This window comes from Colias eurytheme, chromosome 1 (genome assembly GCF_061535395.1).
Source record: "Colias eurytheme isolate Ceu_HAF_F1 chromosome 1, ilColEury1 Martin Lab GWU primary, whole genome shotgun sequence".
NCBI classification, from domain to species: domain Eukaryota; kingdom Metazoa; phylum Arthropoda; class Insecta; order Lepidoptera; family Pieridae; genus Colias; species Colias eurytheme.
This window is the reverse complement of record NC_142980.1, coordinates 14,077,801-14,149,889: the sequence shown is the minus strand read 5'-3', so window position 1 is coordinate 14,149,889 and position 72,089 is coordinate 14,077,801. Positions and strand designations below refer to the sequence as shown.

At 32.1% G+C, this 72,089-nt stretch overlaps 6 protein-coding genes across 8 annotated transcripts; 3 read left to right on the top strand and 3 right to left on the bottom strand.

Annotated features, from left to right (window-relative positions):
• Window positions 1-1,113: 1,113 nt before the first annotated feature.
• LOC149911360 (uncharacterized) lies at window positions 1,114-3,356 on the bottom strand. Its single transcript, XM_090105530.1, has 2 exons — window positions 3,129-3,356; window positions 1,114-2,791 (listed from the first exon to the last, which is right to left on the bottom strand). The coding sequence occupies exons 1-2, from the start codon at window positions 3,259-3,261 to the stop codon at window positions 2,379-2,381; spliced, it is 546 nt and encodes a 181-aa protein (XP_089961656.1). The 5' UTR covers window positions 3,262-3,356; the 3' UTR covers window positions 1,114-2,378.
• Window positions 3,357-3,579: 223 nt separating this feature from the next.
• Window positions 3,580-6,201, top strand: LOC149911359 (potassium/sodium hyperpolarization-activated cyclic nucleotide-gated channel 2-like). Its single transcript, XM_090105613.1, has 4 exons — window positions 3,580-3,617; window positions 3,979-4,084; window positions 4,660-5,764; window positions 6,014-6,201. Exons 2-4 carry the CDS (start codon window positions 4,023-4,025, stop codon window positions 6,197-6,199), a joined length of 1,353 nt encoding a protein of 450 aa, XP_089961739.1. The 5' UTR covers window positions 3,580-3,617; window positions 3,979-4,022; the 3' UTR covers window positions 6,200-6,201.
• Window positions 6,202-19,386: 13,185 nt separating this feature from the next.
• On the top strand, window positions 19,387-23,845 carry LOC149911358 (uncharacterized). Its single transcript, XM_090105668.1, has 4 exons — window positions 19,387-19,538; window positions 19,629-19,690; window positions 22,242-22,549; window positions 23,379-23,845. Exons 1-3 carry the CDS (start codon window positions 19,401-19,403, stop codon window positions 22,522-22,524), a joined length of 483 nt encoding a protein of 160 aa, XP_089961794.1. The 5' UTR covers window positions 19,387-19,400; the 3' UTR covers window positions 22,525-22,549; window positions 23,379-23,845.
• A 1,039-nt stretch (window positions 23,846-24,884) lies between these two features.
• On the bottom strand, window positions 24,885-27,939 carry LOC149911357 (mitochondrial thiamine pyrophosphate carrier-like). The gene is made up of 5 exons (XM_090116238.1): window positions 27,706-27,939; window positions 27,313-27,404; window positions 26,736-26,931; window positions 26,118-26,342; window positions 24,885-25,114 (listed from the first exon to the last, which is right to left on the bottom strand). The coding sequence occupies exons 1-5, from the start codon at window positions 27,937-27,939 to the stop codon at window positions 24,902-24,904; spliced, it is 960 nt and encodes a 319-aa protein (XP_089972364.1). The 3' UTR covers window positions 24,885-24,901.
• Window positions 27,940-31,454: 3,515 nt separating this feature from the next.
• On the top strand, window positions 31,455-50,006 carry LOC149911356 (putative 3',5'-cyclic phosphodiesterase pde-5). Of its 3 annotated transcripts, XM_090105505.1 has the most exons (15): window positions 31,455-31,573; window positions 32,276-32,356; window positions 36,590-36,644; window positions 37,514-37,642; window positions 40,206-40,342; window positions 43,232-43,288; window positions 43,582-43,755; window positions 44,342-44,497; window positions 44,992-45,212; window positions 45,408-45,692; window positions 45,892-46,456; window positions 47,388-47,546; window positions 48,129-48,313; window positions 48,930-49,125; window positions 49,540-50,006. In XM_090105505.1, exons 2-15 carry the CDS (start codon window positions 32,282-32,284, stop codon window positions 50,002-50,004), a joined length of 2,859 nt encoding a protein of 952 aa, XP_089961631.1. In that variant the 5' UTR covers window positions 31,455-31,573; window positions 32,276-32,281; the 3' UTR covers window positions 50,005-50,006. The 3 variants fall into 3 exon arrangements, with proteins under 3 accessions (XP_089961631.1, XP_089961638.1, XP_089961645.1); XM_090105512.1 differs by lacking the exon at window positions 37,514-37,642; XM_090105519.1 differs by lacking the exons at window positions 31,455-31,573; window positions 32,276-32,356; window positions 36,590-36,644; window positions 37,514-37,642 and adding an exon at window positions 39,607-39,695.
• Window positions 50,007-50,900: 894 nt separating this feature from the next.
• Window positions 50,901-54,499, bottom strand: LOC149911355 (macrophage migration inhibitory factor-like). Its single transcript, XM_090116138.1, has 3 exons — window positions 54,348-54,499; window positions 51,313-51,488; window positions 50,901-51,003 (listed from the first exon to the last, which is right to left on the bottom strand). The coding sequence occupies exons 1-3, from the start codon at window positions 54,453-54,455 to the stop codon at window positions 50,937-50,939; spliced, it is 351 nt and encodes a 116-aa protein (XP_089972264.1). The 5' UTR covers window positions 54,456-54,499; the 3' UTR covers window positions 50,901-50,936.
• Window positions 54,500-72,089: the final 17,590 nt, after the last annotated feature.

Below are 72,089 nucleotides of genomic sequence, written 5' to 3'. Positions count from 1 at the left end.
TCAAACTGTAGGCTGTAGAAAACTGTCTGTTGTCCAGGTTTCACGCAAAAGCTACTGGAAGGATTTTGATGAAACTTTTCGTTAGATAGCTTGGATTTTTAACAATATAATAATCGATCGAATATAATAAGCGCGAACTATATCGCGGTCATAGCTAGTCATATTATAAAATCGCTCTATTGCGACGTAAATGCAGGAATAACGTTTAGAAAATAGTTTTTGATCTATTCTCAGATCTACCGAATATACACAATCTCATACAAATCGGTCTTGCTGTTTCGAAGCAGTTTAGTTTAACATAAGAAATATAATTTTCATTCCTGAATTGGAATGTTCTATCTAACTTCAGAATTAGCCTAATAGTTAATAAAAACCGGCCAAGTGCGAGTCGGGCTCGCGCACAAAGGGTTCCGTAGCAGCAAATATAATAAATTACAGTTAAATCAACCTATCTCAAAAACTATAAGAGATACTTTGATCAAACCAAAAATCGTTGAAAGAGTTAATTAGCATGCATCACCTCTATTTTTTTTAGAATTTTATACCCCGTAGTTATAAAAATAGAGGGGGGGGGACATACTTTTTACGACTTTGAGAGCTGATATCTCAAAAACCGTTCACTTTAAGAAAAATGTTTTTTAGAAAACTTTATATCATTTTAAAAGACCTTTCCATTGATACCCCACACGGGTATGTACATCGAAAAAAAAAATTTCATCCCTCAGTTACATGTATGGGGGGCCCCACCCCCAATTCTTTTTTTTACTATTTAGTGTCATATTTTTGTAGCGGTTCATACAACACATATTCCCATCAAATTTCATCACTGTAGTACTTATAGTTTCCGAGTAAATCGGCTGTGACAGACGGACAGACGGACAGACGGACAGACGGACATGACGAAACTATAAGGGTTCCGTTTTTGCCATTTTGGCTACGGAACCCTAAAAAGTAGCTATTCTTGTATAATACTCAGCACATTTGATTTGAAACCCGTTGTATGGGTAAAGTATTTGATTAAATATTTGGATAAAAATATTTAAATACAATAGCACTACATTCGCAATACATGCAGGAATCCAAGTAGGTTATGGAAATTACAAAACACAAACATTAGCATTTACTTTTATTTTCTTCATCTCAAACTTAAAGTCATATTGCTTATGAACACTTATTCTACATGAAACTTTAGTAGGAAAATGTTTTTCACTTAAAAAAAATAAACTTCTTTTGCAATGTACATACATTACATATTGATGCATTTTGAAATAATAATAATATGATATACATCATTTCAAATTAATATATGTGAAATCTATTTAATGAAACAAAATTTCATTAAATAGATGAAAAATTATTATATCAATTGATATACATTTGTAAATAACAGCCAATTTAATCATCATTAAAGTAATTTTAACGATCTACTTGAAATTGTAAGTATATTTATCTTATGGCAATACAGGCACAGCCTTATAATATTATTGTACTACCGAAAAATAGAAATCCCTACAACTTATGATTACGTAAGGCTTTTTAATGCTCAGTAACTTGATATTCTTTTCAAGGCCCAGCTACAAAATCACTGCTCAATTTCAACACATTACTTTCTTGATATGAATTACATTGCTTGTAAATCATCACATCATATATACATACTAGCGGTCCGTCCCGGCATCGCCCGTGGTACCTACTTGTTTAAACTATCTCTCAAGTTGGATCAAACTGCACATGATGTGCGAATCTTATTATAATCGGTTAAGTGGTTTAGGAGTCCATTGAGGACAAACATTGGGACACGAGATTTATATCATATATACATATTTATGTTCTATTTTTCTTACCATTTCATAATACAATTAATCATACAGTGGCACATTTCTGTTTTAAATGTAAAAACACATTTCTATGCAAACATTTATCTTCGCAGTTACAGTCTAACAGAACAACACTGTTTCAATCATTATTTTAAAGTATCTAACTGGCCATAAATTGCTACAAGTCATTTCAAAACACTATTAAACCCACTTAAATGTATACAACCCTAAAAATATTATCAAAGGATAAAATGTACCATCAATACTGAACCACTATTGAATAAACCATAATATATCTTAGACTTAACCTAGTGATAACTAAGAGATCTGTACAATATTACTGATGTATAATCTGCACCATTTTCAAATTTTCAATGAGATATTTCTTTAAATAATAGCCAACAACTGTAAAAAGTTCCAGTATACTAAGTATGAGAGATTCATTTCAGATATGCTTTTATAAGAAACCAAAACATGTGTAAAAATTCACCAGAAATCTTATAAAATATAGTTATTTGTTACTAGATACCCTTTATAGAGTAAATATCAGTGTTTACAATCTTATGATTGTATGTTCTTGTGACTGAACATGGAGTGAATATAAGGAGGGACCATGGGTGGAACTGATGTTGTTGCTTCAGGAATAGGTTCTTTTTCTTTATTATTCTTTGTTTTTCTGAACTGGAAGCCATTTTTTCTAAGAATCTTCCTCAATGTTTCCCTGGACCCTTTAAAATTTATTTCTTCTTTCAATATTTGCAGTAGCTTGTTTATTGTAGGCACTTCCTTTTTGAATGCGTAAAATTCGTGAATCTTTCTACGTATCACTTGTAGGTCATATTCATCAACCTCTATTTTGCCTTTTGTCCGCACACGTTTCTTTGGAGTCTTTTTTAAAGTTTCTGGATCTAATAGACCTTGTTCTACCAGCCTAGCTTCTTTGACTATGTTTAATACTGTGCGTTCTGACACACCTACAAAAAAATGCTGTTTTAATTTTTTTGTAGAATTCACATTACGAAAAAATAGCAGCAACAAAGTAACAAAGCTAATAATGAAGATAAAATAATTAATATTATTAATATTTATTTATTTTATTATCATACTATGTATTTTTTAAGACTAGCAGCTAAAATAATATGCATTTAAATTGCAATATTTATGTAAGATACATTTATACGGGTTAATAAAAATATTCTGAGAGTCGAATATAAGACTGTGAAAGTATAGAAAAATAATATATATGAAAAAGGCATAGAATTTTCAAGGTATTCAAGACAAAAAACTTTATAATTATTTAAATATACGTACCAGTCGCGGCAGATACTCTTACATACACTTTACTGAGAGGAATAATAGGAACTTGCATTCGTTTTTCTTCGTCCATAAATTCTTTTACTTTTAATATTATTTCACGTACTTCACTAGTTATATTTTTCGGCATTTTGCCTGTAATGTTTTTACTTCACAAACAAAACAAATTGAAAATACATATGGCGGACATCGCTAAATGCCATTCGGACTTCGGTTCCGGAGTGGACAGATAACAGTGAGGATAACAGAATGTCAAAGTCGCAGAATATTGTGTCTATGGTAAATAAGTATTTAGGCAAGTAAGTGTGAGTATTGGTGTGTATCATAATTGTGTATTGTGTTGAATTTGTAAGGGAAAATGAAAATATTAATTAAATTTTATGATAATTATAATTTGATTTCGTTTAATGAAACTAACTTCATCATGAAGGCTTAAAGTGCGCACAAGGTGCGCACCCTGCGCACCTAAACACACACAAACCACAGGTAGGTAGCCAATGTAGCCAATACATTTTTGACACTCTGTAAAAAAAATACACATGATTACGTCGTGATGATTACATTTATGAGTTTTACTAAGGGCTACGAACAAAATATTTAAATAATTTTTAATATTATTAGCACCAAATAAATTTTGTTAAACCATATATTTCTATTACATAATTATAATAATTAAATAATTATTACCTTGGCAGAATGATAATATCAGATTTTGGAGAATCATATTACGATCATGCATGTCTGATTATGCATGAAAAAGATGTTGTAGATCTTGAACTGAGCGGTAAAAGTTCTATGACCAATTTACGAAAGTGGTGGTATGATTGGTTTTTACTTTCGTACACAGATGAAAGAGCTCAAACGTTTTATACAAGCACTCATGCTCTAAGGATGGCGAGAGCGAAACAGTTTTACATATACAAAAGTTCTATACACCCTCTAAGTAAATTCAGGTTCATATTTTTTTGACATTAATTACACAGTATCATGCGCTTGTACATTGAATGTGCCCTTGAGCTGAATCATTACTTGCTCTGTGACTGAATCACATCGAATATAGGGACCTAACAGCATACTATTATCGTCTTCTAGCTAAGAAGCTATTGGCACTTCAGAATTTTTTCATTCTTTCATTCGAAAATTCGGGCTTTGAATCAAGTGCAAGAAGTAAATTCATTTTTCAATTTATTTGGATATTCACAATATGACCACAGCTGCTCAGAGAGTAACTACATCGTGTGTGGTGTGGCCTTGCAGTGGGAACAAACATGGGTTGATGATGTTCATGATGTAATTCGAAAACCTATATCTAATCGATTGTGTTATGAAAATACTGAAGGTTCACAAGATCATTGTGTTCAAGATTATTTATCATAATTAAACAACATGATTGTACTTACCTAAAGCTGTGACAAATAGAAGTTTAGAATTCGTGTACCTATCGTAATAAATATAGTCATTTCTCAATCTAAATTTATATCGCTTTATTATGTTAAATTGCCGAATATAATGAAAATAATTTTTTCAGGAAGTTTTGGGATTACTTCATTGTTCTGGTCGTGGTGGTCAATATGTTGATGTTTTACCACAGTACTTCAATAACCTATGGCAACTGGGAATGGCAGACGTATATCTTGAATGTCGGTTTGGACTTTGTTCTGTTTCTGGACATATACATTAATATGAGAACCGGTTACATTCACGACAACTCCAAGAGAATTATATTAAACAGCAGAAAAGTGATGATTTATTATGCTTCAACCAAGCTGTTCGCGCACGCTCTTGGTTCCATTCCACTGGAAGGAATTCTCTTCCTGCGATACGGAGCAAACATCAACTGCGCAATTTGTAAAGCCAATAAATTTGTGGCCGTCTTAGAACTGCTCTGTATATTTCGCTTTTATAGACTGTTTGATGCGACTAGCCGTTGGGGCATGGATAAAAGATGTATCAAAACATGCTGCTTCTTGAAATTTTTACGCATATCCATCTTAGGTTTTATCAGCATGGTTATTTTTATGCACGTATCTGATATAATTTCTGTCTTGACTGTGATTCAAACGGGTAAATTGGACAGTCGTTCATATTACGCTTCCGTTTTAGATATTAATTATGGTTCAGATACTCCACCGCCAAATAGTGTATTTTACTGTTTAGAGTTTGCGAGGATTTGTAAGTCCTTTCTATTATTTAGCTTCAGTCTCATCCCGCGTACTTATTTTCCGGATAAAATGACGGCACTAGTTGCGTATTTGATCGCGATGATATTTTACATGTGGAGCATTGTAGAATGTTACATATTTCTCAGTATTAACAAGTTTCCACAGGAGCAAATGCTCACTTGTGTAGATAGAACTATGACTTTGGTGCGCTGGCGGAAATTGTCGGATAGCTTTAGTAGGAAACTCATGAGATACTTTCGGTTCAATATGACGAAACTAACGATCACGGAGAAACAGAACGGTATTTACAAGAGCCTTCCGAAGAGTTTGATGAGGGATATCGCTATTAGTTGTTATAGTCGAATGATAATAAGGATCCCGTATTTTGCTGAATGGCCTACTGAAGTGATAGAGGAAATGGTGATGTTGCTTCAGGAAGAAATTTACTTGGAGGGTGATATGGTCGCAGAAGTAAGAATAATATTGTATTATTTGTAGGTAATCATTTCTGTGTAAATGTATAAAACTGCTCAATCTAATTAAACATAATGAAATATTCTATTAAAATAGCTAATTGATTTTTTTAATGCTAAATGAGGCAGGTGTGAAATGAAAGTGGAGCTTTTTTATGTAAAACGTCTTTATTGGAACGTTGTAACTAAGTTCCCTCATTTCGTAAGAAAAAAAAATCGTAAAAATATATCTTCAATTGTTTTTCAGGCTTCAGTGCCAAGCGATGGTCTCATTATAGTAGTTGTTGGTGTTCTAGCGATATACTCTATCCGTAATGAAGAGGTGGGTCACTTGATAGACGGAGATTACTTCTGCGAGCTATGCCTGGTTACAGACAGGGAAATTCGTATGTCATCCGTCGTGGCTATCACTCCTTGTAAGGTAAAACTGTAGTGCTGAAATAGATAAGTCATTAGCCAAAGCTCGTTGGCAATTTTGTTAATTATTTTTTTTACAACAACTTATTTTTCTCTGATTTAAGCAAAAAGGAAGATTTAATAATAAATTGCCATTCTTTTCTTCCCCATGTTTTTAGATAAATACGTCATTTGAATGTGACTTATATTTTAGAACAAATGTTGTTACTTATGATGTTAGCTATCTTGTCCTGCGAGGTTTCTGGTGTTTTACAACTAACCCTGTATATTATTCTTACAGTTATTGTTCTTAGAGAAAATTACCTTCCGAAAGATGATGAGAGAATATCCAGATCTATTTTATGACCTCAAGAAAGCCTTGAATGCAAAGTATAGGTCACAACGTCGGGCTACTGTGGATCCTATGCCTATTTAATATATTTAACTTTTAAGTTTTAAGTAAAGCTTTAATTAAATAATAATTGATTTTTATTATGTTCAAATACATGCCTTTTTACTCCTGTTATAATATAGTATATAGGGTAAACAAAATGATACGTTTACGTGAGTTTCTTTACGTGTTATAAACAGCACCATATAAATTTCAGAACTGAGGTTGTATCCATAATGCTTACGTAGTACTTAGTTAACTATTTAGAATTTACTAATCTGTGCTAATACTTCTTTTCATGTAGGATTTGCGTGTTTCTTCATTTTGGTTCAGAAATGAAAGCGCGCTAAATTTTTGTTATTTCGCAGTAGATAACGTTATCAGCTTATTACTTAATATTTAATTTATAATACCTATGAATGTTTTGAATAAATGAGAGACGGGAAGTCTGCGAAGCGGTGATTTAACGCCATTACTTTCACTGGCCTTATAACTTACCCGTGAAATCTTATTTTATTTTCAGCAAGGGGCAGACTTAATAATCTATACTAATATTATAAAGCTGAAGACTTTGTTTGTTTGTTTTTTTGAACGCGCTAAACTCAGGAACTACTGGTCCGATTTGAAAAATCTCTCGGTGTTAGATAGCCCATTTAACGAGGAAGGCTATAGGCTATATATCATCACGCTAAAACCAACAGGAGTAGAGCACTGAGGGTAAAACCGCGGGGCACAGCTAGTAAGCCTAGTATACACTATATAGGTACGGCTGCAACAGGTCCAGTCCCTCTTTAGATTTTACAAAATTTCTATCATTATCATGAAAGCCGTGCATTAGTAAAGATTTGTAAGAAGGTGTAAGGTTTTGTGCTTATCTTATTAATGTACTAATAGTACCAAGAAACCTCATTATATCATGTGCTTTTTATTACCAAACTTATTAAACCGTAAGAAAGTAAATACTTACATATTTCAGGACGTATTTTATTATTTATTTAAGCATCAATTACCTAACCATTAAATTAAGGGACATGAACCTATGACTTTCGGTGAAAAATGATTATGTACTAGTCGATAATATTTAAGTGCAATCAATACTAATATTATAAATGCGAAAGTAACTCTGTCTGTCTGTCTGTTACTCAATCACGCCTAAACTACTGAACCAATTTGCATGTAATTTGGTATGGAGATATTTTGATACCCGAGAAAGGACATAGGCTACCTTATATTGCGAAATATATGTACCACGGGCGAAGCCGGGGCGGACCTCTAGTAGAATATATTTCATAGGCAAACTGCCTAATAAGTAATTGTATGGTAATAATTATAAAGCTGTGCATTGTGCAACTATGTTCCATGTCGAAAGTAGAATCATAAATGTTAATCGATATCAAAAGGCTATAATTTTCATAAAAGTCAACTACCAATTACCATACATCTAAATTCCTATACAAAAAATCCAAGTTAGGTCGTCAATAATATGTGTATTAAATTAATTATCACTACAGTAATAGCGGTTACATTAGTGTCTAATGTATTGCAACAGGTTGAAACAAAGATCTGCGATAACGTGACCAGAATGTGTGGTCAGTTTTGCCCAATCCTGGTCAAAGCAGGCCAATATAGAAATAAGGTTTTATGAGCGAGGTGTAGATTCCGCGATCGTGCTCGTCCGCCGGCCACGTGGAGAATGCGAAATAGTTTTTTCCTTTAAATCGTTTAATATTCTCGCGAGATACTCGTTGCGACAGCGGAGAAATGAAATGTTCGTTGTAGTACACGGTGAATGCTATTTGGATTACATTAATCTGTTTGATTAATGCTTATTTACAAGACACAGCGCAGGATACGGCTACGTTCCAAAAGTTTGCTGCGGCAACAAGCATACAGTACCTAGTACCTACCCAGTAGGAATAGGAAAGTTTTCAAAAGAATCCTGTCTTTTGGGGATTTAAAATTTAGTCCATCCGCAGTGTCTATCATCCTTTGCACTGAAACAGAAAAAATAAATATTCATATACAAACACATTCACAAAAACTTTCGACTTTATTATACCTACAAATGTTTGTTGTTTCAACATAAATATTGTCAGTTGATTTTTTATAGTAATAGGCGCAGTGTCTATGATTATACTCCACTATAATAATTCTATTTCGTTGATCTTTATGGAGATTACGCATTATTTCCAAATGTAGGCCACGAGGACTATTAGTTTCAGCCTGCAGCTATCTATCACTTATAAAAGGTTCCACAGTTTTTGCATGACAAGCATATTTGATATTTGTAAATAATTGTAATATGTATTAATTAACCTTTAAAATAGGAAAGATTTTTTGTTTGTATATGTGACTTATTTCGATGTAAATAAAGACGATAATTGATAAACGATCGATAGAAGATCGATTTTAAAAATTATTTTACCATTCGAAAGATTCATCACTACTATGAATAGAACTGAATATAACCATAGGATATATTTTTTTCATTAACCCGGGTTAACTCGGATTTAGTTGTATCACAGTCCACAGATAATATAATACTATAGATACCTACTTGTATAATAAACCCATAAACATTAAACAGTGAACTTGCGAGTCACATTCACTCAAGGAAACGTAATCTACATAACCCAAATTACTATATAAAAAGTAAGACCATAGTATGATCGTCAGAGAGCAAGTAAATCAGGTTCTAAATGGGGTTTTGCGTTCAAACTCGGCTTGGATGCACTTCCCGACTTGACGGCGCACTTTCATTATGCGATCGTTACGTTTGTTATTTAACGTAAGTGAAATAATATGGCAGGCATGGCTATGTCTGCCCATTGGTCGCAAACACTACTATACAGGGTGTAATCGTTAAGTGTGCACCTGTGTGTGTGTTTAATGTAACTTTTTTGGATATTTCCCGTTTTATTTTTTAAAAGTTATTATTGTCATTTTACTCATTAGGTAAAGGGATTTCGATATCAGTATAAAGCTTTTAGATATCTGCAATAGTTACGGAATAATCGCCTGTACACACTTAACGATTACACCCTGTATGGTGGTGGCTTTACAAAATACATTTTTACTGTAGGTATAGTATTTTTTGGGTTGCGCTTCATTTTCCCTTCCTTCGATTAGAAGGGACTTTATTTGGTTCGTGATAAAGAATACTTTCTCTTTCTTCTGTCCTTTATCGCCTTTTTTTTTCTTCGCTGTGTTTGAGGAAAAAGGACAACAGTTCGAACAAAAAGCTGACAACATAAATTGTAACTAGGGATCATTCATTTATTAAACTGATCAAAATTGAAAATATGATCATCATAAGTCTTCATTTCTCTCATCTGAAATGGGTCTTATCTCTTATGAGATATCTACGAATAGAAGCATTAAAATTAGTAATTAATTATGGGCGCCTCAAGCGATGTTATTTACTATCAAGTAATACATCCTGTATTAAAAAAGCCAAGTGAGAATGCAGCATTAAACTATTACGTACCTATCATGGATGTTATCTAATGAAAGTAATAAAAATTCTTTTTACATAATTTCTAGCACTCATAAGGACAAGCGATTTTAAGCTGCTGAGATTAATGATTTAATTACAGTAATCTTGCACAAGTCTGTATTCTTATTAGTTATAGGTAACACACATTCGTATGTATCTGCGATAAACCACTTTTGGCGCTCTTTTTTTCTCGAGATAAACGTTTGATTTTGTCACGATAAAAGTGGTTTATCGCAGATAAAACCAAAACTAAAAGTAATTACACAAAATGCTCTGACAAATATCTTGCAAATGTTTTAACCCTTATTAAAACGCTGGGAGCTATACTTCCCACGTCTCAGATTGAAGAAAATCGTGTTTTATTTTTATATGCTTAAACCTAATGCAGTGTAATATTTATCTACGCAATCTTAACATTTTAGAGAACTTTTTTTCATGGAAACGCTTTTCAGAGAATTATTACATGTCATGGTAAACACACGTCAAAGTCAGGTGACGTGATTTTGCAGCCGAAAACGACCGTTATTTTTTAGTTTTTGGTGTAGTGCTCAAAAAAAATTAGATAAGTAGATTTGAGTTCTAGCTATGTAAACTAGACTATATTACGGTTGCGTGAAACGTAAAAATATGCCCAGAATCTTTCGTTTATACCTTGGTAGAGTCGATTGAAATTAAGTCTATAAGTGGGAAGATATCATCCCAGTGTTCGTCACTGCACACGACATTCGGAAATTCTATATATAAAATCTGTGTGTCTAAAAAATCTTTTTTAGTTGGTATAAGCAACTTATTTATTGTTATTCGTTATTTCCTGATCAGATAATTGGAAATCTTAACTCAATACATTAGTATTTACCTATTGTTTTTATTTTGTTTTAGAAAAATGCCATTTTTATGTTGAAGTCATTCATTTTTCAATTCCCGAATTCTTCCCTCAGTAAAAGAAACTTGCATTGATGAGTACTTTCACCTCCTTTATTAAAAAACTTGATCTCTATAATTTTTTACGATAACATTAAATTCACAAGTGGAGTCAGGGCAACTAACTAGTGTTTTAAAATATTGATGTCTGGAGTGGACACTGGGAGCTATAGTTCCCACCTTTCCAAACTTTTTACAAGAGAGAACAGATGACGGGATATATACTTCCCACCGAAAAAAGGGTACTTCCCCCCCACTTACCCCTTTTTTGTGTGTATTTTTGAAATCTACGACCCAAAATTACCCAGGAACGTATCTTACTTTTTTGTTAGCTCCTCCACAGGCTCGCGTTTGAATAAGGGTTAATATAATTGTTTATGAAAAAAAATCATAATAAGTATTACCATGTCAAGTAGAAAACGTAAAAGTGTGAAAATTAGAGCTAACTTGGTGATTTTTTTTTATCGAGTAAATTTTAATATTTTATGTTTTTGATTAAACAGAATCGTTGAACATATCATCTAGTTTGATATATATTTTATTTTTTAGATTTGGTCTTGCATATTACACGTATCATCTAATAGAAGATTGGTTATTTTGCTTTATGCGCCCCCTTAATAGATAGAGTGATTCAAGAGGAAGGTCTGAGTATATAATTAAGGGTATCATTTAAGCTATCACCAATTTAATTAGTTTTGTGTTTCTTAAATAATAGGGTTTGTCCTCAAAATAGTAGATCTGTCACCAAAATGTAGTCACCAAACAATGCAAAATCAGTTCCACAATCAATCACCTAAAATCCTGAGATATAAGGTCTAGTACCAAATAAATGTTTTTGTATGTATTATAATAGGTGTGTCCTAATAAGTATTTAAGCAAACTAATTTAAAGAGATCACCAATAAATCATATTATGTTACTAGAAAATTGCATTAACACGTTCGCGGACAGTAATGGTTTACAGGTTGGAGCTACTGAGACACTACTTTTTTTCATACATTGCCCAGGGGCGTAGTGTTACAACACATGGTTAAAAAACCATATGATATGACAGAACGGATATAGGCGTAAACGTCGTAAGTACTCAGCGTCAGATTCATAGTCACCATCATCAGCAAATGGGTATGAACTCGATTCAGGGGTAGACGCTGCATCAAACAGGTCTTGAAGACGTTTTTGTTCTTTTTCGAACGAGTCTCGAGACGCCATTTGCAAAAATATTCGTTACAAATTTAGTTCAACAAAATCGTGTTCACAACAAACAATAGCAACATAAATATGTTGTTTACATAAGCAACTAGACTTGAATTAGTAAATCCAGTATGAGTAAAACAATTAAATTACGTTGGAAACAAAATACTCAATTTCTAAACAACAATTCACACGCGGCATGCGGGATCACCGCAGCGGCGCAGTAGTCGACTAACCGTATGCAAATATGACGCCCACGGGCGTAGTGTGCGCGGGGAGAGGGGTAAAAAAATATGAATGTATGCGTGGAAGTACCTTCCTTTGACGAATTTTTGTAAATAATGCAGTGACAGTACAAAAGTCGTAATTATACCTGTGATGACAGTACAACATGCCGTTCTTTATGGTAGTATGAAAAATCGCTCGTCGTTTGGCGTACTGATTTTATGCAAGTAAAAACTGATACGTCGACAGACGTACTGTCGTATCACTTTTAGCTGTCTAGACGCCAGTGGTCGTTACTGTCCGCGAACGTGTTAAGTTCAAATAAAAAATTAGGGTTGTCATCATCGTTTCAACCAAAACATTCTGCTACTTAACTAGACTCCCAAGGTTCTAAATTACAATTGGTACCTAGTATAAATTATGTTTAAATAAATTTTTTTGCAGAGCAGTAAATAAAACAATTAAAGTCAAAATAATCAATATTTATTGTTTAAAATAATTACCACTGAACAATCAGCGCTGGTTTAAAATAGCTGGATTATGGCTAGCAGAATAGTAGATAAAACACTTAATTAAAGTTAAAATAATCAATATTTATTCTTAAAAATAATAACCACTGAATAATCAGCTTGTCGCGCCAATTTGTCTCCGCCCCTTTGATCATTTTTCATTAATATTATAAATTGATGTATTAAATTGGTAACGAATACTATTAATTTATTATCTGAACGAAATAGAATGTTACTACTGTATTGGTGACAAATATCAAATAAAAAGGGGTCGCAGTCAGGGATCGATAATCGATTTATTTGGAGACAGATCTATCATTCTGAGCACATAGCTATTATTTAAGTAACAAAACTGTTATTATAAGAACGAAGTTTATATTCATGTAATGCAATATAATATTATTGGTTATCGATCTCTTATTTTACCCATATATTAACATTAATTTGATAATTCATACCTGGGAACAATTTTTGTTTATCTGAGAACGAAAATATTTCGTGGTGATAGATCTATTTATTAGGTGATACAACTTAATGACAAATATAAATTTTGGTGAAAATATAGTTCCCTATAATTAATTAGGTTTTAGACAAATCACAAAGCGAGCGAAGCCGCGGGCGGTAATCTAGTTAAAATTAATTCTAGAATCTAGATGTATGGTGTGGTTATATTTACGAGAAAAGGACACACTGTTTAATGACTCCTGACATAATATTTTTCGCTCTTAAAATCTTCCGTGGTACTCTTGAAGCTAAACCCGTGACTTCACGTCGGTCGATTACTTGTATTAGAAATTAAGCTAATTTCTAATACAATAAGTAAAACACATGTTCCTAGATCATGTAATGTGTCTGCGGTCACGTCGCAATGTCACCGGGATGCAGTGCGAATGTTAATCGATTCTTCAATACTTTTAAATTCTTGTGTAGGTGTCAAATACTCCTTTTGCACTGTTAAATACGCTACTCTATAGTTTTCGCGACAGCGAAGCAATTAAGTTTTTTTATAGTTTTTTTTAAATAAAACATACAAAAAGTATGAATAGGCCCTTTTTATATTTATTTTCTATGTTAGGTTATGATTATGATGATGCAGAAAATAAAAATATGAACTTAATAAATCTGCACTAGCTCTTGACCTATGCATATACTTCCGTTTAACAATGAATGGTGAGTCCATTCAGAAAAAGCAAGACACATAACGGCCTCATAAATAAGTCTTCAGAAAAGTATTTACAAAGTGTTACTATATTATTATATAGTTAGTGTTATTGACGAATTATTTATTGATCAATTATGTTTTGTTAAATGCACTACTGAATTGTAAGTTTATAATGTAAAACATGGTAGAACAATCTTATTACATATTGTCCAGAATAAAATAGAACAGTACAAAAATAAAGAAATTGTTTCTTAGAAAAACCCTTACATTTTAATTTTTAAGCAATTCGATTTAACACATAAAAATGAACACATGTTAACGATTCAAAAGTAATACCAGCAATATCGAGTAACACGAACTGCAATTAAATTTTGCTAATTGCCATAATAATATTATTACATAAAGAGTGAAACTGATCCGTCTTATTTACCCAATTGTATGCAATCGGTATAAAGTTTCAAATTAGTGTACACAGAATAAATTACATAAGATATTTCTACATTATTACAGTCTAATAACTACACATACTGCCACGAACATTCTATGAGCCTATCATTAGTCTGTGACATCTGTGGTTTCCGTGATTTTTTCTTCACTTTCTTTAGTGGAATTCCTTTATACATTCACACTGTACTTAGTAACGTTAAACATTGGTGGAAAAATTCATTGAGGTTTGTTTTAGACAACAAAAATGAAAGGAATTAAACCGAAGCCTTGTTATTTTTTTGAGGTAACATAATATTATATGTATTACGAAAACACACAAACTATACGTTAACCGTATTACAGTATTATTACAATATATTCTTGCAATATTTTTTTGACTTTTGTAAGATTATATTGAGGTATGTACCTATTAAAAAAATGCAACTACCTAAAACTGTAACGTAATGCTTGCTTCCTTGTTTAACCAAAATTTGTACCCGATTACAGTTTGATTACCAATAAAAAATATAAATAATTAAAGCGTTTGTAAAACAATAAAAACAAAGTTCGATCCATTCCTCTTGAACTAAAAATTTAATGTACGAATTAATAATCGTGATACAACTGTGACGTAACGTAAATAACGGAATATTTTGGCAAATTAACTTTAAACGGTAACGTGTGAAGTAAGAAGTTACATATTATAAAACATTTAATTAGAGCTTTATTGAAACATTATTATTAACAACCAAATAGTATTTGAAGTGAAAACTTCTTTAGCGGCGTTGGGTATAAAATCTTAAACTCGCTTCAGGACACGTGCTGATCGAATAAGCGTAAGACGGATGGATATCAAACATAATCAAGTTTTCACTTCTGCCGGCTCCCGGAGTGCAACCCGTCTTTTTTTTTGTTAGACTAGCTGAATTATTATTTCGTTAATTATTCATAGTTCTTAATTATCACACCTAAGAAGAAAGCAAACTGGGCGTCTCCAATATGATCCAAAATGAATACATACACATACATTTTTTTCGTAAATATACATACCAATACAAACATTACCGGTTGTTAATGAAACCATTCATCATATTTAGCGTGTAACATAATATGATACGACAGTTTGTTATTAATTTCTTAACTGAATGCACATCATAATTATTAGGTTAAAATTTAACCAACGTCTCTACTTATCACTACGATAAATCAAAACAGATAAATAATAAATATATTTGGTTTGGATAAAGCAATAAGGAAGCATTTGATTATTTATAGGGCGAGTCACAGATATTTTATTTTTAACTAGCTGTTTATTTTTAACTAGGCACAGATTTGTTTTTACCCACATTGCTCTGCTCCTGTAAATCTTAGCGTGATGAAATATAGCCGCCTTCCTCGATAAATGGTCTATCTAACACCGAAAAAAATTTTCAAATCGGACCAGTAGATCCTGAGATTAGCGCGTTCAAACAAACAAACTCTTGAGCTTTAGAATATGTATATATATTAATTATAGATTTTACTGATCGATTGTATTGTTGGTTATCTATTACTGAATAGCTCGCAGTGCTCCCCTTGATCAACCTTTTGTTATATAACAATGATACAGATAATATATTACTATACCTCAGAGGCTAGGAATTCCCCATAGATTACAAGTGAAGCAAGGGGTCATGCTTGCGTCTATTACACTAAATCAATCTAGAATATAATTTTAAAGTACTGACCTTCCAATGATTACGCAAATCTTTATAACCCGGCAACATAATATTATATACCCAGCCATACTTTAAGATTACATAAATATCTTCTGGAAAAGCAATCACTAAACAGATTAAGATAATAGTAATATAATTTATTTAACTACTCGTAATGTTTTGATAATTGCAAAAGATCCGGTGGGTGCGTGAGACCTCAAATTTGGACGTACCTTCTAATGTTATAAAAACAAGCGGTTTTTTGCAACTCTTGCTAAATGAGTGACTTATCTATATACTAATATTATAAAGGTGAAGAGTTTGTTTGTTCGAACGCGCTAATCTCAGGAACTACTGGTCCGATTTGAAAAATTATTTCCGTTTTAGATAGCCCATTTATCGAGGCTATAGGCTATAGGTATATAATCACGCTAAGACTAACAGGAGTGAAGAAATGTGGGTAAAGCCGCGGGGCACAGCTAGTAAAGAATAAATGCATACACATAGTTTTTGCATTGCATATTTTTGCAAAATCCAACTGTTGTACATATGTATTAGAAATGAAAATCCAACGTTTTCCTTTAATTTAATTGCGTTTCTTGGTAAACTGGAAATGAAAGAAAAATATACGTCACAAAATTTATCATAATATATAATGACCTATAAACTAAAACAGAATGAATACGGTCGTTTAGTTTTTGGGTTTATCGTAAATCAGATAGACAGCCAGCCAGCTCTCGAGTTTTGCGTCTTTTTATTGCAGCTAACCACCATCAAACATTATGAGTGAAATAGGGAAAGTGATTGATTATGTACCTAGTACTTTTCTCACACCCGTTCAACTAGGTACTTCAGGGAACACGCAATTTATCTGTTTCAATTATATAAAATCGCATAGCATACTATCCTATCCTACTAATCCTACCCTCATATTATAAAGGCAAAACTTTGTGAGGATGTTGGATTTATGTGTATGTATGTGTATGTTTGTTACTCTTTCACGCAAATACTACTGAACCGATTACAATGAAAATTAGCACACGTATAGGAGGTAACTTGGATTAACACATAGGATAAGTTTTATCCCGGAAATACCAATGAAACGGGAACTATATGAGATTTTCTTTGAAAACGCGGGTGAAGCCGCGGTCGGAAAGCTAGTCATAATAGGTATATTACATAGTATGGATCATTCGTGTAAGCTATTGAAATTTTTGAACGGCATTGCTCCTTAAAGTTTATGTAAACATAGACAATGAATACAAGTTCATAAACTTGAATGATATGCAATTTTCCCGTATATGATATTCCCTAAAATATTTTACAAAATTTATAAAACACTAGTCCATTGCCCCGGCACTCTTGAATAGCTTAGCTGTCTGTTAATGAAAGAATTTACATTTAATATTTACCCTCTTTTTTGATTACCTTCTACATACCTATATTTGGAATTTTGACCTCTTTAAAATATGTATTAGTTCAGTATTTAGTAGCTTATGAAAAAAATAGATCGTAAAACGTTATTTTCTTGAATATAATATGTGTGTCATTATAATAATTATTCTATGGATAGTTAGTCTCAAATAGTTATTAGATCACCACTGTCTATTCTAGAAGCTTTTGTGTAAGAGGTATTACGCGTTGTCAGGATATGGTATAACCGGGAAGTCCTGATAAATGTATTAAAAAATAATATTAGAAATAACATCGATAATTATTGAATAATACAGCCTTCTAGTTTTACATCCTTTTCTCAAGTAAAATACATACCTACATACATTCTTACAGCTTTTTGTTACAATCTTTAAAGTTGACCAAATTATTAGCTTGTTCATAAAATTCTGAAGTATATCAGAATATCTAGGTAGTTTGCTAATCACTACTTGCAATGGAGGCGTCAATTTACAGAGATATGATCGCATATTATTTTACAACACAAATATCTTAAACATTGCTTAATTCGCGCCAATTTTGCCGCAACCTCATATATTGTAATGCATTAATTCATTTTACTATTAAATTTGCTTAAGCTATGCAAATTTTTATTATCTGCGTTTTTTTATGTAACGCTTATTAAAATATTTTTTGGCGAAAATAGAAAGCGTCATTTAAAAGCTGATTAAAAATGTTCTACAATTTTAATCAACTTTTTAATGACTGATGTATGATTGTATGATAAGATTAAAATAATGAGTAATTATATTTGTTAATTTAATTAATTTTTTTTTATTTTTTATTTTACGTGAAAGTTGATTTGACACTTGCCCAAGAAAATTTTTCTTGACTCTATGACTGAATCAATGACATGTTTTATTATTTGGCGGGAATTACATTTTCCTCTTGTTTTGTTTTACTTTATGAGTGAAAATGATAGATGTCAATAATTAAAATATATATAAATAAATATAATGTTTTTATAAATAATTTAATATTTTTTTAGGTAATAGGTAATATTCAATAATATGGATAAATATTACACATATTAATGTTAAAAATGTGTGTTATTGTTGTGAAAACCACTCGCATAAATCGCAAAGCGTGCGCAAAAAATAAATCGCATTAGCAACCTGATGTTATAACAAATATATTATGATAATATAATAATATAAAATAAAATAAATATTTCCTCTTGTTAATGGGATAACTTTTCTTACAGAACTATAAGGACTACAGAATATTCTAGAATTGTACTAAGTTTAAAATTTGCTATAGATTACAGTTGAGTTAAGAGTGTCTATCAAAATGGCAACATAATTCAAATAAAGTTTACGTTAAAACTCAGTTAATTTATATTGAACCAGACCACAGACCATACATTAAATGTTAATGTTTACAAAATGAGAAAAGTATCACAATGTTTCTAAGATGAGGTTTTCCTAAGACTATAACATATTAAATTGAACTTAAATAAATCACTGTAAAACTATTGCAATGAAATTACCTGTACCTTAGGGATATATGTAACAATCTTTCACATGTGGACACGCGATGCATCCAATTGCGTGAAGATTTTCGAACAATTGCACATGAAACATTTCTTGTACACTTTAATAGCCCCACGTGGACCTCAACGCATCTAGAACTAAGCTACATTTCACCCCACCTGCGGCTGCCCCACCAAATTGCGGAGTCGCCTTTCGATTCCCATACCTCCAAAACGAGCGCCTTTCTAAAATGGCCGGGTTAATCGGGCTAGTAGGGATGAACCAAGGGGCAGTATTATGCAATCCTTGGACACGAGACCGCTGTATATAAGCTTGGTTAAGGATCGATGTGAATATAGACAGCCAGCAAGTGTCAGCAGGCAAAGTGTAGCAAATCAGTCCAGCCAAATAAGCAAGATGTACGCGAAACTCGCTGTAAGTTTCGTGGCGAGAACAAATAGTAAACACATCATTTAATTAAGTATTTACATATTATTTAATGGTTAATACACGTTGTGGTTTCAGCTCGTTGCCCTCTTGGTCGCCGTTGCCGTAGCCGCGCCCACTCCTGGTGGATACGGAGGACAGTAAGTTTCTTTTTTATTTACTAATTATCAGGGAAAAATAATAATTAGCAAGTGGCTAATTGAGAACCAAATTCTAAAGTCTTGTATTAGAAAAAGTGTCAATCAAGCTTTTGCTTTAATTCGGGTGCAAAAAATAACTGTGTGTTGATGATTCTCGCCCCATTAACATAGTTAATCTTCGTTAAAATGTGAATTGTCTGGTTTAAACCATTTGTAAACAGCTTTTTTGCAAAGTCATCTCACGCAATATTAACACTAAACTCCTTAACATCTTCATCATTACATAATGTTAATCTCGAGCTCTAGTAACGGTTTTATTTCCTAATACGCAAGTGTTTTATATGTGCAATTATATATTATTATACGTAAACATTGTGTGTATAAAAACAACGGAAATTTAAAAATGTAAAAGTGAATCAAACAATTAATTAATAACGAGTTGGCACGCAATTGCTTAGTATTATAATATATTAAATTATATTGTTTATCTATTATAAGTCAGGCTATAAAAAACTTTTTTTAAAATCTTAAAAATTGCATCTGCTCGGACTCCAATATTTTGCGAGAGAGTGAACTCATTTTGTAAGTGTTTAATAGCATATATAGTTTATAATAGTATAAGCTTCTATTAACGAATTTTACAAAACATAACTTTGGTAATTATTATGTGTACCTACCAATATATTTGCTTATAAGTATCGTTCTTAGATTGTTCCAACAATGATTGCCCTTATTGGAAATTATCTGCATAATCCTAGTGAAAGCCCAATACAGACTTTGTTTATTAATGCACCATCCAGCTTATGTAATGCTAAACGCTTTGAATTGTGATCAAATACCAACATCGAATAAGAAACACTACATATAATCAAAGCCAGTATTTCCTATGATTCGTAAACATTGTTATTTAGTGTCCATCAAAACTTTGATTTATGCATGTGGTTATTAAATTATGTCATATCTAGGGTTGTCAACTCTTTCTTAAATTAAATTAGTAAATTTTCGATTTACTTCCTCGTGATGTCGTACATATTTAAAGTAAAACGTTAAATAACTTTTTTTAAACATATGTACTTATTCTCAAAAGATTTTTGTCCAAAATTAATTTTCCAGTCTTATCGTACGTAAATCTTAAAATTCAAAACAATAATTAATTTTGTTAATGCGATGTTTATATCGCAACTTTTTAGACAGAAGTTCTGTTATAAAATTCTTGAATTCGTGAACAAGCCTTTGTTATATTTAACACAAGATAACAGGGCTCGCAAACCTAAAGCGAGATAGTGTTCTACATTCGGCGTGTTGAAGTTTACAGAACCGGTTCAAGTAATCGCAAAAACAAAACATTCACTTGTTGTATAATAAGCTTATGGTGTTAAGGAAGTATTAGCGATCTTTTAGGTTAAATATTTCTTGATTGGACGTGGTCATTAATCATTAACTTATGAAAATTTGTCACAGCCCAACATAAATTTAAATCAAACTTTAGTCATCTTTCTAATAACATTAATTCAGAAATATACTGCCTACAAATTAAGCAATTTTTTTATATTGTGAAACATAAACCAGATTTATTTTTATTTTGTAGATTTTAGCATTTATCTAAAGTGTGAAGGAACAACCGGTCATTAAGACAACAGTCTAAATTATTTACGATTATACGTCGGAAGCTGTGAACAATTCACTTTAACTGTTATTTTTATAGCAATAGTAAAATGAATGTTTAGGAACGTAGTATGATTAAAAGAGCAGGTGTCTGGACTATCGTAATCATTTGCATGGGCAATTTTCATTATAAGTTTAAATCTTCTATGCTTTTTATGAGAACTATAGAGTGATAACAATAATGCTATAAAGAGGGAAGTACACGTGTATCCGTAATAATATTATAAACGTGAAAGCCTGTCAGTCTATCTGTCTGTTACGCTTTCACGGAGCCACATCGCTAAATATAGGCAAAAGTACATAGAAGAACCATAACTTCATTAGCAAACATACTTTATTGTCAAACTAAATAAAGGCTGGCATGGAATAAAGTAAAAAATAAATGTGAATTAAAAATAAATCTTTATTACCGCAGTAGCATGAGTTAATTCGCCGACATAACCTTCAAGCGCAATGATAGTAATTTAGATAATAACAATGACAATTGCGGGTCGAACGTATCGCTTTCACTGAAGAAGTACATTTTCTTGCGGCCCCCGAGCCCGTAGTTACTTAACTCGATGCAATTGTCCTCGTTTCACACAACTTCACACATTAAGTGTAATTGGAAATAGTTCAATTGCGAATCTTCTTCCTTATTACCTGTAACATGCTCATGCCTGTTAGATGAGAAAATTCTCAACTTGACATTTAAGCAAAAACGTATTCAATTGAAGTTCTAGACTTTAATCGTAGTGCGGAAAAAAGGCATCATTGATATCACCGTATAAAGGTCATCAAACCGAAAACTATTAGCTCTTTGTCTATCATGATTTTCGACTTCTTAGTTACCCCTAATGGTTTTGTAGACTTGACCTCATGACTAACAGACGTCCATTTGTTCCAGCAAACACGTGACCATCCACGTCCCCTACAAGGTGCACACGATCCACCACCACCACGTCTCGAAGGTGCACGTCCCTGTGCACGTCCCCGTGGTGAAGGAGGTGCCCGTGATCAAGGAGGTGCCGATCTACAAGCACGTGCCCGTGCCGGTGATCCAGCACGTGCCGTACCCCGTGATCAAGAAGGTGGAGGTGGAGAAGCAGGTGTACGTGCCCGTGCACCACCATGAGGAGCACGTCCACCACGGGTGGGAGGGCGAGTCGCTGTCACATGGCTGGAACTGATCGGTGCATTGTTTTTTAGGTTAAGGTGCGTATCTTTGTTTTTTCAAGGAGAACCCCCACAGAACATATTTACATACCCATAGGACTTGAAGTGGTGGGAACGATCAGTGCATGGTTATTAGGTTAAGAATTAAGATAAGTAAGCTTTATGATGAACTTACATTATGACGGCATTGTGGTTCGCAGTTTGCATAGTTTACACATGCGCTTAATTCTAATGTGTCTGTTATGGGTGTTAATTTTGTAAAACTTGAAAATGGGTATTTATATCATTATAACAGTAGGTCATAAACAGTCAGCAGTTATCTAGTATATCTAAGTATTTAGAAGAGTTCCAAACAATATTAGCTATACGCTTATTGTCCTAAATAACTCCAATAATTGCGGGTTACTTGCCGACTTACAAAACGTAGATAACATCTCATAGTAAAGAGAATTAAATTGAATATTAGAAGAGCTAGTTACTCAAGACTGTTCCACTTCAAGATTAGCAAACACAGAAGTTTTCGTATAATATGTGTATAAAATTCGGTTATGTAAGATACGTTGCATGATTCGTATGCATTTAAAGTAAATTAATATAGAATGGATGCGTCGCACTAAATTTCGCATTTATTGATAGATAAGAAGTAATATCTAATAAGAGGTATTCATAATCCTAATAGGTAAAGTAACAGACAACTTGTCTTATTGTATTGGAGAAAAACCGGGTACTCACGTACCTGGAGCAGGGGCAGGGGCAATCAATGTGCTTTAAATGTATTCTCAACTAAAACCAATACATCACTAATGACTAAGGTATTCTACATGTAATACATAATAATTAATATAATATAATTTCTTCTTATTTCCAGATAGCAGTAAGTTCACGCTTCAAATCATCGTCATTGTAAATACAAGAACATCAGTCATTTTTGGTACAAGCAAAGTTCAAAAAGTGTACAATATAATCTAATGGAGTTTTGTGATATGATTAGGCTAGATACACACTATATATAGCTGCGTATGATTTTTTTATAATACCAGAGATCGTGTGTAAAGACTTTTTGTAAGATTTTTTTTCTGTTCATATTAATAGTGTTAAATATTTTTGATAAAAAATAGTTTTGATGATTAATTTACAAATTCTAGTCAATGAATTAATTTTCATTCGAGCATGTTGTTAACCATTTGATTGTTATTCAGTATTAAAAAAGGAAAGTAATGATAATTAAAAGTTTTCTCGGTGTGTATCCAGCCTAATCAAATGTTTGCTCAAATAAAAAGTACCTTATTGTATATACAGGAACCAAAGAAAATAAACGATGAATGTTTGTTTTTATATGATTTTTTCATTGCATTTTCCCCAACATCATTATATTCCCATCACTCATTACTCAAAAATCATTAGATACTATTAGAAGCTTTACAGTATTATTAAAATGCAGTTTTTGTGACATTGTGAACTTATAAAAACACAATGTCACAAAAACTGCATTTAACTTAGAAAAACTAAAAAAAACTCCTCACACTCACTACATGAAAAACAACTTATAAAAGTACATCTATTTTTATATTTTTTATACATAAGGTGAATTATTGAAAAAAAAATTGAATCTAAATAAGAATACATTTTTTTTCAATCCATTTATTTTAAATCCTCCAGTGACCCTGAACTCATAAAAAAGACGTAGCAATTAAAAACCGACAGTTTACACCGAAAATCATAGTGAGAAATATTTTTTGTAAAAACAAATAATAACATAGCTTTTATATGAGCTTCACCTGTATACGTTTGAATGTAACCGTCTCCTTTAGACTCTTTTATTTTTTTATCAACTTTTTACACTTATCGAGAATCACGATGACAATACAATAATACCACATAATAAGCGTGATTTTTATTTTTTTGCTATGTAATTAGGATAATCGTAAGTGCGAAAGATATTTTACTCTTTTACATGCCTTTTACTCCAAAACTTAGTTTGGATTAATTCTCAAATATTGAATAAAAAAATGAATAAAAACAATAAAATACATCAACAATCATTCAAATCGGTCCAGTAGATTCGGAAACTTCATTTCAAACAAATACACAATCAAAATTTTCTCTTCATAATAATAGTGTAGACAAGGGCAAGTAATTGATTAGAATAGGTACTAATTTAGTATGGGTTTCACAATCTCGTGATATCTATAAAAATATTTCATTTTAAAATCATAAACTTATTGCATGTTATCTTCGTAACGGAATTAATTTGGACAGGCCTGACTAAACATATTTAAAAAGAACTTTCATTTAGCGCCAAAAACCCTCTAATATCAAATAAAAACCAAATCAATCAATAACAAAGCATATAATTCCCTGTAACTATACAAAATTCAGTACAAAACATTATTACTTCACTAAAAAATAGCAAATTAGTTCATACGATGTAAATGTTATTATGTTTGTCGATAGCGCTTTGTACACCGTGACTTGTAAGCCCCTGTAGAGACCAAGAAATCCTTCTACTTTCACTGTATCCGAGATACACTGTATTAAATTTGAGCATTTCACCAGGTTCCTTGATGTTGTGGGCGTGTAGAATTTATTTTCCGTTCTGTGGCTCTGGAAAAATAAAATATACATAAATAATGTCAAGCTTGAAGTCTGAAGAGCATTCATAACACGATACATCTAACAGCATAAGCTATAAACCTGAGTAACATACATCAAAAACATTAAAGATGCATCGAGAAACTTTTTAAGTCGTTTAAAAATAAATTTAAAAGTTGAGATTAATATTGAGTATTGCCTATTGAAGTGATTAAGAATTCATTTACGTAATGTATCTATTACATAGTGTGATCATTATTACAAAACTTTGGTTAAGTTATGCCCTACATTACAAATTCCCTCAATGTACAGACACTGGGGAAAAAACAACTAACTTGAATGCTAATTAAGTCGTGTTCAATTGACACATACGTTTATCAATCAAATATAATCATATGCTTCATTTCTTCTTTCATATATCAAATAAGTCAAGAGTAAAAGAGACGGGACAGTCCCTACAATCAATGTCAAATTATGAACATTGAAGCGACAAAACTATTTCCTAATAGATAGCGATTGAAATACGTATTACATAATGAGACGGTAGTGAGCCCGATGCAGGCATTACTCGCACAAAATATCACCAGTCGACAGAGCCTACTTAATGGACGTGATTGGTTCATACTTCCCTCATTACGTATAGGAATATTACTGTTTCCTTGTAGTTATGGCGATTTTATATTGTGTTCCTTGTTGTCATTAGTTTGAGCTTTTATAAGAGCAGCTAAATTGTAGAATATTTATATTCTATGTGTGTTATACATTTGTGCCCCTTTACATAGAAAGTCAAAGTATCTATATCTAAGGGAAGAATTATGGACAGCGAGCACTATAAGTTAGTTGCGTTAGAACAGAGAGATACAAAAAGGTAGTGTGATCATTTCTCTCTGTTTATACGATGGACCTTTGCACTTACAGGCAAATATCACACTATATACGATCTCCCTGATAATCCATCGCTCTTTAAAAGCTTCTTTTCCTATGAAACGAATGCTACAAAAGTGACCATACTCACTGCGATTTGCAATCTCCTCTTCGCCAAATCAAACGGGTACATGATCACCTTGGAAACGAACCCGGACACCAGTGCCCCCATACTGCTCGCCAATAGTAGATGTTCAGGCCTGTGCTCGTAGATCTTCACCTGCTCGCACAGCTCTGTGCACTTGTGCAGGTAGTCCAGGATTATGGGCTGGAGGAAGCTGAACACTGAGAATGTGATGGCCACTTGGGGACCCAGCTGAAACAAATTATTGGGTTATAGTGAGCTTGGTAGAGTATAGTAGTAAAAATATAGTACCTATTACAAATCTGAAAGATAATACACGCTTCTCGTTTTATCATTATTAATCTGACTGAAAATTAGTACGACGATAAATTTTATGCATGGAATTATTGATATAATATTATATGAATTAACATCAAGTTTTCTGTGGCTGATATGATGAGAACTTTACGCTTGTTGTTCAGTTCAACAACAAAAATCCTTAACTTACCAATCCTTCATGTGAAATTAAAATGAAACATCAATCATTTATACCTATCAACCTTCAATAATTTATATTACTAAATAAAGGCTACGGATCTTAACCAATTTAGAGCTAGGTATCAACATATCCAGCTCCTATCTTACCATAAGCACACCAGCAGCCCACCCTTCAAAGAAGGCAAGCGGCCCTCCCGACCGGTACACCGCTCTGGCTCCATTGAAGAAGCCTCTGTACTGCTCCTTCACCAGCATCTGTCGAACTCTGATCACCTCGAGCGGAGTGACGAGGGTCGCGCTGCATGAGCCAGCGCATATGCCACATAGGAACTCTATGGTTCGCCTGTGACGAATTGGAAATTATGGAATGCCTGGATTTTGTGTGTGTTGGACTTGTCTGCATTTGTATAACAACATTTTAACAATTCAAACCGAAATACTGTTATTTGACCGATATGATTAGTTTGTGTTTCATTTGCCCCAGCAAAATTAAGAGCAAAATGACCAAATTAGTATTAAAAAATAATTTAGATTACTAGACCGTTTTTACAACCCAAGTATTTATATAATTTGCGCAGTTCGATGTAAAATCTTTATTGCATTATTGTTTAGCTAATCAATATCTTTAAGTGATTGCTTTCATTGATTGCCAGGAGTTTAAATAGTTAATGAAGTACCTACGATATATTTTATAGCAAATACTACAAAGCGAAAATGTTCTTACTTATATTTAGGGTCATCAGTCGATTGAAATGCATATTTTGTTGTTAATTCATATACATAGAACTGACTGCCAGTTGATAAGATTGAGTGCATCTGGAATGGTATAGTTATTATTATTTCCTTTTGCATTTCAATTGTAAAAACATTGTAAGATTCAGTAACCCCTAATGCTAATTTACTATAAAATTTGTAGATCATTAAACTTTATGTAGTGGTCTTGCTCTCTTCTTTCAATTAATATTTCTTTCAGATATTATCGTTCTATTAGATCGTTTGCTTATTTGTATTATATTTAGCTTTAGCTTGGATTATTTGACTCTCTTCTACAATATTTCACAATAACGAAGATAAGAGTAAAAACATACAAAGCTTGTCCCTATTAGTAAATATTTACCTGACCAAGATTGTGACCGTGCCAGAAAGCAAAGATGCCTTCCTCATGAAAAATCTTTTTAGAAGTCTCGAATAACGTTCTTTGTTTCCGTTTGCTCAATTTCTTTTCTAACTGAGTTCTGATTTTGAGTACATCGAGTGGCTGTGTTACGAAACGTGTTACTGCGCCAGACACGGCCCCTGCTATGATCTTTTGATTAGGCGTCATTGCATCGTCCTTCGAATAGCCTACCATTTTTCAAACATAGTGTCTGGGACGAAATATTAGTTTGTCTGTTCGGCATGTTTCCGTTTCATGTTGTTCTGGTGTTTTGGCGAAATACGTCAGCCGCGACGTGGAACCGCTTGACAGAATATTAGTAAGCGATCGACGTGCAACCTCTTTTGCATTTGAAAAGTTTGTACATTACCAAGAAGATTAACATCGATTGTTTTTAGATTATTATCTATGACTGTCGTAAGGCATAAGGCCGCCTGTCCATCTGCAAGAAAATTTCCGCAAGAAATGTCCGACAGTCTGTCTGACAGAAGCTTGTAAGTCTAATTCCGCGTTTCCACCTGCAAGTAGAAGTTTTCTTGCAGATGGAAAGGCGGCCTTAGATATGGAGTACTTTTGTGGAGTATAGGACGTATTGTAGTTAGGATATAAGCGTTTATAGAAGTTGGTACCTATGTATAAAACAAATGATTCGTAATAAATATTTGATTTTATACAATTCTAATTTAAAAGAAATACTCTATAGCTAGGTAGTTAAAACGATTGTGCTATTTCTTAAACCTGTGGCGCCATTTTATTTTTTAATTTGTCGACAGCTGGAAACGCATTCGCGATCTTCAATGTATATTTCTGTGGAACATTTAATAATTTATCTCTCTTTTAATTTTATTTTTAAAGCTTTAAAAATTTAATTTATCTTACTTACAAAATAGCAAGCAAAGAGTAGGTTATATGATTCATGTTGAATCTATTAAATTAAGGTTTGCATATTCAACGAATTCGGGCTTAAATATGATTAAAGATGCATTATCAGCACTTGTCATGGTTTGATTTTTATTACAGTTTATCTATTTGAAAGGTACGTGGGATTTATATAAACAATGATTAAACAATGAACGTCGGAATTAAAATTCAGAGTGTGAATCGTGACATGCCATTTTGTTGCTGTAGATGTTTTATTATTTGCAGTATGTATTGTTTTGAAATATAGCAAATTTCGAGTCATGTTGGATACTTGGTAACAAGGTAACCATTTCATAGTATTCGTACAAGTCACTGTCCCACTTGAAGGGATATGAGAATATTGGTGCCCATGTCGTAGCCAAGTGGTTATATCAGCCGTTTCATTAATGGCCTAGACTCTTGGTTAAACGGTGCCGTTCAATTCACTAGTGAATCATAATCCGTGTGTTGCAAAAAAATAAAACAACAGTGTATCGTTGAAGATAAGTTAATTAAACAGCCGTTTGATATAGAGCCTTAGCTTTTAATGAAAAGGCTGATTTATGCAGTTGGCTGCGAAACCCATATAACTCTACTCTATCTATACTAGCTCCTATGTTATTGGTGTACATATAAGTTCCTTCAGTGATTGCCGTAAATAAAAAGCTAAATGTAATTTAACTAATATTTTTACCTTAAATAGTATCAAGTATTAAATGAGATTTAGATCCTCAAATGTTTAAATGCGAGTTTGGTTTACTTTGCACAAGTTAACTTAAATAATAGTGTTTTAAATTTTTAAATCAAATGATGAAGTTCCGATCAAACCAACGGATCAAACATTGGCGTGAAAAATATTACGCTTATATGTTATTTATTCCATTACGATGTGACAGACGGCTAAACATATTTTTCTCTATACGTAATACTTACAGCTAGTTTCACGATTTTATCAGCATGTCGTGCGCACCTGTTTCCTAAATTTCCATACATTATATGTCATTTTCTGACAGATAAGTCAAACAGAACACATCCAGACGTTTTGAAGTTGGCTATTTGAATGTTTAAAGGTGACCCGTCTGATATTTTAGAATATAATCATTTCACTGTGACACATTTATTAAAATATTTGAGTGGTAAAACCTGAATTAGGACTAGAAAAAACTACTATCAGTATCTATTATTGCAAATTATTGTAAATCGACCACAAAATCGACCATATCAAAAATACATATGTAATTTTTTTTAAATTTCTGTTTGCATTTTTATTTCACTGTGAAACTTACTTTACGGGACGGATTTTTAACCAAGGATTGCAAAATCCAGAAAAATCGGACCAGTGTTTAAAAGCCTTAAAAGCCTGATAGTGATACTGGCTACCATTCACGTAAAAAATAAAAAAAGTTGTTATGTCAGATATTTGGCGCGAAGTTATGTCTTTGCTTATAAAAAAATAAAATTTCCTCTGGGAATGAAAACAGATTAAAATAATTTGGAAAATCCAAAAGTGCACGCCTCATAATTTTTTTTTAATAATTATTTATTAATTATTATTTTTGTTTATTTAATAACAATTAAACCACATCGAATCAGACCCTGAAAAATGAAAGGGTTCTATTCCTGAGCATACTCAAGCGTAAGAGAAAAAAAAAGACTCGATTAGTAAAGTATTTCGGTCGCTATCGTGTTAACAAGAAAATCCTCCGCACATACAGACACACGGACGTCCAAGACAGAACTTTTTTAAACTGTTTTTTAACTAGTTTAAATAACAAAAAAATGACATCAAAAATATCATGAATGTTAAAAATAGTGTTTTTTCTTAATATGTGTGTGTATGTATTATCTTACAAGTGCAATGTATGATACATAAAGACATTTTAAGTTTGAAAAATCAGATGTTTTGCGCGAAGCGACAGTAGTACCCACCTCAACGCTTCGCTTATGAGGCGTGCAATATAGGCACAAGTTTGTATTTTTTATAATTATCTATAATTATAAATTATTTTTTAAATATTTTGTTAAACAGACTTGCGGAAGATATAGTGATGAAGGATCTCATTGCTTAATTAAGGCTTAATTAAATATATTTGCATATTACATAGGATTTGGATTGGCTGTTTGTTGTATGTATTGTAAAAAAAATATTTTAAGTGTAATAATAATCAAGGAATTACGTCTGCATTTAAAAAATGTAACTCCAAAGTTAGACTTTTGGGCCTCCATGTTGTATTATTATTTATTTGTAAACAAACAGATGCAAACAGTTTAAATAAAATAAAAGAACATTATTATTCATATTTAGAAATAACACACATAAAATATTAAGTCCTTTTGAATTCACTTTTGTGTTTTAAAAAGGAAATGATTTTTGTTTAATCAATCATCGTTAAAAAATGATAGCGTTTTTTTAAGGAAAGAAAAAGTTCTTATAGTTCAAAGCTCATGAACCCAAGAAGCACATTCGAGTCGGATATAGCATGTTTCAAGCAATTATTCCAATTACATTTACTTACGTGTTGAAGTGAATACGATGTCATTGATAACTATGTTTGGGATCGCTAACACTGTGGCTCCGGAAATTGTTTCCCCTGGCCATTTCAAGATATAATTACTTATTGTTTTTGGGGCACCGCTGCCAGCCGGGCGTCGGAACTGCGTAGTGTTGCTATTCAATATCGCACTATACCGATATATTATAGGTACGTACAGTGCAACGTATCGCGCCGTTTAGAGTAATAATATTGTTTATGTTTTGTTATCAAGTTAATATGCGAATGTGTTGAAGCTTATCAGTCGCTTGTGTGAATTGAAGCTGGGCGGTCGCGTGCCATTGTGCATCTGTGATTCGGTTTATTTAGAAGCGGAATTGTTTTCATTTGTTACTAGTTATGATAATGTAAAAAATAGAGGACGCGACGTGTGAAGCGTTAGTACTAAATATTTTTGTTGCTTTTGTATATTTTGTGAACTTTTTTGCGCTTTGCGAATTTTTTTTATGCTTTTAATACTTATGTATTTTATTGATAAAACTTTACTAAGTACTTATAATTGACTTTATTAAAAAACGTATTCAAATAATATATTTATTTAAAGTAAACTTTCTATTTTACAATATGCTTTATTCATGCAGGCAATAATTAAATAGTTTTATGACCCATTATATCAGTTGAACGGAAGCGTTCATTTCTATTACGTATGTATTATTGATAATAAATATGAAGAAAACGATTTTAGTTATTTTGTTATTGTCTTGATTTATTATATAACACTTGAAACAATGTAATAAATTAGAACATGTCTATATGTTGATAATATGTGGATATATATGAGTACCCTAATTTTAGGTCATTATTCTGTGCCTACTGAGAGGCGTTCATTTATTTATCGAATACATTATAATGTGCCTTTTCTTTGTACATTTATAACTTTAAAGTATATGATTTAAAAATGTTTATCTCACTCAGTGTTAATAAGTATGTATTTCTTTGTTATTTATTGCTTATTTTGTTTTGATGTGCCTTTAGCGATTGTGTTTTTTTGCAAGTGTTGTTTGTAACATGTACATTGTACATTACATGATTTAAGTAGCTTTTTTGTTTTTTTTTTTAAATGTAATTACAATTTTTAGGTTTATATGATGTCGGGCCTAGAAAACGTGAAATTAGAAGATGAAACACCAAAGGATAATATAGAACCAGGAAAAAATAAGGTAACTTTTATATATTTCTTATGGGTATTTTCGAAATTATTCTTGTAAAATTTAGGCATGTATAACAACTTTATTCTTGATTTTGAACAAAGTTTCGTTAGTTTAAAGTTTTAGTTTTAGTCAAGTTTTAGAGTTGATGGGAGAGACAAAATAGTTGCGGAGACAAAAGTTGCTCTTGCGCGCTAACTCTTATATTATTTTTATCAACTCTCATAGCATATCTCTTGCAATAATGGAGGTTTTCAAGAATAAAATTGAAGTAAATTTTAACTGAAATATACATGACGGTTATTTATATTGTATTAAACATAATATTATAGCTTTTATTCAGCATAATATTATCCGAATATTTAATCTCCTTTAAAGTATTTCTTCTATAGTTGCTATAAACATTTATTTTAACATAGTTCTTAGTTTGCCAAGTTTGTTTCTTATTATATTATAATTTATATTTAATTATTATTAAGTTATAAGCGATATAACAGTGCAGTATATATTATTTTGTATATTGAGTTAACTACTTGGATTGGTAAATAATTATTTTTTTAGGATCATATAAGAATAACTCTATGGGTTTTTTAGCCTTCAGTTTTTAACAAAAATTCTCTACATTTTCAACTCGAATTTTAGTCATGTATTTTCTATTAGATTTTCATTTTCAAAAAATTTCAACGGTAATTAATGTTATTCTAAATTATTAGTTAGTTCTTTCTGTATAAAAATCTCAAGTGATAAGCGATTTAAAAATATCAAACTTAAATATAAATTTAATACTAGTTGTTGTCGTAATTTGTGGTGTATATGTTGTGTTACCAAAAATATAATCTTGTTATCATTACTATAGCATTATTTGTTACTGTGTACATTGTTTAGAATAAGTATACCTAATTATTACTAGCTAGCCAATTGGAAAATTATTTTTACATTACATATGAGAGTAAGATTTTATTTTTATGTAAAACCAGTATGTAATACATTTAAAGGTTTTTACTAGTCACAATAGAAGCTTAACATCACTCCATGTGTAGTAAATAACGTAATAAAAAAAAATTGTCATTTAACGATTACATTGGCCTACATAATTTAAGAAAAGAGCGCATACTTTTACACTGTTGGACCTTTATTTACCAATCATAGTTTAGAACCACTGTTCAACACAAGGAAACTTGTATACAAATTAAATAAACCGCATTAAAATGGACCATCCGTTTCCGTACCTTGTTTTATAGACCCCAAAATAATCCTTACTAAAAGTGTTTTTACTTACTATTTATCCGTATACAGTATAGTATAGTATATGTATATATACAGTATCAGGCCAAACCACACTACAGATTTTGACAAATTTTTATATGGTGTTACCTATGCCAATATTACATTCAACTTATGGGCCAGTTTAAAAAAATATTTTTAAACTGTTAATGTTTAACATATTAATGTTTAATTCAATGAGGTGTTGCTTGGATAGTTTTTTAAAGATATTGGTTTTTAAAATAAATACTTGACGCTTAAAAAGCCTTAAAAAAGTTTCGTCGAAAATGCACGAAGCTTTACAAACATTTGTTGTCGTGACGAATGCGAATCGTAAGCGAAAAGCTTGTATGTAACAATTTTACATAAGAGAATAAATTAATGTGTTAAAAAACGCCTATGTCATGAAATTATTGTATTGTCACTGATCTTTGATATGTGCGAAAAAAGTTTGAATACAAACTGTACCTTCAAAGTGGGTGTAAACTGAAAATCGAGTCTACAGGTATTACATACAAACATACAAATAAATGAGAGTCAAATAGAAAGTCTTGTTAGTTATCATACACTATTCAATAATGAACGGATGTAAATTATTATTGTTTTGTTAGGTTTGTGTTCACTTGTTTCAATTCAGAATAATTATTAAAAAAGGATGTTTATACGGGCGGAGCCGGGGTGAGCAACTAGTACAAGTTTCGTCTTTATCGTAGTCAATTTTGTTCGTTGTTTGTCGGGACTCATTAAACAATTAACGTAGGTATTGAATTAAAAATACTTTGTAAAAGCTCAAGTACTACAAATTGGTTCGGGAAAGTGTATCAAGAATTTAAATCGAGTAATTTTCTTTGCACTTTAACGCTACTGGGGCCGTATTATGACCTCTTATTTCCAGTCAATTTACGTCGTGAATTGAACTGTCTGGGAAATTCATATACACCATAATGAACCATGGCTGGTTATTGCGATCATAATTTATTAATTTGAATTTGCCAGTCAGTTCATTAGATTTAAATCAACTGAACTATAGATGACTAACAATAGCTTCTTATAATGATAGCTTTATGCCTCCAATAAATATTTGTTTTCTAATAACAGCATATTTCCCTAATGGTATTGGACAAGGGCCAATTAAAGGGGACGATGGAGTGTCTTTGAAACTTGTTATTTGTATGGGGTTTTCAATCTATTTATACAAAATAGATTCGCGTCATTCATAAGTGGACAGACTGTTTTGTGATCTTTGATTTACGCATCTTAGCGATATGGCCATTGATTTTTTTGATAATATTTATTAGATCATTCAGAAAATTGAAATTATTAAAATAAATATTTATGAACTAATGGCAATTCTATCTTCAGGTCAATTACGTACATATTTAAATAGTATTAAGGTGTTAATGGGTTACTTATGTCGTCAAAATTAATTTGTGCAAGAGTTTTTAATTAATTAGTTCTATTATTCTTAGAAGCTTATTTATTACAGAAAAATATAACGTTTTTGTCGTGTATTCAAAAAATAATTCTAATAGGTATTGGATCAAAATGAAGGAAAATATTACTGTAATGCTAAACAAAACTCATTATTAATACAAGTTTGTAGAGATAATTTCCTTCAACGGGACTCAATTTCCGTTTTCCAACAAACAAGATGTAGTTAGGTACACAAAATATCTAGGAATTATTCAAAGGAATTGTTTTATCTATTAGATTAGCTGACCCGACAGACGCTATCCCGTCTTCGGTGTCTCCGCAAGAACAACTCTCAAACGAAGTTAAATGGACAGCCATTTACAGATGTTTACAGAAACATTTGATAATTTTACTAATTTTTGGCGCAACTTTCTAAATGTTTTATTTCATAAGATCCTTCTTCTGACAATAACGAACATAATAAAAAAAGAGTTGTGGAAATCGGTCCAGCCGTTCACGCGTGATGTCGTGACCAAGGGAAATAGGGATTCTTTTTTATACATATAGATTTATTTTAATAAGTCCTAGAATATAAATTCAGTAAATTGGCCAAAGTTTTGAGGAGCACACAAAAGGACTCATTTATACAGTTCTACTCAATGCCGATGTATTGGTGAACTAGCGGTCCGCCCCGACTTTGCACGTGGTATAATATTATGTCTAGTTTAGTCTCATAATCTCATTCAGAGATCACGAACATATCGAGCAGTGAAAGAATTTTTGAAATCGGTCCAATAGTTCCTGGTATTACGCGTTCAAAGAAACATAGTTTCTGTGATCTGTGAAACAAACAAACGGATGTATTGATAAATGATGACGTAGTAGATACTAGTTACATGTGGCGGGAATTATTCTTGTGCGGAAGACCAAGAATTATTATAGAATAAATGAAAATTTATAAAAATTATTAGTAGAACTAGCTAAAAATGCTTCGGCAAAATTAAGTATTTATATAGCTCATTTGTTATTCTGATCTATGACTTAAAAAATTCATAAAAATCGGTCCAGTAGTTTTTTCATGATAGAGCAACAAACATACATCCACACAAACGAATTTATAATATTAGTGGGACTAGAAGGATTTATAGTTAGGAGATATGAAAATGGAACGTGTAGGTATAGCGAATTTATTTTATGGAGTGTTTCGTTTATTTTGATGTGTATTAACCGGATAAATTAATATGGATTTTATACACATTTTTTATTTAAATGGTTTAGAATTAAAAAATCTGATAAACCGTACTTATCTCTTTTTGATTATCATTTCATATATATTTTTTATTATTTCAAGTAACAGTCAGTAAAATGTACGAAACGCAGAGACTATTATATATATACGTTACCGACTTACAGATTTTAATAAGACAATTTTTATGATACCTATTATTATTTAAAAACTAATTACTATTGTCCTTTAATACATGATAGATAAATAATTTTAAGATTTCAATACATTTATAGGTGAAATATGTCATAATTTTGATTTTTGATATACATATTTGTACGCAGGCAACTTCGAATTCCCCGCGCTTTCTACCCCCGATTTGCAGCCATGGAGAATTGAGTGAGTATTACAATAATTATAATAAATAAGGTTACTAGCTAAAAGTAGTACTTTCAAGCGATCAAAGGATTTCAGAGAATTCTACCTAAATTATCAAAAATAAGGGGATAAAAATATATTTTTATGATTGATCTTCTAGATATGCGTAGTTAGTTTCTCAGTAGAGTATACCGTAAAAAAAATACATATATGATAGGAAAGTAGGATTATTATCAATTATCACGCACGATACTAACAACATCAACTTTATTTACGTTTTGAACAAAGCCGGGAAGACCATCATTGTTTTCCAATAAATTATTTTGTCAGGCAGTTTGATAAGGGGCGTAGGGCCATTATTTAATATCTAGTCCATCATCTAGTTTGATAACATCGTACCATTGTACGTTGTTGAAGTCGCTATCATTGTTTGAATATTTCGTGCAACATTGTCAATTAATTCATACTTACGCCTTTGTGCTCTGATTTCAATCAAGAATATCGAGGTCAGATACTGGGGAAACGTGAAATTAAATCGATTTTAAAATTTGGCTACATAGGTATTAACCCATTGAGCCCCGAACGGCCAGATCCGACCGCGACACAATAGATTTTCTATTGTGTCTGTGATTCCAGGGCCTGATGGATTAATTATCCAGCATCCACATTACCTTTACTCCAATTTATGAAGGAAAACACAAAAAAGCTTAAACCAAAATTTAAAGATATATGCGATAACCAACCTTCACTTGGTGTATGACGGCCTGAACCTACATTAGGCGTTAAGTTCCTGTATTGGGATGTGATTATTTTCTTCTTTAGATACTCACTTATTATTTCTATGTGGCCCACTTTATACATATTGTGTATCAAAATCTCATGTGTTCTAGATCGAGCTATGAACGAGAAGCCAAAACGAATAGCAGATTCTAAGACGTGGTCAGATTATCATAAAGTCTGTTTTGTTCAAGATTTTGGACAGACTCCTGTTAGGCCAGCGCGTCGAATACAAAAATCACGTATGTAATTTATGTTTGGTATATGTATGTTCAATTTTTAATCGTGTCAATCATCTTTTGTGAGTGTGTACATACACATTGGACTCAGGCTTACGAGATGCGATCAATATAGGTATTGTGATCGGGAATGATTTTGGGTTGAGAGGTCTTAATCTTTCAAAAACAATCTTTGAATAATCGGCTTAAATTATTATGATATTACTTTCGAAAAAAAGATGAAATTCGTCTTAAGTTAGCTTTTAATTGAGGGGTTGAGGCGATCAACTCCAACTTACCCTTAAAAATAGGTTAATGAAGAACGAATCATATTTGCAGGGTATTAAATATTGGCAGGGTATTATATGTTTTGCAAAAAATTTCAAAAGCGCGATGCGCGATTTAAGGGTTTTAGTCATTTAGGATGAGATTTATTCTGACAAACAAACAACTTGCATACAACACAGTGTATCTCGAAGTGTAGTGATAAAACGTGAGTGCAGATGCGAGGATAGACTTAGAAGACTTATCCAAGAGGATGCGGGGCAGCTAGTTAATACCGAACTACAAAAATTATATGCAATTTTGTACTAAGTATTAACTACATTGTCTAAGTTAAATGACACTTATATTATTACTTACTATTGAATTTTCTGCACATTATGTATATGATATGTTATTAGCCATTGTACATGTCTTAGGTTCTTCCTCATATTATGACTACTATATTATTTATCAGTGTCAAATATAAGTATTTGATTATTGTGCAGATCTATGGTAACGTGACATTAATGTAGGCAAGTGCAATATATCTACAGGGTGACTTCTATTTAAAGTATCATAAATGCTGCTTTAAAGACTTGGTATAGACTATAGAGTAACACCTGTCGCTCAGGTTGTACAACATATTTTTGAGAAAACTGAAAAAATGAAAAATATTGCAATTCAATTTGTTATTGGTACAGTTGAACCTCGATAACATAAAAACCTCTATAACTTCACAAAATAATATGTTCCCTTCCCATCAGAGCCCAAAACCTCTTTAACTTAAAATACGCAACCTCTATAACTTTAATAAATAATCTCTGTATTGGCCCTCAATAACTTAAAGAAATGTTTCCACAACCTCTATTACATAAAATTTTTTGTCAATGAGTCATTTTGAAAGAGTGTCAAAACAAAAAGTTTCGGTATTTATTGCTTGCACGTGGTTACTATGTATTGTTAACGTAAACAATATCGAAATTCTTCAAATCTTTGCGGCGGTTAGCTTTATGACAACGACTTACTTGCATCATAAGTTTTTGATCGTTGTCCTGGAAACATCACTCTACTTACTGTGTGAAAAAACTGGCTTAAAATTAGTCCAAAAGAAAACTAACAACCCTCACCTACACTGATAAATTAAAAGCTATAGAAGCAGTGAAAAATGGATAGACCCTTGATAACTTAAAACCTCTATAACTTAAAATATTTTGTGTTTCCCTTGGACTTTAACTTATCGAGGTTCTACTGTATTTGAATTGAGAAACATTGTTTTAATCAATGCAATTATGACAAACTCTATATATCATTTTTGATTTTAGATTTAACTAGCTTTTCGCCAGCATAGTTACCGTTCCCGTGAGATTTCCGGGAAAAAAACTCAGCAGTAATACTAGTTATGAGTTTAGCCCTTACATACATACAGACAAACAGACAAAAATTCTAAAAAATATATTTTTGGCTATCTATGGTACATAGAGCGCCAAGTATTCTTTTAAAAAATATTCAATGTACAGTTTTGACTTCCCTACAATTTTATTATATGTGCACAAGACACATTAATTTCGATATTAAAGTTGTTTAGTTTACTGATCCAAAATATAAACATCCTGTATATGCAATACGTGAGCTATGTAGAGTTTCAAGTGGCATGCAAGCCTCGCAAAATATATACAATTCAGTAATACTAATTTAGCCTTTGTTGTATCGTGTGTTCATTTGTCTGGATAAAGTTGTATCGAAGGAAACATTTGTGGAATATTTAGCGTTTAATTTTAATAACATTTTACGTCAATTGACACTGTTTTACATGGTAAATGAACTGAAATCGTATAGCTGGATTTTTTTTTGCTTTTTATGTTTCGTACTTTTTTGCTCAAGTTCATGTGTTATTACTATGATTTCTGGACTTAGTACTATAAAATATAATAGCATTTCAATAATCGAATGATTGCGTTCTGAATTAGTAGTTTTATTATTTTTAATATGCTAAATATTTTGCTGAATATGTACATTAGTATATTAAGTGCAACGAATGAAACGAGATCGAAATACTGTTTCAATAATAAATTTGAAGAGTGAAACCACAGTATTACAATATTAGTGAAACTATGCGTTAAAGTTATTCAGGGGTTACCATGACGTCTTATAGCAGGATTATTTCCTGTGTAGGAAAGTGATGGTGCTAGACGAAGTATATAGCTCTATCCTTTTTCTACATAGGGAATAATATTGCTTTAAGACGTAACTCCGAACACAGCTTTCAAGTGGTAGACAGGTGATGTTGGTTTATTATAGACATTGAAAAGTAACAAATTTCCAGCTCGTACCAAAGGTAAAGAGGCTATGAGCGTGATGCAGTACTTGGAGAACAATAAAGAGTTTCTGGAAGCGTACGTCGTGGACAGCATCCCGGTGGAGGAGCTGGAGCAGTGGCTGCTCAAGAAGACACGTAATCTTGTAAGTCTATCACTACATAGTATAAAGCAGTCGCTTCTTCTGTCCTAATGTATAAATGTATTAGTCCAGGAGGAATCGGCGCATGAGTACCGAAAACTATTCCACCTCAATTTTTTTACGTGATCCTCTTCAAATTGCCCTACTGATGATATAAATGCATGTTGCCATGGGGCAACCCGGTGCCATATTGTTTAAACCGAAATTGTTTAAACAATTGCAAGGAATTGTTATTTTTCAACCGGACAAATTTTTTTTATATTTTTTATCGAAATACCAATAAAAAAGGTCCAATTACTTTTCACGATAAAGTTAATATTTTCAAAGATATGAATTTTTTAAGGTTTGAAAAATCTCAAATTTGGGTACTTTCGACCCATGAAAAATATATTTAAAAAAAAAATAATATATAAGTAATATTTTTTTTTCAATTCTCTATACAATAGTTAATAATATTGTTAATAGAGATTTAAGAAAATTTCATTGTTTATATCTGTTTTTTAATTGTTAACTTCGCGCGCTCACAAGTACGCGCCGCTTACCTTTAAGTATCGCCGTCTCTCTCTTACTCATGCGCTGCATCGGCCTCTCTGTGTCTTGAATCATTATTTATCATTTATCTTAAAAACTATCAACTTTATCAAGATTTCTAAAGAGAGCAATCTTATTAATAATTAAATTGTCTACAATTTGTTTCTTATATATTTTTTTCTGAAATCAATTTTTTTAAAGTTATTTAAGCATAAATTGAAACATGTAATTAAAATTACTTTTTTGTCAGTTTATATTACTTTTTTGTTATTGAAACAGCAAGTAAGGTAAAAGACCCAGTTATATATCCATCTAAAAATGTTAATAACACACGAAATCACTGTAATGGGTGCAACAACATTTAACAATCTTAAGTCTTGAACGAAATAAAAAAGACTGAATAACGATGAATAAAAAACAAAAGAATGATCAGTTGAGAATCGACATGCACTAACTTGTATTTTTATTTTAAATGTTATATATAATCAATAATTTTGTCACAAGAACAAACAAACATCTTGCGGTTTAATACAAAGAGTAACCTTGAGAAAATAAAAAACAAAGAAAAGAATCTTTTTCTTACTTAGACACAATCATACACACACCATGATATATATTTATAAAATTAGTTTTTATTTTATTTTTTTTCAATTTATTTGAATGTTTTTTCTAAACATCCAAGTGCGTACCCAATATAATTTTATTATTTATAAATAATTGTGATTTCAAAAAATGTTCAAATACTATTATATCTTATTATTGTTGAGATAAATGCAAAAATTACTTATGATAATAACAAAAAAGTAATATAAACTGATAAAAAAGTAATTTTAATTACATGTTTCAATTTATGCTTAAATAACTTTAAAAAAATTGATTTCAGAAAAAAATATATAAGAAACAAATTGTAGACAATTTAATTATTAATAAGATTGCTCTCTTTAGAAATCTTGATAAAGTTGATAGTTTTTAAGATAAATGATAAATAATGATTCAAGACACAGAGAGGCCGATGCAGCGCATGAGTAAGAGAGAGACGGCGATACAGGTAAGCGGCGCGTACTTGTGAGCGCGCGAAGTTAACAATTAAAAAACAGATATAAACAATGAAATTTTCTTAAATCTCTATTAACAATATTATTAACTATTGTATAGAGAATTGAAAAAAAAATATTACTTATATATTATTTTTTTTTTAAATATATTTTTCATGGGTCGAAAGTACCCAAATTTGAGATTTTTCAAACCTTAAAAAATTCATATCTTTGAAAATATTAACTTTATCGTGAAAAGTAATTGGACCTTTTTTATTGGTATTTCGATAAAAAATATAAAAAAAATTTGTCCGGTTGAAAAATAACAATTCCTTGCAATTGTTTAAACAATTTCGGTTTAAACAATATGGCACCGGGTTGCCCCATGGCAACATGCATTTATATCATCAGTAGGGCAATTTGAAGAGGATCACGTAAAAAAATTGAGGTGGAATAGTTTTCGGTACTCATGCGCCGATTCCTCCTGGACTATATATACATTTACACTATGAACTATATATATTTTAGAGTATAAAGCAGTTGCTTCCCGCGTACTAATGTCTTTAAAACTACACAACGGATCTAGATGCAGTTTTTTTATAGATAGAGTGATTCAAGAGGAAGGTTTTAGTAAGTCTACATCACTACAGATAAAGCAGTCGCTTCCCGCGTCTGTCCTAATGTATATGTCTTTAAAACTACACAACGGATCTAGATGCAGTTTTTTTAATAGATAAAGTCTTCAAGATGAAGATTTTAGTAAATAATTTATTAGGTTTCAGACAAAGCGAGCGAAGACGCGGGGGGAAAGCTAGTATGAAGATAAACCATAATAGTTTATATTTGAAATAGGAATAAAATTATTCAAAACCTCTAATTATTATAATCTTATTCAATTTCATAAGTAGTAACTAATTATAAAAGGGAAACCTTTTATTTGTTACATCTGAAATTGGACGAAAACTCTTTACGGCTTCGGCTTCAGTAAGTTAAGCTAAAGTTATAATTCTGAGTATTGTGGCACAAACTTTTTATATCTTGCTGCGAATTAATATAAGGAATATAGAATACTTGTCTTAATAATATATATAAATCTCGTGTCACAATGGTGTCACAATGTTTGTCCTAAATGGACTCCTAAACCACTTAACCGATTATAATAAAATTCGCACACAATGTGCAGTTCGATCCAACTTGAGAGATAGGATAGTTTAAACATGTAGGTACCACGGGCGAAGCCGGGGCGGACTGTTAGTATTTTATATAGAAAGCGTAATATGCTGATGTTGAATATTAAAAATTCTATAAAAAATTGAAATCTTTGCAGAAAAGTAACGAACAATGGAATACAAACAAAATGACGAATTGCAAACAAAAGTTTATGGTAAGTAGTTTAGTTTTGCCTTTTTCTATACCTTTTCATTGAATCCATCGACATTCATATTCTGAATTTAATTTCTTCAAAATCGTTAAAACAGTTTTTGCATTAACTACGGAACTTACATCATAAAAATAATTTTAATAAAATGCCAACCAATCTCATCAATGACACTCAAAATCTCAATGATGAGTTTTAAGCTTATTTTCTAAAATTTTATTTTTTAATACTTAATTGTTATAATATATTCCATAAAATTTTAATTTAAACCTGTAATTAAAATTACACACGGATTTCAGACATTGATAAGAAAACTTCAAGAAGTCGGCGATGAACATTCCGTCATAAACGAAATTGCGTACTTCGTCAGTAACACAGTCGGGGCTGATGCGTACAGGGTGTTCAAATTGTACCCTGATCATATGAATTTTGTACAATACTTCACAAATAGCGCTCCAGGCGTTAATACCAAAGTAAGTTTAATCATAGTTTAAACTGATCAATATTAAGGCTACGTCATTTTGTATATTTACCTACAGCAAATTTTTAGGATGTTTAAAATTTTTAAGGTATATGCTTGCGGCTTCGATCACTGTCCATTGTTCCATTTCATACATCTCCTAGGTACTTAATTTAACTATAGTTTTTGAGACTTTTACTTTTACTAAATCTGTTTAGCGCAGCGCGAAAAGGGAAAAATATAAATTTATCTGGTACCTAGTTACAGGGGTTGTGATTTCAGACTACAATTACAACGAAAACTCTATATTTCATAAACTATTATATATTCGATCTATAATTCATAAACAATAATAAATAAATAAATCTTTACTTATCCATACCTTCAATTACACTGTGTATGCCACTCAATTTATATAAACACAATACTTAAAACTATGAACATTAACGTCTAAACTAGGCCGAGCCTGTATCTTAGACGATAATATCTTCCCACCACGTAATATAAACCAATTACATATTCACAATAATACAAGCGTTCACAAAGTTACAAAAATAATCATAACAAAGACGTTAATTTTACATTAACAATTTTATCAGGATAGTAGTAACTTAGAACGTGCAGGACCAGAAGAAGTGGAGTTAGTACTGAAAGTGGCAAGGCGCGGCGCAACATGGCGGCTGTCGAAGAATGATATTGACATCTTTCCAGATTCTCCAAAGGAATTGCGTCAGAAGTTCGGAATTGACGAATCGGTAAGATTGGTTTTAAGTGAAAACTTTAATAGCTGTGGGTTGTACTCTTATGAATTCACGGAAGCGACATGCGAAACGAAATTTTAAATTTGATACTAATTTTTTTTTACTTTATGTAACTATTGAAATTCTCAAAAACGGCTTGTTATTTTTTGTTAAATTGATAAAATTGTTGATACAAATATAAAAAGTCGTATATAAAGGGGATGGAGATGCTGTACGTTCCTCTTTGCATATAGTTACTTTTCACTGATTTTGAGCTGTGGTAATGCTTTAAACTTAAAATGCTTTAATTGTGGTATCTTTTTTAAAATAGTAGATTATTTTAGTGCCATATCAAGTTCATATTGCAATCTTATTTTTAGAAATTTATCCGACTAAAAGATTGTTTTTCTACATTCCAATTCTACAGGGTAGACCGAATTGATTAATTATCTGTAAAATTAATTTGATTCGCGGCGAAATATTTTCATGTTTTTCTATATTTTTTTTAGCAAGGACTTAATCACGTGTTGTATCAGCCGATATTGAATGCCGCGGGCAAAACAGTGTATGTGATTGAAATGTGGAGGTCAAATAACCAATTTGACAAGAGGGATGAGGAGATGAGCACCAATTTCGTTATTTGGAACAGTTTGACACTGCACTATTGCAACCTGTACTTGGACAAGACAAGGGAACGCAATATGGCCGACTTTTTGCTGGAAGTCGTGAAGTAAGTGGGATAGAATAATAGAGAATCCAAAAAGTACTGCAGTTTTAGTGAAACGTTTTAACGTAGTGATACAGATTCAAAGAATATAACGTACTCACATTATTTCTGCAGAAAAATGGTTTAAATGCTTAAATAATATTTTTTCAATTAAAACATTAATTCTATATAATTTTCAATCTAAAATACCTTTTACAGGGCAATATTTGAAGAAATGGTGTCTCTCGATCAGCTCATAAAGAGAATCCTGGAATTTGCCCAACGTCTTGTCAATGCTGATAGAGCGTCTCTATTCCTCGTGGACTATCGAAACTCGGAACTAGTTTCCACAGTTTTCGATCTTCAATTCGAAGCAGGACATGAAAGGGATATGGAGAAGAAGAAAATAAGAATGCCCATTAATCGTGGTATTGCTGGACACGTGGCACAGTCTGGGGAAACTATGAACATTCCAGATGCGTATTCTGATTACAGATTTAATAGGTAAAGTTTGTCAAATTACTAATGTATTATGGGAGTAAAACGGAATGGTACAGTAATTTAGTGTAGTGATTTTTTTTTCAACGTGTAATTTTTAGTTACATATAGGTACAAGCATTAAGAAAATTAGTATCATATCTAAAATTAGCATATTCTTAACAAGCACAATTTCGGTTGATTAATATATTATGCTTTATTTCAGGGATGTCGATGAAGTAACAGGATATAAAACATCAAGTATCCTTTGCATGCCTGTAAAAGTCGAAGGCAAAGTGATAGGTGTAGTCCAAATGGTGAACAAAAGGAACAGTAACTATTTCGATCACGAGGACGAAGTGGCTTTTGAGATGTTCTCCACAGTCTTTGGACTAGCTCTTCATCACGCAAAGCTCTATGACAAAATAATGCGCAAAGAACAAAAGTACAGAGTCACTTTGGAAATTCTGAGCTACCACAACACATGCCGAGAGAACGAGGTGCAAGAGATACTCAATAGCAACCTTAAAGTCAATATAAATATGGACGATTTTTATCTGGACCCATATAAGATTGACGACTTTCAAAAGTGCAAAGCTGTGTTGGCTATGTTCGATGATCTGTTTGGCTTGTCCAATTTCGATAAAACATCAGTGACAAGATTTGTTCTGACTGTAAGGAAGAATTACAGAAGGGTTCCGTATCATAATTTCGACCATGGTTGGTCCGTCGCCCATTCTATGTATGTTATGCTGAAAAATGACAAGAACAAGAGATTTGATTATAAAATGGTGAGTAGAAATAAATTTTTATCTTAGATGGTAAAAAAGATTACAGTTTTTCTATGTACCTAATAATAGATAAAATAATTAATAAAAGAAGTTAGTTTAACATATACCACCAAATAGCGAAGACACAATCTACATATGAATGTAGTTCTTACTCCTTACAATATTTGCACTTAAACGAACGTTAAATGATATTTCAAAACAGATTTGAAAGTTTCATCGTAATTCGTAATAAATAGAAACTTCATTACGGGCCGTGTTTGCTAGTGTCGCTTTTTGTGACAAATAAAAACTTTATTGAGTTTCACTGTGTTTGAGTTTCAGCATCGAATGAACATGTACGCTCTGGGTATATTATGTTGTACACAGTTTAATTTTCAGATTTATTTATATAATTTTTGATACGCAAATATGAATTGGTTATATATACGCAAATATAATCCAACATCAATTGGTTGTGAGAACCTTGATAGATCAAGGTTTTCACAACCTTTTGTAAATATTTTGTATAAAAGGAATCAAAGGAACATGTGGGCATATTTTATATAAATCAATCACAACCTCCCCTATACACCGCCCACCGTCAATACTTGGGCGGCATTTTAAGTACAAGCTTAATGTCCTTAAATTTCCGCCGAAGCATTTTATCAAGGTCGTCGATATAATCATCCTTAGATTATATATTTTTCTTTCTCACGTTATTTTCCATAAGATACCTTCGATTTGTCAAGTTCGTCAAAAAGAAATTATTTATTTTGTTTCTCGCCTTATTTTGTATTAAATATGAGAACCATTTGAATCATTTAGCACAGCTCACTTAAAATAGCCTGTAATACAGTTTTAAACTAACATAGGATTTAGTTTTACCAACTATATTTAAATCTGTATATAAAACTTTTTAAATATTTATTTATTTATTTCTTGTTTAATTCAGAGGTTAGCACTATTCGTGGCGTGCTTATGCCACGATCTAGACCACAGAGGATATACCAACCAGTACTTGAACGAAACTGCGTCCCCCTTGGCAGCTATGTATACAACCTCGCCGTTGGAGCACCATCATTTCAATATAACAGTCAAGATTTTGCAACAGGTATGATTCTAGAAGTTGTTAGTAAATTTAAACATTAGTGTTATCCAACAGTCTTTAGAAAATAAAAGGAGATTGCCCAAGATGGCACTTGGTATCGCAATCGAACTTATTGTGTCAAGATGAAATATAGCTCAATTTAAAGCTTGATGTTAGTACTTTTAGAAACGATTAAATTAGATTATAAATACAAATAGGAATTAACAATATCACGAATATGTGGCACAACTAAAATTTTACCGATACCGCCCGTGGTCATTCTCCTTTTCAAGCATTGTTGTTAGCCATAATCGTAATAGTTACGTTTAGAAGAGCTTTTTGGATCGCTGTAGGATTATATTATACTTGAATTATTTAATAACTAGAGGTCCGCCCCGGCTTCGCCCGTGGTACATATTTACGTTTTCTCTACATAAGAACCATCCTCGTACTTCAAGGAATATAATAAAAAAAGAATTATCGAAATCGGTCAACCCGTTCTCGAGTTATGCGCTTACCAACACATTTTGCGATTCATTTTTATATTATAGAAGACTAGATATATAGATTGTGATACTTGTTTGAGATTGAAATTTATATTTTCAGGAAGGACATTACATATTCTCTCACCTTTCAAGTGAGGACTACAAGGATATATTGCGCTACATTAAATATTGTATTTTGGCAACCGATCTCGTTCAGTTCTTCACTAATTTGAAGAAAATGAAAGACATCGTTAATAGCGGAGATTCGAGAAGCAAAGGTTTTGACTGGGCTGCAACAGAGCATAGGTAAACATTTGTTTTTGAAGTGAAAACTTCTTTAGCGGCGTTGGGTATAAAATCTTAAACTCGCGTCAGGACACGTGACCTGATCGAAAAAGCGTAAGACGGATGTTTTTTTTTAGCCCTTATATTCCATGCGTAAGACGGATACCATTCCAAAATATCAAACATGCTGAACGTTAATAATCAAGTTTTCACTTCTGCCGGCACTCACGGAGTGCAACCCGTCTTTTTTTTTATTATGGATAGTAGGTACTTTGATATTAATTGATCCAGTGGACAGATCAGATACAGTAGGAGTAAAGCTTTATAATGAACTAGCTGTGCCTCGCGGTTTTACCCGCGTAGCTCCGCTCCGGTTGGCTTTAGCGTGATGATATAAAGCCTATAGCCTTCCTCGATAAATGGGCTATCTAACACCAAAAGAATTTTCCAAATCGGACCAGTAGTTCCTGAGATTAGCGCGTTCAAACAAACAAACTCTTCAGCTTTATAATATTAGTGTAGAAGATTTAAAAAGCAGAGTATAAATGATATACTATAGTAATTACTGTTCCTCTTTAAATTAGATATGATATTTAAATGGGGAAACAAAACTAATTTAAATTTAATTATTTCCCAGGAATTTGGCAATGGCCATATCCATGACAGCCGCTGATCTCTCCGCGTCTGCAAAACCATGGGATGTGCAGATAAAAACTGTTAAAGTTATATTTGAAGAATTCTATGAGCAAGGGGACAAGGAAAGAGCTGCTGGGAAAACTCCAATAGCTGACATGATGGATAGGAACAAACCAGAGGAACAACCACCGAGTCAGGTATTTTTTTGTATTTTTTTTTAATGACTAATTTTATTATATAAACACTAGCTAACCACCCGCCGCTTCACCCGCTTTGTCTAATACCTAATAAATTATATACTAAAACCTTCCTCTTGAATCACACTATCTATTTAAAAAAACCGTATCAAAATCCGTTGCGTAGTTTCAAAGATTTAAGCATACAAAGGGACATAGGGACAGAGAAAGCGACTTTGTTTTATAGGTACTATGTAGTGATGATGAACTTCACTTTTTCTATTATGATTTATAGTTAAATAAAATAATCAATATGCAAATTTAGTTAAGTACCTCTGTTACCTGAAATCTTAGTTAAATATGAAAACTTATTTCAATTTTTATATATTAATATGTACTGCCATATTTCAAATTTGATAATGATTGTTATTGCAGGTTGGATTTTTGAGTCAAATCTGCGTTCCCTGTTACGAAATACTGCACCAAATATTACCAAGCACAGAGCCAATGTACAAAATGGTTCTAAAGAATCTCAGTAACTGGAAATCTCTAGCCAACAGCCGTAACAATCGGACTCCGTCTGACTCTCAATCATTGACTGACGATACCTTGAAGAGCGTATCAGATTCTGTGTTAGACGATGATACTATCGAAGACAAATCTGATATACCTATTGATAAAAACGTTGTTGTTGAAGATAGCGGGGCAGCTGCAAGTAAAGATGGTGAGGATAATATAAAAAAGACACTCCAAAGCATGCGGTCAGACTCAGCTTCTTGGGACGAAGAACAAATCGACAAAGCGTCTAAAGCCAGCGAGATTTGGAAGGCTGTGCCCTCAGAAGATTTTTTGGCTGACGATGAAGGATTAATTATAGGACAACACAGTTTCCGTATATAAGCTATTGACGCATATTTAGATTAAAAAATAGTTTAAGCTCTTCAATTATACAGAACTTTATTTTTAAGATTACTTCAATACTCCTCTTTTCATTATTTGTTCGTGAATATTTGTATCTATAGTCATTAATCATGTTACATGTGTGGTCGATAATGGCGGCTTTTAATTAATAAATAATAAATGTTAGGATATGTAATGAAATTGAATTATTAAATAATTGCAAATTAATTGTGTGACAGTTTAATAGTTTCTAAATTGTAAAAAATATTTTATGTCTCCTATAAAAAAAATGGCTACGAATTGTGAAGCTTATAGTAATTGTAATACGAAGTCCGACCGCAGTAACATACCAACACTATATAATCAAGACTCTTGTATTTAGTTTTCTCTTTATTCTATACTTAAGTTACATTGTACATTAAAATTAATAAACGTATAATTTGAAGTTTCATTTCACATATCAATATCTAGCCAATTTACAGTTAATAATGAGTTATAAATAACTTAATATAGGTGCTATGTTTACTATGTTCATAGTTCATACTATGTTCAGTGTTCACGACTTCAGAAAGAAAAATTGAAAAGTTTTATTTAAAAGCAATTAATAACAACATCTAAACTCAGTCTCACTCGCTATGAAGTCTTCGCATAGAAATTATGAACTATAAGTACTAAAAACTTTTAAATAACATGTCAATGAAAACTAATGGAACAAGAATCACTGTAATTTCCTATAAGTCTCGAAGTCTTACATGCTATGCAACGTGGAATAAGTTTGAAAACTTCGTAAAAGTTTCCAAGAGAACGCAGGCGTGCTATACCTAGAAATACGCGAGAGGTATTTCCATGTACCTATTTGCTATACAAATCTTGCAGGGGTTTAAAAATAAACGAGAAAGTTTTTAAATTATTTATTTCTTGTAATTATTAATTCAGGCAAAAGTGACACCATTTTTCGCGATATTGTACGGTTGCATGTCGTAGAAGGTAAGCACAAATCTGAAATTAAAACATAATCACAGTTGTTTACGTTGCAGTTGTTTACATCAAAAATGAGATCGTGATCGTCACAAAAATATTGTTGGAAATTATATGGATATTGTTATTTAACGGTCATATTCTTCTATGCAATATAAGAAAACTAGTTTATATTTGATTAATAATATAAATGCAATATAAACATGTAAGATGCAATTATACAAGATTTATGGTAATAAATTATTGTTTATCGCTATCCACTAAGCTAGGTTTTAGATTATATGCATTTATACCTGATTAATAACAATATTTGCTCTGCTTTATATTTACCTGGCAGGGGTAACTCCTAGTTCCTTTTCGACGAAATCTGTTACTTCTTTGGCAATAATTTTGTTATCTGCTGGACCTAAGTGGCCGATTGACTCAAGATTAGCCATTGCACCAGGAATAGTGGAATCTCCTGCAAAAGACAAGACGCAATCTGGAGCCACCATGCAGGAGAAAAGCTGGAACAAACGTGTAACTCTTAATAAATAAATAAAAATTGGTTGTCTGCAAGAAGCTTATATACCTACACCTAACTTGGCAAGTTGGTGTGAAAGGGATAAAAAAACATACAGGCGTCATTCAACGTCATATTTTCTTGTTACAAGTATTAACTTGTGTGTGACCATGAGGTCATAGTGCAATCTCCAGTGTATTAGATATATATAAGCTTCTTGGTTGTCTGTAAAGGCGGTTTACTGACGATAGTTGAACGTGACAACGTCCGATTGTGCTTCTTTGTAGCTCGTTCCGCGCTCTCGCTTGCACTTCTAGCCTCATGGAACGCCTCAGAGCGAGGTAACGCCGCATAAGTCATGTTTTATCGTGCGTGCAGCCGGCTTTATCGAATTATAAGACGTTGTCACGTCAAAAAAAACTTAACCACACGCCCAAACATATGATATTATTGTATTGACACCGATTCAGTGTACAAAGTTTGAATTAAATCTCTCCGTTCTAAGTGGGTCAAAATCGAGTTTAAAGGAGTCGGTTAGATACAAACATGGGGGTGAAAAAGCAGCCTGAAGAGTTGACACACAGATTTGGACCGGGTTAAAATTTTCACTCAATTTTTTTTTCACATATTTTGGGGTTTGAATTATATAAGCAATATGCAGCACAAATACCAACAATAAAAGATATATAAGACACAGAGGAAAGGACAACAGATCTATAAATAAATGTATTTAAATTAGATTAAAAATACATTGAGATAAAATTAGTGCATTACATACATTAAGATATATATTTAATTAATAGCTAAGATGTATCTAATCTACGTAATATACTTGTAGAATGTAGAGTAATACGTAATCTTAAACTTAGTATTGGAACAGCTTAAAGTCCCCAGTTCTACAAGAAACTGCATTTAAGATTCCACTTTTCGATTTAGTTCACGAGCAATTTAGTGCCAACCGTCCATGTCATCCTTGAATGAGACTTATTGAGATGGGTTGGAAATTGTCTTCAATCTTAACTTAGAAATTCCATGAGAATGGAAGTTATGAGGGTTTTACTACGCGGGCAAAGCCGCGGGCGGGAAGCTAGTATTATAAAGCTTCCCGTCAGTATGTTTGCGATACTGCGTTTATTTGCTTGTTTCTCTCTTTCGTGACGAATCCCTTTTATGGAATAATTTAATAATGTGTGATGCTAGGGAGCCTAGCCTTCTATATCCTCCAGGCACAGCAAAAAGTAATAAATATCACTATATTAACTTATTTCTACCGTGGTGAAACATTTAATAAAATGGCAATTTCCTTTTACCACGAGATAAACCGGGGCGACTCACTAGTATGGCATTTTATAGCACATCCCTGGCAAAAGCGCATTTATTTAATACTAGAGGTCCGCTGCAGCTTCGCCCGTGGTACATATTTCGCAATAAAAGGTAGCCTATGTCCTTTCTCGGGTATCAAAATATCTCCATACCAAATTTCATGCAAATTGGTTCAGTAGTTTAGGCGTGATTGAGTAACTGACAGACAGACAGAGTTACTTTCGCATTTATAATATTAGTATGGATAATTTTTGTATAATATGTTGTTGCTATCTGCGTCACTATTATCGAGAAAACAAGACAAGTTGATGAGCATTGATAAAGCTTATCAAATAACATACAGCAATGTTTTTAATATTGACAGTGGAAAAATATTGAATTCGCAGATTAATAAAAATTAAGAAAACATCTTCGCAGAGCATGGACACAAAATTGAATTTTTCCAAAGAGGGAATAATAAAACGAGCGATGAAAAAAAAATTGAGCTGAAAAAACTGATGATGAGATACTTTTTTAATAACTTAGTCGTATGAATAAGAAAGCGAAAAATATACTAAACAAGCGACGAATTATTATTGGTTGATAAAAAAATACAGATTGAGCATACTAAAGCTTGCTGTGGTTAATCTATTTGGAGAATTAAAATTCTAACTGAGTGACTAAATTATTAAGTGAGCGATTAATTTTCTAGATGAGCGACTAGAAATCATAGAATACATTGTTTCATTTAATAACCCTCTTTTAATACATTTTATTGGCATATAGTGTTTCTTCAAATAGTTATTTGATAAAATTGAACTATGAGTTCTCTGCCCATTTCAGTATTATTCAGTGATTTTTTTCTATTCGAAACATATCATTTAAGATAAAATGCCGCTGAGTGTAAATAAATCATATGCCAAATAATGAAAAAATGCAGGACGTAACGAAGCACGAATCACCCCCTGGGTTGCGGAAAGAGAAGGGATTGCAACTCTCGATTTTTTCCCCTTGTCCCCATGATTTTTGTACGGCGTTGCGGAATAATGGATTAAAAGCAGTATTGAAATAGTATGACACAGATGCCGTACAAATTCAAATGATACAATTTAGGTACCCCGGTAATTCTCGGAAAATAAATAAAAATTCCGACTTTGTGGACCACCATTTTTGTACGGCACTGTGCGTTTTCTTATTATTTTTAATGGATCTATCGGTGGTAAAGAACGCCGTACTAAAATATGTGACCAAAATTTTCCGAGTCTACCTGTACTTTCGAATTCTCATCTTCACTCAGTTGGGCAGCTTACAAGCGACGGCATAGTGCTGAATCTTATTATTAATCATATATCGTTCTAGATAGGTCTCCTGGTGGTTCAAATGACCCATATTTTTTTTCAACACGGGCCTGTAGTCTATTAATTTGTTTGAACGAGTTAATTAAAATTCGCATTTCTATTATATTTTAATTTATTTAAGTACTTAACTCAAAAAATGCTTCGATTTAGGATAACGTTTAAACAAATAGTAAAAGCTTATAATATAATATTTAGGGACTTACATTTTCAGGTTTCCTTAACACCTTTGCTAAAACTGGCAGTATTTTATTTACAAAGTCATCTGGGATTTTCTCCCTAGAGACATTCGTGAAGATTTTAAGTATAGGCATGGTGCGTGTGCGATGGTTTGTCTGACTAAACGATAGTGCCCGTATGCATTACAATAAATTGTAAGTTAATAATATAAATTACTTATCAATGTTTATACGCATGATAAGATAATGTTGTGGTACTCCAAACGAATTATTATGTAATATATGATATTATGTGGTTTTAAAAAATGTGACCAAAATTGTTTGAAGTTTTATTATTTCTAGTTTTTTCTGGTATGACGCAAATATAAAAAAAAACTATTGTATAATACAACTAGATTATTTAACGGTAAATATACAGGGAAGCGTGTTTGCTCTACGATTCGGAAAGGATTGAATAAAATTTATAGCAGTTAAGGATTCTGTAAAGTGTAACATATTAGGTTCAGATAATATCTAATTATTTTCTATTCGGTGTGTGAAATATTTGTAAAATAATATTTTCTTTGAAAAATTGATAAGAAAAATTTACTAAATTTGCTAGAAGGTGATGTACAGTGAATTATTTGTTGTTTGTTTTTGTACAGTTGTTTCTTGTATTATGGGGTAGGGGGCAGATATTATGCATTATACAGTCATCTGTTTCACTGATCGATTTTCTTTAGGGACAAGTAGGTGATCAGCCTTCTGTGTCCTGCCAGACCGAGACATTTTTTTTTTCTTCGTCTCCACCGGGAATCGAACCCAGGACCCCTTGGTGTTACGCTCACGCGTCAACCACTGTACCAAGGAGGCGGTTTCTTGTATACTTAACGTATATATACCATACACACAGAGATCATATAGGTACATAGAGCGTTCTGTTAATATGTGTGTATGTAATTGTTAGGTTAGGTTAAGGTGATTGCAACGATCTGTTCCCAGCCAATATCCCGCTAGATGGCGCTGAATTCTACATTTCTAGTTTATTTGAGTTTTTGCGTAATTGGAATAGTCATCAAACCTAGGAATAGTCATGGCGGTTACTGAATATTATATTTTATTGAAATATGTTATATCATTGCCTTAAAATCCACCCAATTCGGTAAAATTATGCGTTTTAACATCTGTCATTGCATACAGGGTCGTTTACACACACAGACGTATACAAAAATGATAAAGATTTAACTCTAGATGGCGTGAATGTAAAGCGCGTCACACACGGTGAAGATACTACCTATAATATTTTATCTAATCTAGTAATATTTTATATTACAGTATCTTAAGGTATCCGGTATCAGCGTTCTGACCATCATTTTTCTTTTTTCGCTGTAGAACCGCCATCCTGTTACAAATGACCCACAAAGGAGAATGACCACGGGTGGTATCGGTAAAATTTTAGTTGTGCCACGTATTCGTTATATTGTTAATTCCTATTTGTATTTATAATGATCATATGTATCAATATTAAGTCTTAATTAAACCGGATAAATTGAAATAATAGTAAAAGTAAAAGTTTTTCTTTTGAAACATGTATGAACTTTCGCATTAGTAGGAAGTAGGATTGTTATAAAAATAAAAGTTATATTTGTTGGCGTAAACTATTTTATTGTAATTTTGGGAAATAAATAATGTCAAAATTGATTACCTACAATAAAACGCAGTTTTATTTTATTACCTACATTACACTATTGTTTTTTTTTTATCAAAACATGTATTTGAAGTAGCAAATATGATATTATGCTGATCCAAGCATTTTCACTCAAAACTAATATCACTAATGATTTGTAAAAGTAAATTATTTCAAAATACATTTCATAACCAACAAGTAAGAATAATTATTCATACAACAACAAATCAAAAACACTATTTACTATGGAAAAAAAACCAGGAAGGTGAAAAACATATTTACGATTTCGATGCACTCGACTTTTAGTAAAATAATAGGTAAAAATATTATTATGGTTTTGATCACAGACATATCTGTGGTTTTGATTTTAGCTACTAGTATCAGAAAGCTGCGTGTTCAATGCACGTCGGGGTCCCACAACTGTGGAGGAAGGAAGGTAGAATACCTCCATCGAATAAGTGAAGTTTCTCGACATACTCGATTTGCCGGCCGGCCTCAATGAAGATTGTCCGAAAGTTGTATATGTGCTCTGTAACGAAAAAATTTCGCTAGCGCGATTCAGAGTGAGGTGTCGTACAATATACCTAATGAAGTTTTTCATCTTTTTATTTTACTGCAAATACAAAATAAAAATTAAACAATGGTAATGTAAATTCTAAACAAACTACTACCAAAATACAATTAGAACAAAAATCATTTGACTTGTTTATTTCACCCAGAGGCCAGAGGCGGCTCGTGACAAAATTGTATAGGTGTTCACTTGAAATAAAACAACGAAAATACAATAGCGTTCGGGATGATTTATTACAAAAAAATGAGCACCACATTTTATAAATGTCTATAACACTAAAAATTACAAAGTACAGGCTATTTCAAAACGAATTCAATGACTAGGTATCAATAATTAGTAAATCACCGAATTTGCATTCGCGAGCGTAGGTATCCATAGTGTTTGTCACTGACGGTCACTGACCTCTATAACTTATAGTTATAGAGGTCAGTGGTGTTTGTTGTGTAAACATGTATGTATTTGAGTAGTTAGTAGCATATTATATTCTGAATTTCTGATCCATGCCTATTCACTCAAAACTAATAACACTAATGATTTGTAACAGTAAATTATTTCAATAGGTAGGTATTTGAACATTTCCCAACAAGACGTAAGAATAATTATTCGTAGGTATACAAGATACAATAACAAATCTAATACACTATTTATTATTTTATTATTTACTAGCGGTCCGCCCCGGCTTCGCCCGTGGTACATGTTTACGTTTTCTCTCCATAAGAAGTAATAGCTAGAGAGCTAGCGCAAAGCTACCTGTATGTATTTGACCAGACCTGGATTTTTGTGTGTTGATTCCCCTATACCTACTATACATGAGATGAGGAGTCACTAAGCCCAGAGTGGTGGACGGGGCGCGCGCTTAGGTAAGACAGGTGGAAATTTTTGGCGAACTTTGAAACCATTTGACCACGTCTGCCATTTTGATATTTGAAAATAGATTATTATTACTATCGGAAAATAACAATGGCAGACCATTATCACGCGGATAACATTCTGGCAGACACTTATGAAAGTGCTGAAAAAAATACAATTTTGAAAGTATTTGACCAGATCTGCCATTCATATATTTTATTTATTAGGGTCTTAAAAACTTATTTTCGAAACGGCAGACATTTTTATTGCGTACAGACTTCAGCAGACAACAAAACTTTACAGACTTCAGCAGTCAACAAGACTTAGCTTCTACATGGTCAGATGTATATATGTATTACGTTCCCTGACCTTACATCAATGATTTACTTTATTAATGTTTTTATGGTCATTTACATTTAATTTTGAAAACTATGGAATAAAATTTATAAATTTGATGATACAAAACTAAATATGTATACATTTGTAAAGAATCTCAAATATAAAGTTGTGTTGCAAATAACAAATCATCATTTAAATATTTAGTTTATTTCTTTATTTAAGAAACAATTAACAATTACAAAACAACATAAAAAAACACGCATGCATTTGTTGAAATGTTCATTCATCATCACTATCGTATGGCGTTGTGTGACTCGTCTTCATAATCCATTGAATCGGATTCTGTAAAAGTAAAACGTAAATTATATAATAAAAGAAATGAGTCATTATAAACTTACCTAGTAAGGCAATGCCTTTGATGTCGCACGATGCCGCCGCGCCGCCAGTGTAGGTACTTCTGCTGCTACATGAAAATATGCTAGGGTTGCAACAAATGGGAAATAAAACAATTGTGATTATTACTATTATGATGTAATCATTTATTCATATTATGTACATTCAAAACAATTGCTATTATTAAATCTGATGTAATTATTTTTTCATAAATATATAATTATTATTAATTACATAATATATTGCACTGTGAAATATTTACGTATCACTTTATTTTTGATGTTCTTAATTGTCTTTTATAAAATTTAAGTGACGCATTCGCATTGGGATCAACAATCCGATAAGAAAAGAATGGAGACAACATATACATAGCTTTGATTTCAATTCTACAGATACAAAATATACAATCTATCTAAAATGATACAACGGATGTTTCCTGCGTTTTCTCGTCAAAATACCGAAACAACGTAATTATTGTATAGTAGTTGGGCGTGAAAGTAAAAAAACAAATGAAAAGTGTTTTCCATATGATTATTTATTAAATTTACGCGATTAAGAATAATTTCAACGATACAATTTAGTAACCGAGAATTCAGAGGATTAAAGAAAATACCTGCCTGATCATTTTATCAAACTCTAAAAGAATTATGGTTATTTCGCATCACTCGGTTTATTAGTTTGGTAATAATTATTAAAGGTAGTTACAACCCTAGCCATTGAGTCGAACGGTAGGCAACACAATATCGACTTTGTGCGGGTACATATGGTACATTTCTTCTTGCTGTGAAGCGTAATTATTATTATTAAGATTTTTTAGGCTATTTTGAATCAGCTGTTCTAATTTAATTCTAGAAATTTATTAAAACGTGATTTTTTTAAAAGTATATTATGAGTTTATAAATACCTCAACCAATAGTTATTGTGTCCTATCCTCATTTCTTTATATCTTGGTAGTTAACTAAAGTGTTAAATTTACATAACCTCAACAACAACATTTACACTGCCACTGCACTAAAACTAAACTAACTAGCTCTCTAGCTATAAGAACCATCCTCGTACTTCAAGGGATATAATAAAAAAAGAATTATCGAAATCGGTTCAGCCGTTCTCGAGTTATGCGCTTACCAACACATTTTGCGATTCATTTTTATATATAAGACTAGCGGTCCGCCCCGGCTTCGCCCGTGGTACATGTTTACGTTTTCTCTACATAAGAACCATCCTCGTACTTCAAGGAATATAATAAAAAAAGAATTATCGAAATCGGTTCAGCCGTTCTCGAGTTATGCGCTTACCAACACATTTTGCGATTCATTTATATATATATACTAGCGGTCCGCCCCGGCTTCGCCCGTGGTACATATTTACGTTTTCTCTACATAAAAACCATCCTCGTACTTCAAGGAATATAATAAAAAAAGAATTATCGAAATCGGTTCAGCCGTTCTCGAGTTATGCGCTTACCAACACATTTTGCAATTCATTTTTATATATAAGACTAGCGGTCCGCCCCGGCTTCGCCCGTGGTACATAATATTTACGTTTTCTCTACATAAAAACCATCCTCGTACTTCAAGGAATATAATAAAAAAAGAATGATCGAAATCGGTTCAGCCGTTCTCGAGTTATGCGCTTACCAACACATTTTGCGATTCATTTTTATATATAAGAAGATAAGATTATGTGAAAATAACCAGGAAGGTGAAAAACATATTTACGAAAACATAGTAACATAATATGGCTGTCGCTACAATAATTATATTTCAATTTTATCTTTTTATACCTAGTAGAACTGGCCGACGAATAAAAAAAATCGTATTAGAATAAATACAATAAATTACGGAACAAAAAAAGGATTGTAACTGAATTAGGTATGTTTGTTTCTGGGCGCACCGTTTTCGACGACGCGACGCGCGACGTAAGCGTATAGGTATAGGTACCTACTTTGCTAAAACAAACTAATAAAATTGTGTGTCTGTCTGAAAATTCGGAAAAGCATATTTTGCAAGTTTGTAATTACTTTGATAGTTTACCGATTTATAATAATTGTAATTGTAATTGTATAATATATAATTTGCAATGTGGTGAAATTTCATAAAAATCACGGGCCAATTTTTTGTTTTGAATCCCACCGAAAATATAATTGCGTTATTAGAATAATTAATTACTATACCTACCCACGATCAATTATTACAATATAGTCTCAAATGCATACTAGAGAAATATTGCAATTTGATTCAATTAAAATGCATAGCATACAAAAATAAATTCACAACACAAGAAATTCCGCGCGCAAATCATAGCGCGTGTCAATGAAATCAAGAATGTTTTATATCAAGCCGACGCGGACGACGACGCGACGCCGAACAAAAGTACCTACGACGGACGACCACGCTTCGAGTTGCCAAACAACATGAGTAATAAATTGTTTACAAAAAAAACAAGTTTTCCATTTTTCTGTATGAGTAGACAGAACTTCAAAACGCCACCTGCTACGGTTTATATTATGAACGATTGTTATAAAAATAAAAGTTATATTTGTTGGTGTAAACTATTTTATTGATCAATAATTTTGGAATTTAAAATTGTCAACATTGATTACAATAAAACGCAGTTTTATTTTATTACACTATTGTTTTTTTTATCAAAACATGTATTTGAAGTACCATATAATATTATGCTGATCCAAGCATTTTCACTCAAAACTTATATCACTAATGATTTGTAAAAGTAAATTATTTCAATATACATTTCATAACCAACATGTAAGAATAATTATTATTATTCCTACCTACAACAACAAACCTAAAACACTATTTACTATGGGAAAATAACCAGGAAGGTGAAAAACATATTATTATTTACGATTTCGACGCACTCGACTTTTAGTAAAATATAGTAGGGAAACATAATATTATGGTTTTGATTTTTGCTACTAGTATAAGAAAACTGCGTGTTCAAACTACTTGTTTGTCTGTCTGAAAATTCGGAAGTACTTTGGTAGTTTACCGATTTATAATAATATTGTATATATCGTTGTTTAAAAAATATTCAAACACAATAAAATATGATATATGTACTGATTTATCACTGGTTTCAGTGATGAACTGATGAGTCAATTATAGCCACTATACTTTCGTCATACGTGTGTATGATTGATGTGATTTGCAACGTGGTGATATTTCAGAAAAATCATGGGTCAAATTGTCCCACCGAAAATATAACTGCGTTATAAGAATAACTATACCTACGATAAATTATACATAATACAATATAGTCTCAAATGCATACTAGTGAAATATTTTATTTGAATCAATAAAATAAAAAAATAAATAAAAAATAATAATAATACAAAAATAAATTCACAACACAAGAAAATCCGCGCGCAAATCATAGCGCGTGACAATGAAATCAAGAACTTTCGAGCCGACGCGGACGACGAAGGAGCCTAACAAAAGTACCTACAATCATAGGCGGCTCGTGACAAAATTGTATGGCCGTGTTCACTTGAAATAAAACAACGAAAATAGGTACCTACAATAGCGTTAGCAGTACAAAAAAAATGAGCACCACATTATAAATGTCTATTTATACACTAAAAATTATAGAGTATTTCAAAACGAATTCAATTATTATTTAGCAATAATTAGAAAATCCCCGAATTTGCATTCGTGATCGTATTCATAGTGTTTGTCTACACTAATATTATAAAGAGGAAAACTTTGTTTGTTTGTTTGATTGTAATGAATAGGCTCATAAACTACTGGACATTTTACCAATGTTTGCAAGTTTGTGATTACTTTGATAGTTTACCGATTTATAATAATTGTATACTTATATCATTGTTTAAAAATATTCAAACACAATATGATATAGGTACTGATTTATCACTGGTTTCAGTGATGAACTGATGAGTCAATGTTAGCCACAATACTAATCACTTTCGTCATACATGTGTATGAACTATGATTGATGTGATTTGCAATGTGGTGAAATTTCATAAAAATCACGGGCCAATTTTTTGTTTTGAATCCCACCGAAAATACATATATTACTAATTGCGTTATTAGAATAATTAATTACTATACCCACGATCAATTATTACAATTTACAATATAGTCTCAAATGCATACTAGAGAAACATTGCAATTTGAATCAATTAAAATGCATAGCATACAAAAATAAATTCACAACACAAGAAATTCCGCGCGCAAATCATAGCGCGTGTCAATGAAATCAAGAATGTAATTTTATATCAAGCCGACGAGCGACGACGCCGAACTAAAGTACCTACAGTACCATTTACCTTCAGTGTACAGACCTACGACGGACGAACAATAATGAGTAATAAATAAAAAAAAAATTTGGAAAATCCAAAAGTGCACGCCTCATAATTTTTTTTAATAAATATTTATTAATTATTATTTTTGTTTATTTAATAACAATTAAACCACATCGAATCAGACCCTGAAAAATGAAAGGGTTCTATTCCTGAGCATACTCAAGCGTAAGAGAAAAAAAAAGACTCGATTAGTAAAGTATTTCGGTCGCTATCGTGTTAACAAGAAAAAGGATCCGCACATACAGACACACGGACGTCCAAGACAGAACTTTTTTAAACTGTTTTTTAACTAGTTTAAATAACAAAAATGACATCAAAAATATCATGAACGTTAAAAATAGTGTTTTTTCTTAATATGTGTGTGTATGTATTATCTTACAAGTGCAATGTATGATACATAAAGACATTTTAAGTTTGAAAAATCAGATGTTTTGCGCGAAGTGACAGTAGTACCCACCTCAACGCTTCGCTTATGAGGCGTGCAAAACATAGTTTCTAAGGTCATTAGTTTTATTTTATTTTATTGTTATTTTCTTTGAACGATTGGAAATGAAATTACTCAATTTTTACACAGAACTTTGATTTATTAGAATTATGCTCATTATGCATAAGATAACGAACGCGAATGCACGACATCTAGCGCGTCAATGTCTAAACATCGCCTTTCGTTTAGACATTGACGCGCTAGATCTGTAATAAGTATATAGTCTATGCGCTAGATGTCGTGCTTTATGTCGTGTTTCGCTTGGCAAAAGTCACGCACACTACTGTAGAAGTGTCAAATTTTTCCGGTATTTTACTGTTGTTTTTCTAAGTAAATATTGTAAATTATTGATTAAAAAGGTCGAACGCGCACACATTTCATTATAGAGAAGTGATAAAATGATTAGTTTTAAAGAAATAGTGTCTGTGTTAAGTGTTTAGAGGTAATCAAAAATGTATGGAGGGACGGTCGGAACATCAACCTTAAGTAAGACCGCAGTTACGCCTAATGAAACCATAGACTAGACTTTATGTGGCCTTCGAAGTAGGGGATCAGTACGGCAATATCAATAAGCGGTAACCCATCAAGGTCTGACTGTAACTTAACTCTAATCCACCCCTTTTTTGATCAAGTAGGGAAATCTTGCAGATACCCACGGCTGCCGGGGAAGGAGCCGTGGTTTATATCGGGTACCTACAGAAACAAACCTCACTGTGTTTCGTTCAGCGGCTTCAACGGGGCCATGGGTCTTGGTAGAATTCGTCCGCGACCAACTCTCATGATCCACCCTTAAAAATCCATGCTTTGCATTTGGCCTGAATATTAATGACATTTGGTCTAAACATAAATACCAATAAGTGTTCCCATCAATAACTTCGTCCTATTGTTACTTTACTTAGACCAGCAAGAAAAATATCAATTTAGCAACCCATCCACGTTCTGACCGCACAATCTGCTGCTTAACCTAGAAATCAATTAGCCATAAGCATCGTGTTTATCTCAACTTAACCGGTTAACATTTCGAGACTGAGACATAAAAACATATAAAACGTTCTAACCTGATTCTAAATAATGGCCGAATCTTGTGTTTATTACCGCATTGTTCGCAGGCTTTGTTACGTAAACCCCGGTCTTTGTTGTTTTGACAGACGTTTATACATTTGGATGTGGTATTAGCGTGGTTCAAGCTAAGTAATTGATTTAAGACATAAGACCTTCATAAATAAGACACTAGGAATGAATATGAAAAAGTTGATGTCAAAATATAGGTTTGGATAAAGTTAGCGTTTATGAAAAGATAGGATTTTTGAATGTTAATGAAAATTCTATGGCTAATCTTTTTTTTATACTCTTTACATTAAATTGTAATGAAAGCATTAATTAAAAAAATATTTATATTTTATATACAGGGTGTTCCAAGAAGTAGTGATATAATGAAGCTGGGAGGTAAAGGACCTAGACCTCAGACCTGGGAGGTACTCTACCTCCCACCTTCAGTATATATCACTACTTCTTGGGACATCCTGTATATTATGATTGTTCCTTAAAAATCCAAAATAAAGAAGAGTAAAAATCCCCAAATTACAATGTCATCTTAGTACAATACTAGACTCTTTCATAGTCCAATTGAATCTGTAAAAAAAACCGCATCAAAAATTTCCCAAAGCGCGGGAACATACGAGTCTCGTAGATGTCGGTCAGGTTACCATGACAACCGTATATGGACGAGAAACAACCCACCATCTCGTCTATTGGTACAAAGATCTTTATTACATATTACGATATGACCACACCTTGGCGTGTCTGAGATAATACTAATGCATCTTTACGTAAAGCATTAGATTACATTCGTTGATATCGTAATAATATTTTTGTGCTTTGGTATAAATTGTTGCCGAATAAAATGTCTATAAACTATAACATATAATACAGTGGTATTAAAAAAAAGACTAGCCATAAGCACCTGTAAAAGTATACATGAATAAAATAATTTTTAGTTATCACTATACATAGTATAAAACAAAGTCGCTTTCTCTGTCCCTATGTCCATTAAACTACGCAACGGATTTTGATGAGTTTTTTTTAATAGATAGAGTGTTTCAAGAGGAAGGTTTGAGTATATATGTAATTTATTAGGTTGTTGACAAAGCGGGCGAAGCCGCGTTCGGAAAGCTAGTTAAATTATATATAAATAACTTTAGTAATGCCACAGGTAAGGCAAAAACGTGACATATGTAAGGGAAATGAAAGCCAGCAATACGTATACATCACATAACCTTTCAATAGTTCAAAGTTGGCTTCCTCTATCATTATATTCAACTGAAGATAGATAAGTTAAGGGTTCTTAGTGATTGGGGACATTAATAATTCAAATCCGGGGATTAAATCTGTGCCTCCAGTGAATAAGGGAGTAAGACGAGTTATTCCCTTTGGTTTTTATTGCACCATTGGATTCAGCTCGTCAAAATACACAACATATCAAAAGGTCATATCTCTAGCTGCGTCCTAACCCATTTTTTCGAATGACCCAAACGGTATAAGTAGGGTGTGATTAACGGTATAAGTTACCTTATCCATCATTTTAGGCAATCGCAAAGGAACTATTCGTCTCGAGTCAAAAGTACCCACGAACACAAAGACGTATGTGTAGTTATACTTTTTGAATAAAGACTTAATTCATTTTGTTCCATCAGTCCTAACACTATTTTAGTATAAACGCATTTGTGTCATTTTTCTAACATGAGCATAAAGGAACAACTCTTTTAGTATCATTGGTTCAAGTGACGACATGAGACAGTTTGGCATTAATGCCGTGTTGCTATTGGTCTATTTGAATACTGCACGGAAACAACACACACTGTTCCTTATTATTTTTAAATCGTTTTTTCAATAAATCTGCAACAACAAATCTTTATATTTTTTAGAAAAGGTATTTATCAGTTAACTTGGGATACTAATATATTTCTATGGAAATTAACTATTTTTTGCAATAGATATTAAAAATACAGTTAACACATTAAGTGCATTTAATAATATTATACTCTTTGTTTATATAAATACAGAACGATAATTGAATCATCTAAAAAAAGCCAACAAAAATGTTAAAATCGTTTTTAAATTAAAAAAAAAAATATCTAACTACAATAACCAAGACAATAATACTATAGTCTATAATAGTCGCATAAAAAAAAGTATTTATAACCAGTCTTGACAATTATGAATATTGTTTTCTCCGCATAATTATAGCGTTTTAGCCACTGTGCTTTGGTAATTTGCCTTTTTTATAGGAAAAAAATCCGCAATATCGATACTTCTTTGGTCCTGCATTTTCGTAAACATTTTATGGATACTCTGGTACCACATATTTTGAAAAAATTGGGCTATTTTCACGTAGAGTCTCTTCAAAGTGCGCGTGCGTGCCACAAGTCGTATTTGCATCCAAGGCACCTTCAAATCTGTGCTTAATTTGCTCATAAAATCTTTGCGGCTCATTGTTTTTTCTTTATTTATCTACATTATTTTGATATTATATGATATAGGAATTGTTAAAATTCTATATCATGCCGTAAAATATCAACACTGACCACCTATAACTTTTTCTGTATTAACTGAACATACAGGAATATGGTTTTCGGGCTTCTCTTATCTCTAAGTGCTTGTATCCTCAATGTATACCACCATGACATTGTGGCGTTGCCACTTTTATTATCTATATTTTATTATCCCTGGCGTTCCGAAACGGAACGCACTTGATCGAATTTTAAATTGATTCGACGATTAATTTTCACTAGGACAATAGCTAATACGCAAAACGCAATACGCAGTTGATACGTATTTAATACCAATACTCAATTATTATCTCCTGCTAACCTGTACAGACTAGACTCATTGTGGTGACTGGTGAAACATTGTATAGCATTAACAACATAGTAGGTACTGTATTATTGAAAGATCGATTAAAGGTTTATTTTACAATCTACGACTTTCATTATACATGGGTAACAAAACCCCATAACATATTCGGTTTTACTCCGGACAACATCTTCAGCCACCCAATCCCCTTGCTTGGAGTCCAAAACCAGCGGAGGACAATAATCGTCATTTACTAAAATTGAAGGTTCTTCGTCCTAGTATAAAAGTTGTCTGGATCCCATTTTATACTCAATCTATAGTATAATACTATAGATATCATGTGAAACGTGACTTTGAAAAAAAATATTCAAATAAATCACAAAATAAAAATTTGAAACAATCTTAAAAGTTACGAAAAGCCCAATTATAGGTACGTCAAAATGACGCACAACATCCTCTTTACAACCAAATGGCGGAATTTACCGGGATGAGCCAACTATGTACTGCTAGGTCTCGACGGCTAATAAGTTGGTTCTGGATTTTGCAGCGATTCGATGGTAAATATAGAAGAGTTCATACGTCAAATTTACGTAGATTGGACTTCTAGGGTTAAATGCATAAATACCTAAATGTTGTTTTGTTTTTATTATCTAATAACGATAACAAAACTCGTTGATTTCATTCGTTTTTCAAGCTACGTGCATAGTTTTTCCACTAAAATGCCTCAATTGAGTCATAATGTACACAAATTTCAAGCATAATAAGTCACATAATTTCTATAAAACCAAAACTGGCAATTATATAAGTCGTGTTGTGCGATTATGAACATAGTGCATAAGGGCATAAGTCGTTATATTGCAAAGAGTAAAAAAAAAATTATGTGAATATATTGAGTTATTCCATGAAGTACTCGTTCATAAGGCCACAACTACAAAAAAACACGAAAAAAGTATATTTATGGGGTTGTTACAATATGTGTTCATATGTAAAAATATAGTCTAACATCATATCTTACACATACAAGCTTAAAATTTTGAATTAATAAAGATTTAGTATTATTATATAGTTTTTTGTCTCTCCTGAAAAGTGCTGTTTTTGAGTTATTCCCTTATTCACTGGAGGCACAGAAATCTTGATTGGTTAATTTTGCAATTGAACTTTTAGAGAAAACGAATAAATACTGAAGGTAGTTTAGCCCGGGTAGATTATTGTTGATTGATTTTAATTGATACATTAAATATGAATTAATTTAATTTTTTTGTATGTACCGTTCTAGATACAGGTTTATATTGTTTTTATAATTTTTAGACTAGATATAAGAAATATACTAAACAAAAGACAGGCTAGAAAACTTTAGTTCAGAATTAAAAAGTTGATAAAATACAAACTTATATCGTAAAGATGTACTTACTTATATTATTGAAAGTAAAACATTATCGTGCTTTTTAATTTTATGTAAGGATCCCCCAAACACACAATAAGAAGAACACACAATAAGAATTACTAGTTACGTATATGTATATAGATATAAATTATAGGCACGATTACATAGCTCTATTATCACTATTAGTTATTATGTCTAATAGTTTTAATATAATAGATTTAGTAATGGAATGCTTCTGCAAGCCTTTTCTCTTTGACGACATTGATTAATTAACGGAAAGTTATATCACAAACTAGAGGTCCGTCCCGGCTTCGCCCGTGGTACATATTTTACAATAAAAGGTAGCCCATGTCCTTTCTCGGGTATCAAAATATCTCCATCCCAAATTTTATGCAAATTGGTTCAGTAGTTTAGGCGTGATTGAGTAACAGACAGACAGACAGAGTTACTTTCGCATTTATAATATTAGTATGGATTAAACGTTGTTAGCACGAAAAAATGGTAAAGGCTGAGTCTGTAATAACGCTCTGGGTTCTGAATATATTTATTTAAATCTTTATATGTACGACGAAAAATTCAATTTTTGTAAAAGTAAAATTATATGACTATTTTTTACATAATGAGTTTATATGTAAAATAATTAATAAACTATATAAATGATAAATTGGTTGAAATGTAATATAATCGTAAAAAGTATTATCGCCATTATAAAAATATAAATATCGACTAATGAAGACAAATAATTTTGGATTTGAGTTGCACCCCTAACTGAGAGGGATTATTTAGGAAGAGATTATGTAGGGGAAACTTAATGGATGGTCTGATCGAGGTGGGTGTAGCTAGGCAACAGACATAGACATGTTTTAGTCTAGATATTATATATTTATTTTATTTGTATTTGTTTAATACGTTCCTAACCGCTATTAGCCTGGTCTTCGTTATAAGTCCGTTCTGGATAGTGCTCAATTTTCTTAACTAATACTCTACAGTTTACTATAAAGAGGAAAATTAAATCTTTATTCTTTGTTTGGTAATTGGTTAAATAGAAAAACATGGAGCGATTAAGAAATTTCAGCTCCTGCTGAAATGAAACTCCCTCCTGGGAGTTAGGTACTTTTTACTGAGTGAAATTCTTTCTATAGTTCCATCTATTTGGTTTAAATAATTCAAGAAATTCAGCATTTAGGGGCACAACAAACATCAAGCTCTACAAACGTGATTTTAAAACAAATATTGGTTTATAAGCTTGATATTTAAAGTCGCTAATGGTTTGAATTGTTTACAGGGTTTAGATTATTAGGTACTATGGCTTTAGATCGAATGGAAGTCTTAACTTTGTGGCTGTTGAAATAAAAGAAGCCGTGCACAAATATACAGTAACATAGAAGTCTTGTAAACTCCTTTATGTTTAATTTTTCAATGACGTGTTTCAGGTCGTCAACCTTTTTTTTGTACGTAAATAGATTTGTAGGCATTGTTTGTTTTTTGTACACATTTCATATTTTTTATGTGAACAATAAATTGAATATTAGGAACAAGAAATATGATGATACTAAAGTTACAAACAAAACAATGTTAATAATCAGAAAGAATTGTATTTACGAGGCATCATTTCAACAAGATGTTAATTATATACAGCCCTGCATTATTTACAATACTATACCCTTTTAGCAAATTAAATAAATTGAGCTTTCGTTACAGTTCTTATTATGTACTTATCATGTCAGTGTAAATCACTTGACCGGTAATAATATTGACATTTCACGTGTGTCGACTGTCGCCCCAACTTCCTACGTAATTGCAATCCTTTGGTGAAAGTATTTAATGTTTGTTAAACTTATGTTAAATCATACAAGATAAACGTTAGTGTGATACTTTAATCAAATTGTGATTAGAAGCTTGAGGCGATGCTCGACTATAAACCATAAACCCCAGCTTTTCTATATCCTAATTTTTAGGTGACACTTCTTTAAATAATAAGTTATATAAATTATTCGTTATTGACACTATCGTATAACATATAAATAATTATTAAAAAAAAATCAAAACATACACAAAAGATACAAAAAAGATATTAAATAAGAGGAATATAAGCTTTTAGAATCTTAATGAAATTTCAAAATAACATTTACTTTTTATTGCTCGAGCCCCAGACCCCAAACACTATAATTAGTGCAATGGGTAAAAAACGGCTAATGTCTCATACTTTTTAAACCACGATCTAATGCGAGATTACAAAAAACATTTAATCCCTTTAGAAATCAACGCCAACTCCGAACATAACCGCTAATAATAAGCTTGTTATATAATCATCAAAATTGAAAATCCAATTGCAAATCGATTAAAAACTCAATTCCATACTGAACTCGTTACATAAGACAAGGTCGTATTAAACTTACATAATGATAGCTAAAGTCAAAATACTTTCTCCGTAATTACTATCGTAGTTTATTGCATCAATTAGGCACGAGAACGATCGCAGATTAACTTCCCATCGTCGAACAATGCGCGGACAAACGTAAGTTCAAGTCTCAAGAACATTTCATTCATGGGCAAAGATTAACGTTTATTGTAGATGTGACAGTATGTGTGAATTTGTTTTTATGAAAATTCTGAAAATTTATTTTTATTATTTTTTTACGGGTTTATACTAGAGGAATTTTTTATTGTTATATTTTTCGTTGAAAAAAAAATTAGTACTTATAAATAATTCTAAGCTTTATATCTTGAGAAGTAGGTATTGTTTGAATAGTATAGTTAAGTTAGAAATAGATTAATCTTATAGAAATCTTCGGACTATCAATGGTCACTATCTCAAAACTGCACTGCCAACTGCCGAATTTAACAATGAACTCTATTACGAATATTTGAATATTCGTAATAGAGTTCATTGTTAAATTCGCTTATTCTATATGTACCATAATTACTCACTACTCTATAGCACTAATATTGTAATACTGTGTCTATAGCCTATGCCATGGTAAATTGTGAGAACTCGACAATCAGGAAGCATTGCTTGTCACTAGGAAGATGACTGTGATGGCACCGTCTTGACCGTGCCTATTTCCTTGGAGAAAGTTACGTCATTATGCCATAGAGCCTGTGAACGCTTTTGAGAACAGCCGAGCTAAAAGCTTATGGTTAATGGATAGTAATGGTGACGTGGGAAGATGAACGGGCTTTAAAATAATTTTATTGTCGTTGCTATGGCAACGAGACTGGATTTAGAAGACCATGGTCCATGGTGCTGTATTTAGGTTACGATTAAAGCAAACAAGTTTTAGGACCCGTATCCATTATCCCCAGTAGCATATATCTATTGTTTTTCGAACAATGTTTATGTTTATCATTGTCATCTTTTAGTCACCTCAATTGAAATCAAATCAGTCGTTACTCGTTGATCAATACTCAAAGCTCAACAGTTTCCTAAAGTACCTAATTTGAACTAACTAGTATGACCTTATTTTTAACTATTTATTTCTCTTATTGTCCTATAAACAATAATTATGTAATCTTCATGCCTTCCCGCGCTCCTTATTACATCATTAGTTTTCATTTCTCCTCTCTGGCTATAAAAATGTTTCATCGCATAAGGTATTTATAATATGGCTGACTAATTACCATTATAATTATTGTACTATGTGTGCCAGAGTAACAAAAAGATAACAGTAATTAAGCTCAATTAATTACTCTGTCACGTCTGTTGTCACGAAATGTTAATAATATATAGTTTACTTTCGAATTTCTACATTCTTAACCGACTGCACAAAAGGTTGTACTACATTTGAAATGTCAGATTTCACATATAATATTAATTAAAAAGGCAGCTAAAGATAGTATTAATTTAAATGGAATATTCCATTCAACTCGGATACAAGGTATATTTACT

What these genes read in the sequence shown, in the direction of transcription:
- LOC149911360 (XM_090105530.1), bottom strand. Translation starts at nt 3,261, where the DNA reads ATGCCGAAAAATATAACTAGTGAAGTACGTGAAATAATATTAAAAGTA. An exon ending in AAGAGTATCTGCCGCGACTG is followed by an intron (nt 2,792 to 3,128) that starts GTACGTATATTT and finishes ATTTTTTTGTAG; the next exon opens with GTGTGTCAGAACGCACAGTA.
- LOC149911359 (XM_090105613.1), top strand. Translation starts at nt 4,023, where the DNA reads ATGGCGAGAGCGAAACAGTTTTACATATACAAAAGTTCTATACACCCT. An exon ending in CACCCTCTAAGTAAATTCAG is followed by an intron (nt 4,085 to 4,659) that starts GTTCATATTTTT and finishes TAATTTTTTCAG; the next exon opens with GAAGTTTTGGGATTACTTCA. An exon ending in AGGGTGATATGGTCGCAGAA is followed by an intron (nt 5,765 to 6,013) that starts GTAAGAATAATA and finishes ATTGTTTTTCAG; the next exon opens with GCTTCAGTGCCAAGCGATGG.
- LOC149911358 (XM_090105668.1), top strand. Translation starts at nt 19,401, where the DNA reads ATGCAATCCTTGGACACGAGACCGCTGTATATAAGCTTGGTTAAGGAT. An exon ending in AGATGTACGCGAAACTCGCT is followed by an intron (nt 19,539 to 19,628) that starts GTAAGTTTCGTG and finishes TTGTGGTTTCAG; the next exon opens with CTCGTTGCCCTCTTGGTCGC. An exon ending in CCTGGTGGATACGGAGGACA is followed by an intron (nt 19,691 to 22,241) that starts GTAAGTTTCTTT and finishes CATTTGTTCCAG; the next exon opens with CAAACACGTGACCATCCACG.
- LOC149911357 (XM_090116238.1), bottom strand. Translation starts at nt 27,939, where the DNA reads ATGGTAGGCTATTCGAAGGACGATGCAATGACGCCTAATCAAAAGATC. An exon ending in ACGGTCACAATCTTGGTCAG is followed by an intron (nt 27,405 to 27,705) that starts GTAAATATTTAC and finishes ATACCATTCCAG; the next exon opens with ATGCACTCAATCTTATCAAC. An exon ending in AGAGGAGATTGCAAATCGCA is followed by an intron (nt 25,115 to 26,117) that starts GTGAGTATGGTC and finishes TTATTTTTCCAG; the next exon opens with AGCCACAGAACGGAAAATAA.
- LOC149911356 (XM_090105505.1), top strand. Translation starts at nt 32,282, where the DNA reads ATGATGTCGGGCCTAGAAAACGTGAAATTAGAAGATGAAACACCAAAG. An exon ending in ATTGCAAACAAAAGTTTATG is followed by an intron (nt 43,289 to 43,581) that starts GTAAGTAGTTTA and finishes CACGGATTTCAG; the next exon opens with ACATTGATAAGAAAACTTCA. An exon ending in CAGTCAAGATTTTGCAACAG is followed by an intron (nt 47,547 to 48,128) that starts GTATGATTCTAG and finishes TTATATTTTCAG; the next exon opens with GAAGGACATTACATATTCTC.
- LOC149911355 (XM_090116138.1), bottom strand. Translation starts at nt 54,455, where the DNA reads ATGCCTATACTTAAAATCTTCACGAATGTCTCTAGGGAGAAAATCCCA. An exon ending in TGTTAAGGAAACCTGAAAAT is followed by an intron (nt 51,489 to 54,347) that starts GTAAGTCCCTAA and finishes CGTTTGTTCCAG; the next exon opens with CTTTTCTCCTGCATGGTGGC. An exon ending in CTAGGAGTTACCCCTGCCAG is followed by an intron (nt 51,004 to 51,312) that starts GTAAATATAAAG and finishes TTTTAATTTCAG; the next exon opens with ATTTGTGCTTACCTTCTACG.